Consider the following 72089-nt stretch of genomic DNA (forward strand, 5'->3'; position numbering starts at 1 on the left):
TGGCCTATATTTCCAAGTAGCTGGTAATTTGTGATACGAGAATCTTTTTTTCAGTAAGTGCTAAGGATCTGTGGGCTGAAATTTTGCACCTTTTAAGGTCTCTCCATCTGAAATGCATGTGTGCATGTAGAGGGAACTGTCTAGCTGTTCTCCAGTCCTAAACATGGCTGGATTTTTTACATGTTTTGACAAGTTGCCAACTTCTCAAAGGGAATACAAACAGGATGGCAAAGAGTGGAGCATGGAATGAGAATTCTTTTTCATGGGGTGGACGTAGCAACAGTGGTACTCCTGGCAGCTCATCAGTTCGTACCTTACTTGCACTAATGCTGGGGCAGTAACAGGTTGTCTTCTATAATACCATTGTCCCCCTTGAAAGCCAGTCAGATTTTACCAAGGAGAATAAACCTCTCCTCCCTGTGCATCGGAGCCAGAGTGCCACTGAGCTGGCACAGAAAGTGGGGGTTGGACATGGAGTATGTAGCATTTACTTACTTATTCATTATCTCTTTTTTCTCTTCTCTCTACTCTTTGATCAGAGACCCTCTACATTTTTTATTCTACCTCTTTGTGCTCCATTTCCCAATCTTTTTTTCTCTACTGAGTTATTTCCTCTGGGTCTTTTTTCCTGTTCATTTTTTCACAGCATTTTTGAAGCAGAAAATGCATCAAAGATGCTTCAAGTTTGAGCTGAACTTTAGAACCCACAGTCCTTGAGGGACTTCAGGGCTGAGGTGGATTCACTTCCCTCCTCAGTGAGGAGGACGGGGTGGGCCCGGCGTATCCAGCTGGTCAGGCAGCCCTGGCAAGGCAGGGCAGGTACTGTCCCCCAACAAGGACCAGAAGAAAATAGGAGCAATCTGGTGGGAGCTGCTCACCCGAGTGAAAAAAGCACCACAACTGCCAGCTAACCACTGCCACCGTTGCTCTGCCTCATTGATGGAAACACAAGTACTTTAAAGATAATCTGAAATTTTCCAAAGCTTCAATGTTTGGTATACGAACAAGAGAAATGCTGTGAGTGATAGAAAAAGCCCACAGTAACAGAGATGCTCTTGTAGTGTCTTACTAGCAAGCAGCATGGAGGTGAGCGATGGTGACCTTCAAAAGCTGCATGGAAACAATGATGCAGCTTCCCAACTAGGGCAATACCATGAAAAGCAATTGTGTGAGCTAGGGAGAGGGAAGTTGGGAGGTGGTGATTCCCTGTGCTCTCCCTGGGAGCTGGCACAGGGGCAGGAGCATGGGTGAGTATCCCACTGCAAACACACATGCTCTCGCCCCCTTCCAGGAGTTTACCGTGCCACCAAATTATCCTCTTAATAGAAGCGAAGTGCTAAAAGCCAGTGCAGCTATGTGCAAGCACCCCTGAAAGATGTGGCCTGCTGGCACTTCTTTAAATCTGGCATTTAAAATTGCTCAGACAGATGGAACAAAAGTATGTAATAAAATGTGACATTTTATTTTATCATCTATATTTGTTAAGTGAATTTTTCCGATCATTTCCACTGTCAGTAGCACTGAATGCGAATCAGATTCTGACAATTTGCAGTTTATAAAAAACAACTCCAGGGATCAGACAGAAAAAGAATAAGTAATAATTAATTACAGGATACACATCCACGGAATCTGGCTATGGTGGGTGACAGCTCAGCCTAACAGAAAAAAATGACAGGATTTCAAAAAGTCACACCTTCTATAGTCAATCATTTATAGACTACCTCTCAGTACCAATTGTCTACCTTGTGGTCTTCCTTATATATGTTTCTATGTATCAAGGTTTTATTAGAAATTCAGAAAGAAAAAAAATATTTGTTTTCCTCACTGTCTTCCAAGTTAGTCCCACTTGTTTGCTTTGGTATGTAACAGAGCACCTTCTCTCTGTCCTGGTCAAAGCACAACTCCATTTGATACATGCTGTCTCTCCCTCTCAGAGTTTCATTCCTTGCTGCCCTGGACACACTCCCAGAGCCTCTGCAGAGCACAGGTACAGCTGGCAGCTCTCACAGACCGCAGCAGATAGCCACACTGATTTAACGTCCAATTTTTTATTCAAGAGAAGCTAACCCTGAGGGTCAGCACTCCCCGCTTAGCATTGCTAACGAAAGGAGGAGGTGGAAAATTGTCATAAGCACAGAGCGAGCCCTGGTGCTTTGAAAGATTGCCCCCCACCCCTCCTTTTCCAATTTGGTCAGAGACTTCAGCAGCAATTATATCACTTAATGTTCATTTAGTGCTAAATTGGGAATATTAAGCAGTAAATGATTGAACTTTTAATTAGCAATTAAATTAAAAGCAGCCTCCTCACTGCAAGAGAAATGTCATTGAGAACTAACTTTATAACTGACGGTATTTTGCAAACAGCTTTACTGCATTTTATAGGTGACACTTTTGTGGGGCCTAGCTCTGAGTTTGTGACGACTACTTGCTCCTACTACAAACATGAATAGTTTGCATCCCCAGGACATACCAAAAATACATGTGCATAGGTAAATACTAATTCCACTGTAGCAGCAAGTAGAAGTCCCAACTTCAGAGCAGAAACTGCTGTGTTAGGTGCTTTATCAACAAAACTGAAACACACCCCGGCCTTGAAAGCCGACAGTCTAAGGAACTGCAATATTTACATAGATGCTTACACAAATGCCTGGAAAAAATAACCATGCTACTACTAAAATTTGTTGTCACTGTTTATTTATGGCATCAGTTTTCTCACCAAAGAAGCCAGATTAGCCAAGAAAGTACTGCCAGCTGTTAATAAGGCGCAGAAATGAGGGATGGGTTTGTCCAAGGATCTTCCCTTGAGGATCTCATTAACAGAGGGATTTATAGTCTGGGACGCTTGCTTGGAAATGGCTGTTCCCCCGATGAGAGCAGATGGTGACTGCAAAGCCAGCTGCCTGCAGGTGGGGAACAGGGCACAGGACCTGCTGATCCCACCAGATTTCAGACTCCTGAAAGCCCAGCCCCTCACTCCCCAAAGTGTGGGATCCCTCATCCATGTAAACACAGTACCCATACCCTGGCTGCCACTGGTGGCTGAAAAATATGTGGCTGAATATCAGTGAAGCCTCTTGTTTGCATCCCTCCACTCCAGGATCGATGCTGACCTCTTGCTGCTGCCAGCATCGATGCTGCAAGGGAAACTCCCCAGCACTGTCATTGCTCTTAGTATCACCGTTATCTCTTTCAGGCTTCCTGAAGGCTGGCTATGTAAATCATACATACAACATTTCACTTTTAAGGAACTTGTCACTTGGGGGTAACCTGTGCTGTTTGATGGTGCTGAGGAGCGAAGGGAGTGACTGAATGAAGACAGCATGGGCAGCCCATCGGCTAGTTGAACAAGCAGCAAGCTCCCTGTACATAGCACTCTCACTGCTGAATGAGTTTGTTTTGACCACTGACTCTCATATCCTTCCTATCCAAGTAGTCTAAAAATATGCACTTATTTGGTGGGTATTTTTTTCCTGTATCAGAACTTCTAAGTGAACATTGAGGAGTATTTTCAGGAAGCCAGTTTCAAGTGGGGACGTTTTCAGCAGGTGCACCAAACACTGCATCAGAAGAAGAGCTTCCATCAGGGGACAATTGGATGAAAGTGTCGAATCATTGTCACTTGGGTTTTTGGTTGCACCTCTGAACAATACACAGGCCAAGAATTATTTGCAAAAATTATTCAGCAACACATTTCAAATAATGAATATTTCAAGTAAATCATTATGGGCCATACTTGAATAGGAAAAGAGGCAAAATAGTTGATAAATTATTCATGCAGCTTTAGCACTAATGTGATAAATATTACATGGTGTCGGAGGGAAATGAAGGATTTTGAAATGAAGAAAGAAATTAACTATGAAGGAAAAGCACCTGAAAATTGGAGAAGGTGAATACACAGATTTGAGATATGTGAATAATAACGAAGAGACTAACAGGAGAAAAGAAAAAGGATGACAACTACGAATCACTTTGAGAGGCAAAATATTCTTCCTCTTTAGTTCTTTCTCTACAGAGAATATACAAACTTCTCAAACTTCCTTCAGCTCTGTTTAAAAACAAAACAAAGAAAACAAAAGATGACCCCTAGAGTTAGCCAGGTGGGAACATACCTAGATCTGGCTAAAGGGTTCATGATCAAAAGTACTGATTTACAAAAGGGCCGTAACATTTGGAGAAAAAGACCATTTTGAATATCAAATGTGTTACTTTTATTTTGCAAAGTGACTTTTCTCACCAGCTTAATATTGAATTAGGACAATAGGATTGTGTATTTTTTAAGGATAGAATCCATAAGGCTTCTGTTGTGCTTTGGGAAGGCACATTCAGCAGCAGTAGCTGCTGTGCCATTAAGCATGTCTGAGTGGTCAGTCAAATCTGCTCTGACATACCGCATCAAGTAACAACGTCATTAATTCCTTGTTTGCTGTTTTGCTTAGGTGTAGCGTGTACAGATTCTCACTAGTCTTATCAGTTGACTCTTCATTTTAACATTTGAAAAATTAATATTTTTTTTTATCTTATTTTTGTGTGAGAGAGGGAGTTAACCTTTTTTTTCCCTTCCAAATCCTTTCCTATTTACCTTCCATTTCAACAGTAAGTAGAAAATAGGAGAGAAGAGAGGAAACAAGTTTAAAAACCCCAACATTTTCCAAACAGATTTTGAAAAAAATTATTTTTCTAAAAGTGGAAATGGAGACACATTAAACATTTTTTCCCCATTGACAATGGACTTGGGCTTCTTTTAACCTCAGGAATAACATATTAAAATGAAATGGTTTACGTTCGTCATTTCCGTAAATGTCTCATTTACAAAATCTGTCATGGGCACACCAGTCTCCTCCTCATTGGACATTTACCAGCTTTGGCATATCAATCCATCTTTTGCACATCTGCTCAGAAAATGTAATTAGTTATACCCATATGCTGCAGAAGTACATGATAAAACTTAAGAAACAGAAAAGGCCAGGAGACTTGACAGCCTTTCTCCTTTCTACTATGTGTATTTTGTCGAAGGCTTAGAAAAGTGAGAAGCTTTTCTTGCCCTCTGCCACAGGGTGGGGATATCACTGTGTCCTAAGCAACTTCAAGAGATTAGGCAAAAATGATTTATAGTTTATTCTAATACTTTTGGTTCTATTCACTTGAGAACACTCATTTATACTGTAAAAAGACATAATATTTCTCAAATAGACATACCTTCTTTCCCTGGTCATTAACATACTTATGAACTTCTCCTTGCAAAGAAATGATAAAAGGACAGGGATCCTCATCTGAAGTTTTGTGACATGGGAGACCCAGATGAGAAGCTCTTGCTACACAAAATGACACTCATATGTAGCAAGTATGGAAAGTCTAAGCTTGTTGATCAGCTTTTTGACAGCCGTGCTCAATTTTGCTGGCAAAGGAGAGAGGGACTACAGTCTGAAACCGAGCTATGCCTCAGCAACCAAAAGTTGGTTCAATGGCATCTTCGTGCCACTTTGGCTTGTGAGTAGAGCTGTTCCACGTTCACCAACATTCAGCCCCTGCGTTCAGTGGCCATGTCTCTGCAAAAGGGCAGAGCAGAGGGCTGATTAACTCCCTTGAATTTTACTCAACCACAGGATCCTCTAAAATTTGCTTTTCTCACTAAGCAACATTGCATTCATATTAGGCCCTTCTTTCTTATGACACCATAGTTCAAGGCTACAGATACTGGAAGAGCTATTAAAACTATGATTTATCCATTAATCCCAGCTTCTTCAAAGTTAACCTCAAAGGATGAAATATGCTCCGGATACACTATAGTTCCATCGCCATGGCAAGGGGTTTGCAGCTGTTCTCAAAATCTGCTGTAATGAAACATTAGTTTAGTTTTTTCCTGGATGGTACATTATCAACCTTAGTTGGTGGCATGTTTAAAACCCAAGATTACAATTCAATTCACAAGAGATTTGAGCTTTCAACAGGACCTCACCATCACGGTGTGGAGCAGAAGCCACTGGCCACTGCTAAATGATATGATACAAAACAAATTCTGGAAATGGTGAATTCTGTCAAGTCTGTTTTCTTGTTTTCTTACTGAAATCCAAAACAATGTGTCACTGTTCAGTATCTGAATTAATTCATGGTGATTTGGCATTACAGAAACACCATTTTAAGTTCATCTGACACACCACTTTTAGTTGTTGTGTATGTTGTTTAATGGCTGTACATTTTTCTTAAAAACAAAACAAAACAAAACCAACTTTCAAATTATTAGCATTCTTTTACTTCAGTAGGGGGTTCAGAATCAAAGCTGCTGTACCTCCATCCTCCCACTTTTCTTTTAGGGTTAATTTGGAAAAAAGAAAAGCCCTCCTAATTATAGAGATTTAGCTTTCTCTATAAACTGGCTATTTTAAGATCTCTTTACAGGATCACAATATGAAACATCATTCAAAAACAGTGTGAATTGATTACATCCTTCTGAAGAATGTGTAGCAGTAGAATATGCATTTGTAGCTGTTACACTGCCCTATAATTAAGGCTTTATTGCTTCCCTTCTAAACACATGTTGCTACTGCTGGAGAACAGCTGAGATACTTAAGATGAGACAATGGAAAATGCCCCCCCCCCCCCAAAAAAATCACCCCCCAACCTTTTAGAAACAAATGGCAGAAACACTGTGGTCACTACCAAATATGAGTAAAGTCAAGATACTGATTATATTTTTCTGCTCCAGTTTCTCTTTAATGAGCAAATTTTCCCCAAATGCTATTAATAATTTGAATGTTGCTTAATTGGGAGACTTCATATTAGAACAGCTGAACACACTCTTTGGTCTTTTCATTCATTTCCATGGATTCTGGATCACAGTATAATGGTGGGGTGGTCAGCAATCACATCGGGAATATTCACATATCCCAGAATGAATGAACAGACCAAAAACCAGTAAGCACCATATAAATACATTTGCATGGTTAGAATTACTCAGGGAACTCAATTCTGCTCTGAACTGATCTCAGATTTTTGAAAAACTAAAATTATTACTGAAACATTCCTTGCACTGAGCAGCTCTCCACACACGAGTGAGCTAAATGTCAGCTGCCAGCTTTATGGGCACACAGCCATGCCATGTGACACTGCACTGGCCATTTTATGGAGTTATACATGTGTTCCTACATCCTTGCTATAAAATAGCTGTACCACAAATAATGAATTAGAACAATCTAACATCTGGATCTGTGTTATTGGAGAGGGACTCCCAAGGAAAATCTTCACAGCCTTGCAGTTTATTTGTTCTGAGTAAATACTTTTGATAAATGAGATGACATATTAAAAAGCAGATTTGAAATAATATTGTTTTCCATAAAGGTCATCCATAAGACAAATGCTTCTAAGGGCAGATAAACATACACAGCAATAATGTTGATCAGCTTTGTCAAGTTGCAGACAATGACTTTCTGAGCAGTGAAGCCAGAATTCCCATAGCAACCCTCACAAACTTCAGATGCAACACACATTTGGTGTAGGTAGCAAGCCATATAAAGTAGGAACAGGAACATTTTGAGTTAAGGGTTAAAAACTAAGCTAAATATAATTTAAATCATGAAAGCAAATATCCTTCTAATTGTATCCAAGGTATTTTTTTCCTTCCGTACTATTTTTTGATCTTCTATATTCTGAAATCTATGTATAGACAGACTGCAATCCAAGTGACAGATGACAGTTATCTTTGTACCACTCCCAGAATCTGAGTAATGAGACAAAGTACAGTAGCTCTTTTTGCTCCTCAGCATCTCTTTCAGCACTGGGGCAGCACTGCAGCTAAGAGAACCAGGGTTACCTTTCCCCAGCACGTGCCTGGCTTCCAGCCCTCCACGTCCTGCTTTTTGCCAGCTCCTTCGTCAGGGGACTGTGTACCCTGTCCTAATGTGGCTATAAAAGCCCTTATTAAACCTGGGTGAGGTGCTCAGTGGGTGAGCAGGAACCAGCGTGGGACCTGTCAGAAGTGGCTCTTATGGAAAGGGGAAAAAAAAATTAAAAAATCAGGGAATGTCTTCTATTGGCGTGTCTGCATTTTAGCCAGATAGGGCATGGCTTTTTTTACCTTGGTTAAAAGAAGCTGGCTAAGACTTGCCGGTTTGACCCAGTGCTGCCTTTCTGTATTAGATATTCTGGATAGGGCTGATGCTGGTCTGTACTGAGAGTCTCTCTGCTTCAGCAAAAACTCAGAAATGAAGAAAAGGCTAATATAAAAAAAATGTTCTAGGTTCAGTCTTCAGCAGAAATTTATTTCTTCATTTGCTGTACCCATATGTGACAAAATGAGGTACGACTGCATTTGTATAGTATTTTTAAATTCTTTTAACAATTGCGTGCCATAGTGCACAATCATCATCACAGAAGATTATAAATTAGTTGCTTTTTCTGCTTTTGTGCCTCCCCTTTTATATTTCTCCATTATTTTTCTTCCCCACAATGAGATGGTAACAAAATATGTGCAATCAGGAATAAAACAACATGCTGGAAGGCACCAATAAATATTGAACAACTTACTTTACTATGTTAAGCTGTCACAATTAATTTGCTTATAAAATTTGTACCGTCCTGTCAGCGAATGAACAGTCTCCAAAGAGCTATTCTCACTCAGCTATTTTCTCTCAAACCCAATTACAAATCTTTCTCTAACCTTGCTTTAGCCTTGCTTTTATGTCAGCAGAGTATCTGCCAGTTTTTTTTGTTTATTGCAAAAGGTATTGCTGGCGGACAAAAGTAGGAGAGGATGTACTAAATTCCTGTAATAGTTTTTCTCTTCATAGAATTACTCTCAATTTTCACACTATTTCATAGACTCATAGAACACTTTTTAGGTTGAAAGTGACCCTCATAAACTTCCCTCTTTTGCTTTTATTAGATGATAGAAACTTTGGACTCTTGTGCTGCGTATATCGAAGTATCAAGCAGTAAAAAGAGATGAAAAAGCATTAGCAATTCTGAAACTTCAGTGAGCTGCTGCTCATTTAGGTAGTCCCTGCCAGCCTTAAGGGCTCAGTACCAGCTTTGTGGGGCCCAAGCAATTCTTACGGGCTCCTGGGCAGGAGGTGCTGATGTTCAGGGCAACTCTGGCTTTGTCTTGTAACCCAACAGCCAAATAAGGCAGCGCTTGAGTGAAAAAACAGTTCTCCACTTAGAAGTAAGGAGCTTTGTGATGTACATGTATGGAGCTTCTTGCTCAGCTCTCATTTTACATACTATTTCTTTTACCTCCTGGTGAAAGCTTAATTCCAGAGTACAAATAAAAAAATAAAGATCTTATTTCTTTTCCTTTGCAAAAGAGCCTGGTGAGATGCTTTATTTCTGTAAAAAAAAAAAATCACATTATAACATTGCAACCGCTTATTTTTTGATTAAAGAAGTTAATTCAAAAAGGCAGTTCAGTTGCTCTTTAAGCTGATATAGTGTTATAACAATTACTTAAAGAACAAGGAATCTTCCCCACACCACATATCAACGTTGCCTTGATTTCAAGGAAGTTTCTTAGTTTGGCTTTGACAGTTAATGGTGTACTGGCAACTCTTGGTTAATTATTAATGCAGACATAATAATGCTTATTCCTTAACTAACCTTCTAAGCAATACAATTATCAAAGGAATTATTCCTGCTGAAGACTCAGTGTCATGTCACAGTCTAAATCAAGAATTTTAAACCTCAAAGCATGGCTTTTTGCCTGTAGGAAAACTAATACAATGTTTTTTGATAATTTTTCTGATTATATTTTAAACAAGGACATCCTTTTACAGTTCTGCATTTCTTTAATTGTGTATCTTACCTAAAACAGGATGTACCTTCACTTTTCAAGTCCCCCAAACCTCCCAAATCCACTGAAAGTTTGTGGCTGTCCCTTTCAGGTTCAGATGAGCTGTCGCCTCTCTGTTCCAGCGAGGCAGAGCCACTGCCAACAGTGGGGCTGCACCCAAACATTGGTGCAGCTTGGAAAAGTAACACAGTAGGTTTCTTGATGGAGTTTAAGGTTCAGTTTGTTGGCTAACGTTTCTTTTAATCACTCTATATTCAATAAGCTGCCTCTGCGGGATTGCATAGATAAGGCTTTTCTCTCTCCACGATGATGGCAGGGCTAGAGTCAAGGTAACAGAAAGCCAATCAACAGTTCATAACTGGTTCACACAGTAAAAGCTTCAAAGCTGTGCAGTGCTTTATGAACATTTTGCTGTGCAGGTGCTTTCTGCTAAGGCTGTACAATTTGATCCGCTAGTCACTCGAGTCAGCCGCACCAGCTAGCAGGTGGGAGCTCCTCCATTTGCCAGAAAAGGTTTATTTAGCCATTTTCTTTGAGAAAACTTAAAACATATCAGAGGAGCCTATTACGTACACCTCTGCCCTCATCCATTCTTCACAAAGCTGCAAGGGACTGTTTGTGCAATGTAGTAGGCAGTGCTGATATGTAATATTGAAGTGTGATTTGGGCATATGAAAGAAAACCCCTTGATATTCCCCCTGGCCTGCAAAGCTTCTGCTGGAAGGTTCGTTTCATGATTAATTTATGCCAGCATTATCCTTATTTTAGTGACACTATCAGTGAAATCCTGCCCATAGCTATCAGGCAAATTAAAGAATTTCAATATATAAAGCCCAAATCTTTTTGAAAAGTCACTATTTTGGGTGCAGGCTGACAGCAGCAGGGGCCAGCAGCTCTTTTTTTATGCCCGTATTTATGTCCTTTTTCTCTGGACATACGTCTTGCCAGACATCACTTGTCAAGCGATGGAGTCTGCACCAGGCAACCATTTAAAATCATTCAGTGCTTAGAGCCACTGACATCTTACCCATACAAGCCAGCTCTGTTTTACCTTTATTACGAGCAGTTTGCACTGGTGACAGCTCCCCTTAGGTAGCTGAGCAGCTTTTTGTTCTTGTCTTTGTATGTGTTTTCAGTCTAACAAGAGAGAGAAATGCATTGTTTACAGGCCCTAGGTATGTACCTGTATGATGGTATGAATGGTATGAACCACTACCATATAAAGAGGCAGCATGTTCTCAACAGCTGACCTTTTCTTCTGTCTTGGAATTGTTTCCTCTTTATGGTCAAGACACAGACCACGATGGCTAAACCCTGCAGCCCCGCAAACTGTGCAATCACAGTGCTGTCTGAGGAAGCTGGTTGTGGTTAGCCAGGAGCTGGCATTTGCACACTGAACTCTGAGCAAAAGGAGGCCTCTTTTCTTTCTTTTAAGTATTTATTTGACTTGTGCTTTCCAAGTACCTGTACATAAATTCAGAATGCTGTAGTGGGCACTTCAAAAGTATTTGACCAGTAACTCGCGACTACCTGCCAATGGTTCCGTCTCTGACGCTGCGCAGAAAGGACGTCACTGTGAAAAATGGAGTTGTTGGACCAAGAAAACGCACTCGGTCACATTTTCTCTGGCTGCGCGACAAAGCTGATAAGCTGTGCCGGTTCTGTATTCTACAGGTGGTGATTATCTAGCTAGGAAACTGCAGGTGCAGTTTGAATTTTTCTATTTTACAATAAAACACTAATGTTTTTAAAGTGATCTCACATAAATTGGAGAACAAAAACCACACAGAACTGGATGGGAAACTTTCTGCCACTCAGAGCTGTTGTTTCATGGTCTCTGCAGACAGACACACTAAAACATCGCACCATTTTTACACTGGTTTCTTTTCTTGAAGATCAGATTTGCCTCTTAAATGTTTAATTAATTTCAGTCTGCAAATCTGCAGAAGGAAGTCAAGGCCTCTAGACAGAAGCTCTTAGCTGTAAGCAGCTGAAAGTTGAATTCCTAGTCAGACTTCTGGCACTTCAGAAATTATTTAAAGTGGTTGGGCTCTAACAAGCTGTACAAAGCTATCTGAAAACAGCAGAAAGAAAATCCAGTAAGAACAGGCAGATTGATTTTCAGTAATCAAATAGTTTAAGCACTTTCCAAGCATTAGCCTAAGGAAGGTGAGACTCCATAAAAGAAAAATCTTTGGAAATAGGTCTAAATGCACAATAGACTTTCTAAAATTATCAGTTTCAGAAGTATTTGCACGACACAAAAAGGACAATGTTTGATTGTACTTAACAATAGACCTTGGTTTTGCATGATGATAGTGCTACTAGAAAAACAGAAAAATAACAACATGGTCACAAGAAAGCCTCTATATAACTGATTGCTAGAGTCTTTCCCCCCTTTATTTTAACTAAAGTAAAATAAAATGTACTACTAACTAAGAATAATAATAATATAATAATAATAATTGTAATGAAAAGGAATATAACAACAAAAAAAAGAAATAACACCCAAGAAAAGACAAGTGATGCTCAATGCAACTGCTCACCACCCGCTGACCGATGCCAGAGCTGCGATCCGCCCCTCTCGGCCAACTCCCCCAGTTTATATACTGGGCATGACGTTCCATGGTATGGAATACCCCTTTGGCTAGTTCGGGTCAGCTGCCCCGGCTCTGCTCCCTCCCAGCTTCTTGTGCACCTGCTTGCTGGCAGAGCATGGGAAACTGAAAAGTCCTTGGCTTAAGATAAGCGCTACTTGGCAACAACTAAAACATCAGCATGTTATCAACAGTATTCTCATGCTAAATCCAAAACACAGCACTGTACCAGCTACTAAGAAGAAAATTAACTCTGTCCCAGCCGAAACCAGGACACCCCCATAAGTTATGGCCTAGCTAAAGAGGAAAAGAAATTAAAAATAAATCAGGAACATAATGAACCGCAGCCCACATTTTTACCAAGGATGCAAAATCTCCAATGGTGTTTCTGATTTCCAAACACCTCAGAAAGCAGCCTTCTGCTCTGGCAGAACATACAGGTAAAGTCAATGCAACGCACATGGGCATTGCCCATCTCAGCTAACCAGACATTACATTTTCTTAGAGGAGCCTAAATTAGAGGCACGGTATTTAATTTTTGGTTACACTTAAACATTCATATCCTTCCAGGTAAGCCTGTTCAAGCTCAATTTCTTGAACTTTCACTTATCTGGTATTCAGAGTGTTACTGCTGTCTATCTTGTTGGAATCCTGTTTATGGGACCGTACACTACTGAGAGATTAGGAGCTAAAAACAGCAGGCAAAACTGAGTATTAATAAATGCAAATTAATGCTCACTGGGGAAAAGCCAATTCTCCTATATATACACAGTGATGGAAATTAAATTATTTAGTAACCTTCAGAATAGCTCTTAATGTTAGTGGACAGTTTATCGAATGGCAGCTCAGCATTCAGTGGTACTTTAAAAAATAAATTAGGAATTAGTAGGAAACAATGATGAAAAAAATCAAAGCATAATTATGACAACATGTACACTTCTGGTGTGCCTGCATTTTGAACACCGGTTGCAGCAGAACTAGAAAATATAGAGAAAAGCAATAACAATGAGCACAGATGTGAAATGCCTTTTGTACAAGATGATATTAAGCAACGGCTTTTCCTCTGTGAAAAGAGGCAGCACTTGGAAGACACACTAGAGGTTTGTAAATTCTTGAGTGGCTCAGGGAAGACAAATAGGAAACTATTGTTCATCTCTTCTCACAATTTAAGAGGCAGAAGGCATTACCTGAAATTATTGGGTAGCTGGTTTAGGAAATCACAAAATCAATTGATTTTTCCTGCAAATTAAACTGTGGAATCCATTGATGTTCAGCATGGTAAATACTAAAAGTTTAGATGGAAAAAAAGAAAATAAAGCACAGGGAAAGGCATTAAGAGCTATTAAGCACATTGATAGAAGCTCTGATGTTAAAAAAAAAATCAGCGGGAAGGATACAAGGGGAAAAGACCATAGTCCAGCCACGTTGTTCTTCCATGCCTCCTGCAAGCATCCGCTGCCAGCACTGCTGGACAACACACTGTGTGGCACAGCCCTTCAGCACCACACCGCCTCCCTCCTAACACGGACTCGCCTCTCGTCTGTAAATTGTCGAAGGTGGGAGAGATGCATGCTTCCTGCAGTATTTCAGCAGCATCTTAACTGCTATTTTATAGCTGAAAAAAAAAGAGCTGAGCTTTCATTAATACTTTGTGGGGGCAGCACGAGAGCAGTCTTCCTTGCATTGCTGAAAAGGCCGTGCTGGTATTGCAGGTCTCACTTGCAATCTAAATTTCTTAAGATCAAAGCCTCGAAATGACTCGTCCAGCTTGGACAGCTCCACAGCCACTCAAGTGCAGCCGTGTGCTCAGGAACTGGCCCCCCGCAGCCATTAGGTGACTGACGAGAGCAAGCTCACAAAATACCACCACAAAAGGTGAAGGTGACAGCTGAAGCCCTGCTGTTCTGCAAGGCCAGAGCCGTGGTTAGGCTGTCTCCGATTCCTGCACCTCCTTCTTTCCATATTCAGACTTAGGCTTGCTCAGACCTTAACTACCAGGGAGAACAACTGCAGGAATTACAAGTGTCGACTGACAGACCTTTTGGGTGGAATAATTCAATGACTGGAACACTTTCATGCATATTGCACCAGTGAACCAGCTCATCATTTTAATGCAAAACTCTCTTTTCCTTTCTTATCCCTTTCTCTTCCACACTGGCTATCCAAAGAGAGAGGAAGTTAAGGATTACAGGAGGGTCAGCTGTGGGAGTAAAAGGTTTGATCCTGCAAACTCCAAATGGAAGCTCTTGTGTTGGAGGATCAGTGCTGCGACTAACATTGTATCATTGTAGAAACAGTCTGTTTCATGAACTGCCAGTTTTTAATTCATCCTTTAAAAGATGTCAAATTGAAGATGTTTAATAGACAAGTAAATACTGCAAACTGAAAACTGAATTAACAGTACTTTAAAGCAGCATTAATCTCACAGAACACGTTCGGCATATTTCCATACCACGTTGCCATCGGCTGACCAGCACAATCTATGAAAATAATCCTAAAGAGCTCCTTGAAGACTACGCTAGGTAATTTTACAAGTACAGGAAATTACTCAACAAAGAGAATATAACAAGCATGCTATAATACCAAAATACTTCTTAAAGACTACGATACAGAATGAAGACAAGCTTTCCTTATTAAACTTTTTATTAAAATGGAGCTATTTTTACATATTTAAAATACTTTATATCCAAATTATGCAATATTTATGAAAACAATTGTATGCAAACACTTGCATAAAAATATGTAAAATCACAGCTAAGCAATATAAAGCAATATATCAATGTTCCCAAATGTATTTCAGGACTAGAATACCTGAGTTTTCAGTAAGCTGGTTTCCCGCATTTCACTGATTTTTAACAGTTAAATTTAATAATGTATCTGATCTCGTATAAAGCACTTCTTTGGTTGGGAGAAACTGCATGGAAAAGGCAGAGATCAAGCAGAGATATTACTCAAGGCCTATCTTCAGAATCTTCTTCCACATGAAGATCCACTGTTTGAGATGCTAGGAAGGACTCCCATGTAGCAAGGCACTTGAAAAAACAACACAGATACATATGAATATAGCAGATAGATTTCTGTAAAACTGGTAGCCAAGGAGAAAAAGAAGAAAAAATAATAGCAGAATATATACGCATTGTCACAAGCTGCTTTTGTGGGACTATGGTAAGAGCAAAATATGGTTTCCTAGGCAGCTCAGTGATATGCAAAGTGTTAGCCAACATGCTGAGTGAGCTGTAAAGGTCACTTCTACATAATGACAAGCGCACAGTGTGAGCATCGTAATTGTATGTGTTAGCATGGAAGATGCTAACATTAATTATGCTCTTCTTTAATCTCTCCCTTTAGTTACAGGCAAAGATCTCTTCCAAATAGAAAGCGCGCTGTCAGGCACAGTTCCCTTGTAATCTCTGTGGATTCCTATTGTATACCCAATTTTCTTTCCGAGTTAAATTAAAACAGTTTTTTTCTAAACACACAGAGAATTCATTTTCCCCCTGAGTAATGGGAAAGAAATAGGACCAGAAAGGCAGGATGGGGGTGGGTGGGGAAATTGTCATCCTTACAACAAGTGGCATTTCTCTGCTCATGGAAAAATGGATTTATAATTGTACAAACTGATTTTTTTATTTGAAGCACCAAGACTGTAGGCAGTAAAATGGGGGGAAAAAAAAAAAAAAAAAAATCCCCAAATTACTTGGGTTCAGTTTGGCTTAAATGAGTGTTGGGAGCTTGGCAAACCATTATAAATCATAGATTAGTGTTGAGAGTCATGGCAAGGCTATCACTAGGTAACCTGTGGTATGCTGAGGCTTGTTACCCAAAGTACCAGGTTTCTACTATTTCAAGTCTGTCATTAGAACAAGGCAAGCAAATTCATGCAATCATTTTATTGTTTTGATGCTATTGAAAAAATAACCTTGAAATGGAAATGTTCTAATAAAATTTTGACTTATACACTCATACCTATTGCTCTTGACAATGCAGCTTATTTACTACTTACTGTACACAGTTTTTTTCATGAAGAATCTGAAATATTCACAATAAATAAGTCTTCTGAAATTTCTCAGGAAATATCTTCTTTTATATTAAAACCTGGACAGCATACTCCATTTATCTGAACTTTGAATTAAATCAATGAAATATCTACAATGAAATATCTAGCATCCATCTGTCATTGCTTAGGAGACATGGAAAATACGCTAGCATTCATGCTGCTTGAACTTACAGCCACCTAACTCTGTCTTATTAGACATTTCTCGTGAATGACTTCAAAACTCTGCCATTAACTATGTAGATTTAATCATATTACATTAAAGAGCCTAGGTCCTGCTATGATTGCATATCTACGTGCAAGCAGATGAGTGGGAGGATTTGATAGTCATGAATAATGTTAAAGTATAAGCTCAAAGAGCAAAATGAAGAAGACACACAGGATGACTGGAGTTGGGGGAATCCATGATGACACAAGGACGCAGAACCAGGGATACCCATAAAATTATGGGTGACAAAAGTAACAAGAAAAAGCAAACAAAAGTCAGCAGCGATTATGTCTCTCAAGACATAAAAAAGTAGAAGACGTGGGTCTGCAAGATAATGACAGAGGTTAAAACAACTGACTGGCCTAAGAGACCACACAGAAAAAAGTATGCAGGAGCTTATTTCTGCATAGGTTTTTGGTCTTTATCAGGCATGTTAGAGACTGTTCCTGTTATTCATATATTCTCCCCTAGACTACGGAAACCATGAATCTTCTCGCCCAATCTTTCTTTTCTGATCTTGCTGACAAAATCCCCAACTAACTTCTGCTGCTTTTGCACACAACAACATTATGCTGCTGTTCAGAGCACACCTAAGGTTTGAATTACTGTGAAAAGAGAGGAAAAACAGGGTAAGATTCATGTGGAAATCTGCTTTCTTCATCGACTTTTTGGAGAAATGTTAAAATCAGGGAGAAATGGTGAAAATAGTGCTAGCATGAACAGTGATCTGCAAGTGTTGGAAACTGATTTCTGACTTAGAAGCTCTTTTTGACCTTTTGTATAGAGCCTTTAAGGTTTGATCATTGGATTCTCCCCTACTTCATGTGACACTGTGGCAGCTGAGTCTATCTGAGATGCTTGAGCTGGAAGGTGGCATCTTGGTTTTAAAATGTCAATGAAGCAGCTGCTAGCAATGTGTCTTCACAGTGGCACTCGGACTCAGATTTCTGTTTGCTAGAGCCCAGCCTGGATTACCATCCTAGAAAGCTGCAAGGCACATCTGTTTTCCTAGGCTTTTTCTAGGTGTGGGACAAGAAATGATCACTGTTTCTTGAAGAGTCTTTTGTTGGCAATGACTGACTTTTTTTTTCTGAACCACAGTTTAATTTATACCATGTATCTCCACGTTTTGTCATTCTGTAATTTCAGTAATGTGAAATAAAATACATATATCAGCACTGGCTGGAATGTAAAAATGGCTTTCTGTTATCTTTGCAACACTGAGCTAAACTGCATGTGTTAAAATGCAATCACAATATGTTACTTAACTAGATAGATACAATCTACTGAAGTCTTTCCAGACAAAGATGCAAAGCATTTTTTTCAGTTACACAATGTTATTCAGTTTTTAATTTATCCTCATTTATATAACCAAAACACATTTTCCAAAATGTAAGAGCAATGGTGGCTCATTTCACTGTCAGACATCACAGTGCTGCTACAGCTGACAAGTTTTATAATTAGCCATAACAAAACAAAACTAGGTCTCTGTGCCTTAGGCTCAAGCTTTTTATATTGTGAAGCATGAACTGCATAAACGACATTTTGTTAGTGATGTATACTTCAACATTATTACAGAATGATTTTACTTCATTCTCCTGGGAGGTTGAAAACGGAGATCTAAATAGAGGATCAGCCACCTTTCTCAAAGGAGGCAGAAAGGAAAAAAAAAGAAAAAGCAAACCCAGGAAATTAAATGTGCATGCATAGGATTGAAATTCATAATCCAATTACTTGCAAAAGCCCGGCGGAAGACATTAAAAAGCCTAAATACACAAAATGAAATAACAAGAGCTTAAATAAGGTTACTTTACCTAAAATATTCTGATTACTACTGCAGGTCACACATCTATTCTGCAACATCATTTTTAGAAAAAACAACAAAAAGGTTTTCATATAGTACAATTGCATATCTAACTAAAAAGGAGATATAAAAATAGAACGTGTAGTAGGGATGATAACAGCAGCAGTGTGTCACATGCCATGTGCATTTCTGTTCCAGTTCCCTGTTTTCCATGGTTGATACCTTAAAAATATCATTTATGATGACATTTGCTGGAGTAGAATCTGAAAATGAAGTCTTGTGTGTGTCTGAGAGAGAGACAAAAAATACTTTCATAGTTTCTGGGTGCAAGGAAACAAAAACTAGAGTGCATAGAAATAGTGATTCCCACTATAAAAAAAAGTCTTCCTAAAAGTATTTAAAAGAAATTTTTATGGTTGAAGTGAATGAGGGTTTAAGGATGGATCCTGGCTTTGAACCGACATTCACAGAGACAAACTGGCTCAGCCATGTGGGAGCTTTTGAAAATCACATGAAGTTTGTTAGGTAAATTCCCAGGCATTGCTAAGGTAGGATGTGATCAACATGCATGAGCCGCTAACTTTCCGCTAGGCAACCAAATGACTAGTTAAATGCATCACTACAGAGGCCTCCAGGGCAAACAACAAATCTCATCTCTTTTTCTACAGCTTTTACTAGATAGAGAGGTACATAAGGGCTTTGGAGGTAGAGGGAAGTTGCTGTAATGGGGAAGGAGTATTGTTTTGCCCTAATCTTTTGGATCAATTTATGCCTGTACAACAACGTAGGTCACAGAAATAAACTAAATTATGCTTGAAATAGTTAAGAAAATCAGAAAATTATTTATATTTTTGGAAAAGAGTAAGCTGTGTCAATACCAACAAGAATCTCACTGTATCAAAAATAACTTTAGCTTTTCATCTGATTAAGCTGCAAAGGTTTAACAGGATTAGTTTGACATGAGAAAAATAAAATTAGAGGCTATGCTTTAAAACAAAGGCTCATCCATGCACAAGAAAAAACATGTTCTTTCAATGCCAAAACTAATTAAATATCATACTACATTATGAAAAAAACCCAATCTTCCTGCATTTACTAGAGTGCCTCATGAGCAGTGGAAAAGCAAACATATTTGTTGGATTTATAATGTCTAACTAGACTTTGGATCAGGCTGCAAAATCTAGCCACTTATTCTGGTGTTTCTTCTAAATAGAATAGGTTAACAAAGTTCTTTGCTGAGAAAAATTAAAGTGTTTCTTTTTCTTTGATGCTGTAAATATCCTAGAGACTACAGTAAACACATGAGAAAAACAAAAGCAAAAATTTAGTAAATGTTTAGTTGCTATTACTCTTTGAAGCCAGATTGCCTGGTTTGGTTTTGCTAATTTGTACCAGGAACACTTCAGACATGCTAGCTAAATAATAATACCACCACCACTAACTTTGTATCTTGTTTTGGTTTTAGTAATGCTGCATCTTCAGGGCTCTGCAGAATATCTATACCTAACTTAATGAAAATACTCCTGGTGACAATCAGCTTTCTCAGCTGTAAGCTCCACCCTGTGAACAGTTTGTGATTTCAGCTGTTTGGCAGATACCTCTCCTGGACTAAGGTGTGCTATTATTTCAGACAATAGTGTCACACCTAAGGCATGGGGAAAAGGACTAAAATAAATGGTACAGTGTTAACACATGCTTCATTCAAGAACTTTTCTCTGTAAGGCAAACAAATCAATGCTATTTACTTCAGAAATAGGAGTAAAGTTCGGAATTTTTAAAAAGTAAAACCTTTTCATACTGTTTCAGAAAATCCTCCCTATTTTAGCAATGCACTTACAGTCATTATTAATACAGTATGTTATTGGCTTTAAGCCTTTGTAGAATACAGAGAGACTTAAGCATGTATTCAACTCTTTTCCAGAAGCAAAGAAAAGGAAGTAGAGAACTCTATGAACTCTTGAGACCAGCTACAGGAATACCAAATGATTGGTCAGTCATGGTAATTCTTGGCTACTAAATGACATTATATTTAAATGTACTATAACATAGCTTGTACATTATCACAGGAAAGCCTTCATTCTCATAGGCCTGCATAGGAGCACCCTGTAAATTCGCAACACGGGGCTTTAATTAGTGTCTTTGTTACCACAGCATTGAGAGACACAAACAGGTTGGCGATTCCACAGCTGTAGAAACAAAGCAACGCTTCTTATTCAAGTATATTAAATGTAGATAGTCAATAAACTGGAAGGCTACAGAAATACCTCTACTTGTTTTGAATTAGTAAATCCGGAGAAATATAACTACAGGTAACACTTTAAAGTAGCACTTCATGTAACGTGAACATTAATTCAGCTTAAGGGAGACATACTCTTTTATGCTAGCTAAGTGATGCTTGACAAGTTGACAGCAGAATCCTTAGGCAACTACAGTTAAGGAAAAATCCAAACAAATGTTAGGTCATACTCTTTCCCCATATTGTGACAAAGAGGCAATAACATTTTAGAAATTCTAGTGTACTTTGACACACTGCTATGTTGTACTTGATCACACTGGCTTTAGTTTTATACAGTCTTGAAGGACTGGATTCTCTACTGCAAAAGCCACCAGAAAACATGAGGTGTCTGTCTCTCGTTATTCTGTAGTTCTCAGAAATTTAAGGGATGCAGAGAATGGCCACTAACAGGAATGACTCCTGGTTAGGTTGTGCACCTGGGAAATGAAGTCAGCAAGACTGGGGAATAATGAGGAGCACAGTGAAATGCTGCTGTAGAGAAGGGAATGGGACACTGCTCGTGGAGAGGCAAGAACAGGAGTTTAACTGGGGTGGGGGGAAAAGCTGTGGAAAGGAGGAGAAGCAGGTAGTGACTAAGTTAGAAAGCAGGAAATGATTCCTCATAGGAGATGGACAGGAGAGCTGGGCAACTGAATCATATCCGTGGCATCCAGGGTGCCTGGGAGGATGCACAGAACATGCTTTGGGAAAAAAAAAGGCAAGAAATAAGATGAGGGATGCTACAGCCAGAAAAGGCTTAGTAAGCATCAAACGGTGCATCAAAAGCACGAACGAGTAATTTAACTTTGGACATGTGAGAGAAGGTTAATGATGCAAGTAATGACTGAACAAGTGAAAAACACTGTAACAGGCACTGTGTTTGTGCATGAGTTTAATGAGTGAGACTCAAACTATTATCTTTAAGGTAAGATTTTGTTTTCTACTGAAAGCATGAAAATCACATTCTGATTCTAAGGTTTCTGAGATTCCCTTCCTGAAGTTTCACTTCCAAACAGTGAACGCAGACGCCACGGCTTCTTTTTCTGCTGTTTTCAGGAGTGCATTACACACCTGTAGTTTGTAATATAAGGGCCTCTGACAGTAATCACTCCTCCAATAATTAACCATCAGCATTAACCACAGGTCTCAAATAAACATCCATATTTTAGATCAAAACTCCCAATCTCAGTATTAATTCTATCAAATTCTCTTGAATGTCAGGATTAAGATAATGATTTTCTGATAAAACAGAAAAAAAATGGTAAGCCCTCACTTTGCAAACAAGGAGTGATACAGTTAGCACAATGTTTTCTATTATTGCAACTGCTGCAGTAAGATAAAGTGGTTTTTTCTAAAATCTAGATCTACTGAGATATAACAGCAAAAACATTTTATGCAGATTTCAATATTCAAGAAAAGCACCAACAAAGAATAATGTCTCAGTAAAAACCAATTTGTCCAGTATTTCAGAGTCTATTTAAGAAGAACCACTGGCAGTTACAGAGATAGCTGAACCATTTTCAGCAGTTTGTGACTTAATGATAGCAATTTCATGTACAGCACGAGCTTTGGCATTCTGAATTAAAATTCTAATTCAGCAAAAAACATTTCTAGACAGGAAAGAGAACCGAAGAATTATTTTTGTGTTTTAATTTAGCTAATCATTCATTAACAAAATATTCCAATATATTTAGCATCGTTTTAACATACGTATTGCTGATATAGAAGTCAGAGATCATCAATAACTGAAGAAAATGTGAGAGGATGCCAAAAGCTTGCTGCCTGATTTCAGAAAATATTTTGATCTTAATATGTAACAACAGATTGTCAATGTCCATGCATCTCACAGACAGTATGTTAATTAATTAGACTTGATGATGAAGTGCTCTGTCTTTTCAATTATGTTTTAACAAAATGATTTGTAAAATCAGGACACTGTCATTGGCTAACGGGCAATCCTTAAAAAGTTCAGAATACAGGATTGGAAGTTACAGATATCAACATATACCTGTGAAAATTGCTAATTTATGATTATTAGATGGCTTAGTGTATTCCAATTTTTTTCCCAAAATAAGGAGATATGCTTCAAAAAAGTTTAAGACATCTGGGATATTTTCAAAATGCGCACTTTAATCAAGAACGTGTTCCCCATGAAGAAACTTCACAGAATGCTTAACATATTTTGTTATATGTTTTCAAGTTCTCTATCTTAGTATATATTCTTGTAAAAGGGAATTCTCTACCAAGAATATTAGCCGTGGCATTTGAGTTGAAAATAAAAATGTGATTTCAACCACTTTTCTTTCTTTCCAAAGTAGTAAGTTTCAATTCTAAAAAGATTCAATTTATTAATTGTATACACTTGCAGCATTTGTGTTTTTTAAAAAGTGCAATAAGCTTTTCATATTGACTTCTCAAAATTGTATTGTTCTTCTTTGTCCTTGTAAAGTCTGATTATTTCATGAAAGACAATTCTTTAGAGAAATAACGAGGACTTCCTGAATGTGCTGAAATAGAATCACATTTAAACGTTTTTCTCATACAAGATCATTTACACAAGTTTGAGCTTTCCAGAGGGCTTCTTCATGCAATTACAGCAAAAGGTTTCCAAACTGAAATATAGCAGCTGACGTTGAACCGAAAAATATGTTCCAAATTGTTGTGGTTAGTAAAACAAGAGTGCCCTCTGTCGATGATGAACTCAGGATCAACCATTTGGGCACAAATAAAATACGTTTTGCTTGAAACATGTCAAATTAAGGATAACTGCCTCCCCCTTCCCGCAAAAACTGATTCTGAAGTTAACACAGCTTTGAACTAAAATGCAAAAATTCCTCTTTACAGACAACCCATGGACTTCTCCACTGAAATAATCAATGAAAAAATAACATTGCTATGAGAAAGTGTTTTACCTCTTCATAATAACGGAGATTATTCTCAGCCACATTAGTGAACGTTGATCTCATATCACACTGCATGTTTTGCTTCCACCTGTCCCAATCCGCTTTCAGAGCATTATTGGCACATTCAACTTTGTCTTCAAGTTTCCCAATCTCTTCTGAGAACTAAATAAGAATTGTAAACATTAAAAAATATTAGTAAAGTCACCATTTCAAAAGTGATTGAAATCAAGTGAATGTAGTGCAGACAAACAGAGCTGCAGAGCCAAGGTTGGTATTTAACTTAGCACAGAAAATCATTCCCCAGGGATAAATTTAAATTTTACTCTTAATGAATAACTCGGTACAATTTCTGAAATATTAATAACAGAAATTCTAGACCAGAATTAAAGTGTTGCTGAAGATATTTTTATTGACTGAGAAGTTACAGACTCTGGCACCTCTTCAATAGCACTTGACAGTAATGCATCTAAAAAGGAAAATATAGAGGGCTTTACTGAAGCAGAATCAAGTATACAAATTAGATTTGGCCAGAAAAACTGATAAAACCCTGACAGAAACTTTGATAACCTCAGGAGAAACCAGAATGGGGAGAAGACAGCAGAAGTCAAAGGCACAAACTTTCTGATTTCTTGCCTGTCATCTTGCTGTCTTTTCTTGTGGAACTAACCTCTGTGTGATCATATGAGGGAGAGAGAAATACAGAAGTAGAGAAAGAAATTAAGCCAAAGGACTTCTGCGGAGAAGAAACTCTTTCACAGCGATCCAGGATCAAAACCTTGAGGGCTACTCTACAGACATTATTTGCTTCTAATTACTGTAGATGCACAAAGTGACTTTTCAGCTGATGGGACAGAGGGCCTCTCTTTAATGAGTCTTCTAGTCCTCTCAATCATTTTGTTACCTATTGTCATTTACTAATCAGCTGTGTCAGTTCTGGCTGGCACCCAGTCACAGAACAAGGTGCATCTTCTGCAGCTACAGTGCAAATTCCTCTGCTGGGACTGCACAGCAACTGTCTGCAGCAGCAGGGAGGTCAGGCGGAAACACCACCAATTAGGAACATCAAGCAGGAAAAGTTAATCTCCTTGTACTGTTTCCATTGCAACTCAGGTCCCATACACCTTCCTCTTCTTCCCTGTATTCTGCTGTCATGCAAATTGTTTTTTCCTCATACAACACCCCTGTAAAGTTGGATAGCTCCTCGTGCTCTCTGCAGAGCTGGTGCCTTCATTGATACGAACTTCAGGATTCCAGGATTAACTTCCAGGAGTTTCAAGGATTGCTTACGCTATTGGCAGAACGCAGAAACGTCAAAATGCAGCGCAGGACGTGGAAAGTCTTGGTGCTCAGCCTCCAGCTTGAACCATGCAGGGAGGACAGTGTTCCAGTGCAACAGCCGGCACTGCTGCCGCCATCAGACACGAACTAAGCAGCACTGCCTGAAATGGTCACAGAACCGGAGCCCAGTGCTTAATTCACAAACCACGGATGCCAATTCAGTTTGACATACCAGAATCCTCCAGCTCTTAAAGTAGCCAAAAACTCCTTAGCTAGTAACACTGAAAACTTCTGAATGGGTTTTCTCCACGTACCATAATACACAGATGAATAAACATTTTTAGTTAGACTTGATTTCTACACTGATTTTCCTTGCCACACATCTAGATGAATGAAATACTGGTTATTAATCAAGAACAAAATGCAAAATATTATTTCTATTTTACTGAAAAGCCCAAGTTCAATTACCTAATCAAAGACCAGTAATCAAACTATGGACAAGGGTAATTTCAACTACCAACACTGTATTCAATATGGAAAGGTTAATCCAAAGTTTAAATGTGGGGAAATTACCTTTAAAGGAATTACAAGCAGCTGGATTTGGTATCTTGGGCATGTCCCAAGTTAATTGCCTTTCCTTCAAATACCAAAAATGAATGCACACAGCATACTGAAGACAGTGAATATTTTTAGATGATTTAGAGTAGGAAAGGCAGTTGAATCCATTTTCTGCTTTTGCAAGAAAAAAGTCCCTATATGGGAATGAGCTAGCCTACACACGTAAAGAACTTCTCCGACTTAGAAGTCCCGGCTGCAGCAGTTTCCCCTTATCTCGTTCTTCATACCTTTCAGACATTTATTTTACAGTTTGTTTTTGTCTTGCCTTTTCTAGGAACTACGAATTTCTTCCACGGTGTAGTCACAACGTGATGTGGACAGGCAGACTCTGTTCTGCATCCCTGCCTGGATACGTGGTTTAAACATCACCCTCTAAAGCCCAAAAGAAACTGTGTGTTGTATAAAGGCAAGGGTTGGACTTAAGGTCTAAAGACAGCATTATGCCACACTTCATCATCTCAAGTAGAGAGGTTTAAGATCTACTTTTTCACAACTGAAAAGAAACATAAATGCCACCCTCTTCAGCTGCCATGACAGCAGAAATCAAAGAATAGCTTGGTCTCAACAAAAACATCTACCTAGTGTGTTCCTCATTTACAAGGTGTAAATTGTTACAATTTATCCTGCAAATTAAATATGATTCTGAATCCATTTTCTTACATTGATCTCCCTGAGGCAGCTAGTGTGATAAATTAAATCTCACACCAGCGATCCCCAGAGAAGGACAGCACAGTGCGAATCAGACATTGGACCATGGGACAGGAAGGTGGGAGCCAGACACTGCTAGGGCAGAGCGCTACCAGACGCGACCAGTGCGAACTGTAGCCAAAGAGACTTGGCCCAATAGCCAAATTACCTAGTAAGTGACACAGCATTTTACAGTATCTCACTATGCAAAATAGCATGAATTTCTATCATCTGCTACATGAATTAATCCTACAGCTTGGTGATACTAACCCTTTTTAGCCTGGAGTTAAAACATGAGATCTATTGAGAATGTGATAGATTCAGCATTTCATCTCTTTACTACTCAGTTTCAAGCCTGAACACTAGAATCCTTAAGTTAGCATTTAATGCTTATCTGGTTCTGCCAGAGCACATTATACCAACCTTTTGTCACAATTACTATCAGCACTAGTGGCAGTACCAAAACTGTTAAAAACTCCCAAACCACAGAGGGACGCACTAGCATTGCTGTGTATGCCTCCAGAATGGAGCGTGGGAGCGATGGAGCCACAAACTCCAACATCTTTACAGGCAGAGCTCTGGAGATAAGAAAGGTCTAGAGAAGCAGGAGGACACCAAAGTCCTCCCAAATATCTCTGTCAGAGCCTGCATCCAAAATCACAGTCTTCAAACCTTCCATACCCAGAACAACTGCCTTCTTTGTGGACTAAATTTCGGAGCGGGAGACAAGGTTTTGGATTTTTAACAGCACCACAAGCAGCTTTCTAAAAGCCCGGTGGCAGAAGCACAGCTCAAGAAAACGTTTCTTCCCAGCCAATGAGCCTGACATCTCGTAAGGTTTAATTTGTGATTCCAGCTTATTTCAGCTGCACTGACCTTGGTGATGTTTTGCATTCTCCTGCTGTATAACCTCCTGTTTGTTAAATCATTTAATGTTTGCTGTGACCAATGCTAAAGATCTCACAGCCTTTTATGAGCTCTAATGACAGTCTGAGATTCCTTATCTATGGTGGAAATGTACTTCAAATGAGATTATTCATGCCACTCATTGTCAGCAGAATTTCTGGCTACTAGATTGCACTGACAAGTTCAGTCTGACATCTATGAGATCATTAGAAGCTACATGAGTTCTGCTGAGGAACAGAAATGTGCAAATACAGCCAAATTCAGTGTTTGATGCCAATTCCAATAACAGTACCTGTGTTATGACCACCTTTTATTCTGAAATCAGTCGGGTTAGAAATGTCAGCAAAATATTTCAACATATAATAAAAATTAAAACATAGTAAAAAACTGATTAAGAAAACAGTTAAAAGTTACTTGAATGGTTAAAAATAGCAGTACACCATTCTCTGTGGCCAAACTATCATTAATAGAAAAAGCCTTCAACTTCTAATTAAGAAAGTCTTCAGGATACAGCTGCCACTCAATTAGAGAACACAGGATTTTATGATCAGATTAGACTAACAGACATCTGTTTTACTGCTCTCGTGAGACTGCAAGGAGAATCAGGCTTTCAGAAACAGGATTTTTTGAAATGAGTAAGAAATAGAGGAGTTGGAAAGATAAAGCAAAGATCTGAACACCTGGGTAATCACACTGTCCAAAGGCTTTTACCAAAACTGTAAACACAGTTTTGGAAACACAGGAACAGTGAAAAAAGACCAGGTTGTGCAAACTGATCTCAAAATTTTACTGGAAGCAAGTGCAAACATCTCATTATGGAGTAAACTATTGTCAATATCAAATCAACATGGTATGATCAATGCTAAAGGAAAAATATTCCTTTTCGTCTGTAACAGTTCAGGAAAAGAGAGTGCATGCACCTTGTCTGAGGACTCCATCAGATTATAACAGAAATACATTCTGAAAAGACCCCATCCTGCCAGGCAATGTTCTCTTCCCTACAGTGGACAGCAATAAGACTAGCTGCTGAACAAGCTGTATGAAATTGGAATTCATCGCTGAATCGCTCTGTGCAAATGCAACTGGTTTTAGCAGGTTGCCAACAAACCATACAAATGAGAAGTACTGATTAAAAGGGACGCAATGTTAAAAAGTTGATATAACTAGCTGCATACAAATAACTTACGCAATGACGTATAACGCTCCTTTCTGCCAGAATAAATTCTTAGAATCGTAGAACACCTCAAGGTGGAAGGGACCCATAAGGATCCTTCTTAATATATAGTGTGCTTTTACATGCAATGCAACCAATACGTGCTGCCGGCACGCGGGGCACCCATGGCGCGGGGTGCTGGGGACACAGGCAGGCCGCAGGAGGAGCCCGCAGCAGGTCTGCCAGTGCCCTCACAAGGCAGCATGGGAACGCAGTGGCCCGCAGCCAGCAGAGGACCAGGACCTGCCATTGCTACCCCAACTCCCAGCCTAGGGGCATTCTCCAACTTACCATCCTCCATGCATTTTATAAGAGCTTCAAACTTTATACGTAAACTAAGGACAAAGGACAGGAGAAGCGGCAGAGGAAGTAGAGAAACAAAAACAGATTAGAGAACACAAAGGCAGTGAAATGAGAGGACAATATAAGATAAGCAAACAGAATTTCTAGTTCAGGAAAAAGCAAAACCAGAGGTATTTACTTACTGTCCCACTGCAGTCCACAGAGGCAAATCGTTACAAAATATACCATAGCCATCGTAGGTATCAGACAGTGCTAACAGATTCTTATTCAGCTCAGTGACAAGAAATCAAATAAAAATATGCATTTCAAGTGCCAAAAACTGTCTAAATAGCTCATCTTTACATGAAAGCTAATTATGACGAAGCTAATAAAAAGTATCTGAAATGTCAAGGACTTTCTCCTTTGATGTACTAAAAAGTTATTATTTAGGTTTTTTTATGTATTATTTACACTGTATAACACTTTGTGTTAACACTGTGCTAAAAGGACATTATTTAGGCTGGAGAGTTAAACAATCAAAAATTTAAAAAATGCCAAGACCCGTCCCAGAAGTTCCTTTTAATTGGCCTGCTGAGCCTTGCTGATGGTTTTGGGGATGCCTGCCCCCATGGGCTACAGTTACGGTCTGACTTCACTAGAATGAATGAAGGTGTCATACTGGAAGTAAAAAAATATCCCTGGGCCCAACCAGATAAGACAGAAACCTGAAAGAACAGAATCCAGAACTTTTTATTTTAAATAAGTTTAATGAACAGCTTTGCTCATTCTAACCACCTCCTCTCCCTCTCCTACATCAATGAAGCAGCAGCTACAAGAGCACTGCAGCAAGTCTTACTTTCTTTTAACTCCCAGTGTGGAAGTAAACAGAAATGCTAAAAATAAGCTGCGGTACAGTCTGTGTTGACAAAACACAGTGGTCGCCCACTATTACCAGCCCTTTGCTCCAGCAGCCTATCTGCTGAAGTTTTGCATCTTTCTCATGATTGCCTTTGCCTGGCATGCATAGCTACACAGACCAAACCTTTTCAGAATGAGAATTATAGACACACCATCCAGTTACAAAGAGGACAGATGACACGCTTTCTTCAGGGGATCATCTTTTGCAGTTAGAATAAGAGCTGGAAGATTTCAGCATTCTGTACATACTCACCAGATCCTTTTCTGTCTTTTTATTGGCTAAAGCATCAACTCTGGAGTCGAGCTCGCCTTGAATTTGGTCTCTCCTTTTCAAAACACCCTTAATATAGAAGAAAAAAAAAGAAGTAAACCACCAAACTTCAGCCATCTATTCAGAAAACGGTCAAACAACTTGGCTATTTCATAAACTAAGCAAGATCACAGAATGATGCCATTTAATAATTTTGACATGATACATGTACTTTCCTCAAAAAAAATCTTAAAATCATGAAGACTTATTTTTCAATACCTGTATTTTATCTTAGGTGTTTTTCAAGAATCTTAGTAAATCCAAAATCAGTGCCGCAAGAATCTGCCATACGCAGTATCAATGCTAGTTGTATGAGAAAAACTGCAAGAGCAGTTTACTTAGTTTCAGCTCAACTTACTATATATTCGTATTTTAAAACAGCAATGAGTTTGCCAAATCTCATGAACAAAAGTATCTTCTTTGAGTAAAAATTACAACATAAAGTAGAATAAATGAGTAAAAATGGTATACCAGGCATTATTGAAATTGTGACTTTAACCTTCAATATTATTTTGTAAGTAAGTGCCAAATGTAGTTCAGAAAAATCAGATTATCATTAAAATGATAAATGTTCTAACATTAATATATGTGCTTATTTTCAGCTTATGTAATTATTTCCTCCTTTAAAACTGTCTTATCAGGTATTGGATTTTTAGCACAATGTTGAAAAATAATTACAAAGGGGAAGGAACGTTACTTGTTAAACTACAAAACAGGAACAGTATTACAGATTAAATTTCCATTTCCAATGCTCATTTGCTCTGTGACCTTGACGAAGCCTTACAAATTTCTCTTTGCCTTAGTTTCCTCATCTGTAAAAACACACTCAGGCGTGCTTTTCTCACAGAAACGTTACAAGGTTTTAGTACTTTTAAAAAAAAATCAGAAGCAGGACATATATAATTACAAATCTCAAAACCTTCTTTTACATTACCTTGCCACAACTGGTTTTACTGCTTCTTCTGCATATACTAAAGAGATTTTCAGTATTCACCTCTAGCATAGGGCATGTTGAAACAGCACAGGGCACAAGCAGCTCTACCTTCTCTAGCTGTCTTATTTGACTGAGTTCTCTTTGAAATCTTGTCACTTTAACAAACACAATAGAATAATTTAGGAGGTTAATTTTCAAATAATTTTTCAATGTTTCTTTTTGAACAGGTACTTACTAGAAAAAATTGGTAAACCTGACTTTGGACAATTCTGAGTAATAGATTAGCAATACATACTAATGCTCACAAATCTACGTTTCAATAGCTCAGAATATCTTTTGGTTAGATAAATACAGAAAATGTTTAGCTGTAAGCACAGAAGCAAAACAAATATGTCTGGAACAGCTTTCCTTCACATTACAAATGCTTTCTCTTTTTTACTATTTCTTTTGCCTCTTTTAAAACTGTTTTAATGACTATTTGGCAACTTTTATCACAAATACTCCTTAAATTACACGATAAAACCAATTATTTTAATATTAATGTGCTACAACTATAGACAAGTGCTGACTTCTAATGGCAAACAGAGAGACTGTGTTTTTAAAACATATTACTATACTTTTACAATTTTCTGGTGTAATATTTAATGGTACCCCGCCACAAAACCCTCAAATGATTGTATGTGGACCCACAACCAATTTATTGCTGCACAGCAGTACCCTGCACTCCCCAGATTTGTTCTGTGAGTCAGTTAGGAAGGAGCCAGTCCACATGTAAATATTTTAGCTCTGAATTCATCTCTTTCCCCAGTTTAAGGCTGAACTCCCAAGACTGGAAAATACAAGGATTGTATTCTATTGACCACACCTTCTTCTGCACATTTGCGCATGATCTTGGCAGCACCGCACAAAGGTCCCCATAATGAGGGGTTAAACACACCTCTGAAAGCAGGTTTTACTAGTGTGTGACTTCCCCTATTGTATTTTTAGTGTGACTAGTAGTTCCCTCTCCAAACTGCGACAGGGAAGTAAGCTGTAGGAAAAGTAAAAATCCATGGCGAATGAAAGGAAAGGAACAGTTGTAGAACAGGAATGAGCTAGTGGAGGCAGATTTTCCTCCGGACAGGACCTCATGGCAACCTAATGCTGTGTTGCAAGTGTTGCATCAAGAACACTGCAAGGAGAAAAAAAATGCAATGGGCAACAGCTACTTGTAACGTGTGCATGAAGAGCCAGATAGTCACTCTGGGGTTTGTCTGCAGAAACACCTCTGTGCTCTGGACAAAAGAGAACACCTGAGAAAAGGGGAGCCAGGCTGCAGACTAGAAGGCAATGGGCAGGCAGCATCTCTTCAGTGGCATGAAGGCTGGGATCGCTTATGGGTAACAGACTTAGAAATTCTCAAAAATAAGTTTGGAAGTCGGGGAGAGGAAGACGACCTGCAATTGCTAGGACGGTAATCTCTTCAGACCTTTAAGCAAAGCAGTACATACCCCCATCTACCTGCATGTACATGTAAATAATGAGGCCTGTGAGATACAGGATATTTTGTATGGCCCCTCTTTCAGTGAAGCTTCTTTTAAAGACAGCAGTCATTGCAGCAGTAATTCTTAACCTCTCGGTAGCTAAGCCTTACTGAGAAACTGGCAATGCTCTGCACAGTGCCAGCAAAGGCTCAGTTAACTTGGGCCTTGCTCTACCCATGGCCTGTAACACACTCTCAGCCCCTACTCAGAAACCACTGCAGTAGGAGCTGGGTTCCCAGCAGTAAGGCAAGAACAGATACTGCAGCTTGCATTGCTCAAAACCTAGACAAAGAGGGGTTTGTACACATTTTCTGCTTTCTGGAGGCAGCAGAGTGGGAATTCTGACATGCTGAATTCAGTTAATTATGTTGATTATCCATCAGCACTGAGTTTATCAACTCTGCAGCGAGATTTTTTACATTCTCCCCAAGTGTAAGAAAAATACGTACATAAAGGGAACTGAGAGCATCGGCTTATGGCAAAGACTAACACATGCTTACATAATGGCACAGGGACTGGAAGTTCCCTGCTGTTCTGGAAAAAGAAAACATAGTTTAGGAACATCTCCTAGAAAGGGAAAAACCTCTCCACTCCTTTTCCCCCACACAATCTGTTACTCGATGAGTTCATATTTCAGCAGTGTCAGAGGAGGTCCTTCTCAGCTGCTGTTCCCCAAACCTTTCTGTGTTCCCGCCTCTCTGCTACAATGCAGAGCTCTCTGAAGATGGCAAAACCAGACACTCTTTAGCACAGCTACCAAGGGCTGCCTGCCATGCAAAAAACTATCAAGCTCTTCTCATCTGGAAGGGGCGCCTCATGCCTGATGAGCAAGGGAAACAGGACCAACCGCATTCCCTGCTAACAGACAACTATCCTATGCTGTGCATGTTTAGTAACAACAGTAAATAGAGGGACCGCAAAATCATTTTCATCAGTTGTTAGTTACAAATTCTCTTCTAGAGTTTGTCACTGGACTAAGCCAAATTTTACATATAGCCATAAGCAATCCTTAAGGAAACCTTACCATCAGAATTTCACTGTAGAGAACATATTCATGTAAAATCGGCAGCAGGTTTTCTGAGAGCCCTGCCATTCGCTTCTCCGTAGCCTTGCAACACTTGTCGATGCAGCTGGCAACACCTTTTAGGGAGTCTGCTATATCTTCTTCTGAAGCTGACCACAGTGTGTGGATGGGGCCGTATTCCTTCATTTCATTGAAATACTCTTAACAGGAACATATATGCATATTACTCTTTTGTTCATTAATAGATGTCTAAGTGATACTAATTGCAACCGCATATTTACTGTGAACAAAGCAAGAGACTGACGCTAATGTTTCAGTGTGCTCAAATGACCAAACTGCAGTTCATTGTTTATGAATAAACTAATCAATTAATGTATTGTAATTAAGTAGTTCCTAGAAATCTATCAGCAAAAATGCCCCAGTCATTTCAAAAGGACACACATACTCAGGTAGACCTGAAGAGTTGTATTCAGATCACCCAATGACCTGAATTACTTCACGTTGTCTTCATAGAGGGGCAGGAGCCATAGCAGCCCCAGGCAGCAGTTGGTCTGACTCGCTTCTACTGCCCCAAATTCCTCTGCTACAGTAATGCTCTGAATCCTGTCTCTGTTATTAAAACTAGCAGCCTTGGTATGTCCCAAAAGCTTCAGAAGACACACTGAAGTTCATTGCCATTCTGCAGGTGTTATCTCCTTTAGTAGTTTTTATTAATCTAAATACAAGGATATCCTATGAATTATTTCTCTTATGTCTCTAGGCCAAGTGATAATCTGTAAGCAGAAAGAAGGCCCAGAATTCACTGTGCCATTTGGCAGGGCTAAACTTGGGCAAGGCTGGGTATGACCTGGAAGCTGCACGTTCACAGGAGGGTACTATGAACGCATTGGTCATGTATTGGAAACACCATTTCATCACAACTGAATTTACAATGAAGGAATGTCCAAGAAAAGATGCAAAGCAGCCGTGTGGTATGAAGAGTGTAATGTTTACTTTGAGATTAACTGGACAAAAAAACCCTCCATGGAAGATGTAATTAAGAATCCCATGTTACGCTACTGCAAGCAGGAATGTTCTCTGAATCACAGCTATCCACAGTTTATATCCACGGCAGTGCGGCCCTGCACACAAGTGTTCTGCCAAGTGCTATTTGTAAAATCTAGAAAGAAGATACAACCTACAGCATTTGGGAGCATGTCAAAATTCAGAAGGTTTTCCAAGAAATATTTTGGCACTGATGCCTTGAACCTATGGACCTCAGCCAGCTATTTCCACTGAAATGAACGATATCAAAAGGAACTCTTTTCACCGACATGTATTTTCCTTTTATAAGACCCCTCCAATTTAGTGAGGACATGCTGAGATCTGGTACTGCACAATAAAGCACAAGGGCTCAGTTATTAAAGAACACAGTGCAGCTCTTCAAATTATATTATATAGACAATAAAATCCCTCAAGTGCTGACCAGTGGAAATTCTACTGAACAGGCCTAGTCTGAGATCAGGGTCAATCTCAGAAAGTCAGTAATTTAGCATTCCAAGTAGGTGTGCAAACTGCTGTTACTTAAGGAAAAAATTGAGATTGTCATCCTTCTTAAGAAAACTCTTAACAGGCACCGTTTCCCATGACAGAAATTATGGCCAACAGTAAAGCTCTTTAAAAAAAAATAAAATCTACTTGGTCAACACAGAAAAAAGGTGCAGAATGAAACAAAAAAAAAGATGTTTAGAGCTCTGGAATCTAGACACCATTAGGCCAGTACGAGACAGCACAGAAAACTGTCACTATTTACATTCCAGTAAAAGTACAAAACAAAAGGTCATGCAGCTTTCCAAAAAGCACAAGTAAAAAGATAGCTATACTTGCTAGGTTTTCTTCTTTCTAAGTTCCTTATGAAGTAATTCAATGACATGTTAAAACTCTTCCTATTAACAAGTTATTCAAACTAACTTGAAGGTCTGCCAAAACAATGACTGTTATGAAAAGCACAGTATAAACACAAATCTCCCTTTTCCCCTGCTTGCTGGAGAGAGTATTTTGCCTGGCACAATGAAAACTAATTTACTTTTCCAATATATTAATTTCTTAAATCAATAAAACTGATACTTGTTTTCTACTTACCCCTTTCTTCCTTGTAAATTCTATGAGCTATTTTGTCTAGTACGTTTATTTTCTGACTAAATGTTTCCATGTAATCGTTCATTTCCGTAAACATTTCAGGACGATTTTTAACTCCTCCTCTTACTGAGGATGCTACAGCTCTGACGGTCTGTCCCATCCTGCTCAGCAAACCGGGACCCTGCTTCTTGTGTGAGGAGAGTTCCTAAAGACAGAACAAGCCGTGTTTACTTCCAAGTACTTTTTCAAATTCTCTGAAAATAATGCATGCTTTAAAGCTTTTTTTTTTAAACAAAACGATATACATAAGCATCTGTGTGTCTTTTTAGTGTATAAATCTTACTTTAAAATTATTAGACCAGTGTCAGAACCGTACCTGTCATGTGCATTTATTAGCTAAGCCTTTCTGGGCAAACACAAGCATGCCGTGTATCACGCTCTCACAAGAACGATTAAAAATGGCAGAGAACCTTTACCCTTTCATTCCTTAGGGTGAGTTAGCTAGTGTGCAATTTAGCCTTTTGAACAGGAAAGCAGAGGTAATGATTGCAGAAATAAGTCATTGAGAAAAGCAAACAATGTTCCTACTGGAAGAAGTAATCCATCTATTTTTTTTTTGTAACTCTTTTTATGTTGCTAGAATAACCTTTGCTGAAGTTCAGAGGCAGGCTTTTTGAGTACAAAACTCCAATTTTCAACTGGACACATCTTGCAAAAATACAACAGGAAGTTCAAGGGCTGTATTTTTCTTTTATGAGACTAGTATAAATTTAAAAAAAAAGCAGATGAAAAGGACAGTGCCATGCCAAAACAACAATTAATTTAAAATACTGCTTTTCATATAATCTTGGAAGCTTGTATGTATACCAAAAAGCATGCAGAGTCGAAATATTGTGAATTTGCCACAAAAATCCAAAATGCAGCAACAAAAACTGCTTTGGAAGGTACAGCAATATTTATGGCCACATGCATGATTACCAAAAGCACAGAAGAAAAGGTTATCTCGGGGCATGAATATTCCATAAATCCCCTGCCGCCTTCTGACACTTCTGTAACAAGCCGTGGGAGGACACTATTGAATACCAAACCAGGGAGACTCCTGATATACTCTACTAACACAAGACGTGGTTTCACATAACTGTAAATAAAAATAAAGTCATTTTACCCAGGCCTGTGCAGTAAGAAAAATTTTGAAGTCTTCATTAAAAGTTAAAGTTGGATGATCAGCAATACGGTTCAAAAATTTATGTAAAGCTTTTCTTCGAGTCTCAATGAATTCATCACTAAATCGTTCCACCATTCCTTTCATTATGAATTTTTCAGGCAATGGCTAAGGAAAAAAGAAGAAATATATTGTATAATTTGCATAATATTAGGGGTATTATAATAATTCTTCTACTTACTAAAAAACATAGGTATACCTTGTAAAATCCACCGTGCCAAAAACTGTTATAACGTTATCATATTCAACAGTGCTATAACATGGTTCTTCTAGCACACAGTGCAGAAGAATACAAGTACAACTAAGAAAGGAGGACGTAAATTACTGCAAATTACTGCAAATGGTACAATTACAAACATAAGAAATAATACCTTTATGGGATTTTTAATTATCACATACATATAAAGCTAATGAAAATAGGTTGGTTTAATGTTTGTGACCCTTCAGAAACTGAAGAAAGACCTCAAACATCTCTGTATAAAACTGGAGCTATCTTATAAACAAATGAAAATAACAAGTTTTAGCAAACGAACAGGAATAATCAGTGTCGGATGTGCTTCTTCAAGTTTGCTCTTCAGCCAAAGGAAATCCTGATATCGTCTTCGAACTTCATATTCACTGGAGTCAAATTCACCACGAGATGTCTGAAAACCAGAGGCAGAAAAAACAGGCCCAGGTTAGAATACTAGAAAAAAAGAACAAAATAGTTTTAGATTTTGGAGAAAACTGAGTACTTGAAGGAAATGCATACATGATTCTATTTTGCCTTTGTTATTTGCTTGCTCTTTTTAAAGTGCAATGATCAACTACTTGAAGAGATAAAACACATCCCATTTTAGCAAGAAATCAAAGTTCTAAAAAAAAAAAGAAAAGAAAAGCAAGCACTAAACTGCACACAGAATGACTTATAATAATTAGCCTACCACAATGTTTCCAAAAGTTTTCAATCATTATTTTAGTGTGGCATTTTCCTTTTAGCACGGTTTATCGTGGTTATGTTTGTTACTTTTAGGGCACTTCTTTTAAAGTGATTAGTAATCTACGAGTGAGGAAAGTCCATTTTTTAGCATTCTGGGAAAAAACCAAATAGCTGACATAGGTCCTTGGGACCTGCTGACACTAGTCAACAATCCCCACATTCAAAATATGAAAACTTCAGCATATCATAGCAATAACACTTCCTGCGCTGCTTAATGGATTCTGCGTTCCATCATCAATTCCAGTTTTGTAGCCCTTTGTTAGAACTTGCCAACAAACCTTTAATGCCTGGAAAAAATGCTTATTACAGTGTTGCAAAATTGTCAGACCATGAGATTTATTTTATCACTGCTCTATCTTCTAGAATCAAGCCACAAAGAGCCCATGTTTTCATTAAAGTAATGCGTGCTGTTTAGCATTCATTGTTGCATGGAGATTTATAATGCAAGTAAATTCTACAAACCTCAAAACACGCTTTTGTAATCTAAACATTTTTGAGGGCTGAATAAAAATTTTTCAAGGTATGTGGGAGGAATGCTATTACTTTATCATCAACAACCAGCACTTCAAATTAAATGTGATAAGAAAGGATAGAATAGACAAAAAAGCAAAAGTAATCCACCTTACAGCCCTTCCATACTTGCCCGAAGAAAAAATGTTCTCTTGTCTACAAAAACATGCATAAAGTGAAAATTATTGCTAGCAACCTAACGAAGATAGCTCTCTTCCTCCTCTTTAAATATTTTATGAGGAACTGATATCTCCTCTTATTTAAGGATGAATAATTCCCATTTGAAAATTTGGTTTTAAATGAATCTTTTAAAAAGGAACTCAAAGTAAAATAAATTAACAGTGCAATTCTCAAAATGCAGCCTGCAGAATATTTGCTGGTAATCCCAGAAGAGCTGGCTAGTCTCACAAGGCTGACTTTCTTCCTTATTTCCAGTAAATAATTTGTACCCAGGACAGCTAAAAATACACTTAGTTGTTCCCTAATATTACTTTTTCATTGGAGAATTGTGGCAGTTTCCCCAGAAATCATATGCAACTGTAAATGTGAAACAAATGTCCATGTGATAGTGAACGCTGTAATTACAAAAGAATGGAATTGAAAGACTTTGTAGCAGGTAACATTTATGCAAGACAGAAGCCTGCAAGTAATCCAAAAGTCATAAATACTTGGGCTAATACAGTGTCTTTGAACTGAATCAGTCTTTCTGCTGTTTCATATTCCTGCTGAAGATCACAATAGAAGAAGTTATTCTCCTATAGAACTGATTTGGCTGTTGAAGAATTATTAGCTATTTTCTCAGCATAAAAAGCGTAAGCACCTATGTGTGTAGACTTATACTGAATTTTTTTTCAGAATCTACTGCACAGTTTCATACAGTTTTAGTGGTCTATAACACATGGCAAAATCAGAGTATAATTTAAATTTAGTAATATCCCAGAGAATGGTATTCCAGAACAGTGAAAATGCTACTACTGTCATCAATGTAAGCCATTATAGCCATGAGTAGATGCTTACCTTTGTGACTACTCTGTATGTAATAAATGTTTCAATGGCTGTAATGTGGCTTTCAGGATCATCGACTGTAATGAAGAGATCTCTTAATTCTGGTTCATCTTCAAATTTATACTGGTTTATCATTGATGAGGGGGATATTGGCATTGAAGGACTGAATGAGTTTACCTCAGCCAGTGATGTATCCTACAGATAAGACATGAGAACATCCGTATCAATACATCTTTATATACAAACACACACATGCAAACACACGTCTCAGACGCTAAAATGGCAAGCTTTTAAATAGTCTGATAAAACAGATAAAACATAGAGCAGATGAAAGAATTATATAGTACATGGCAAATCTATTATCCTTTTCAGTATTTGCTTCAGTGAGGATGTAAGAAATAAGAATGAGATTTATTCTAAAACTGATGAAAGAGCAAAATGCTACCATTTGACAAGAATGTTATGCATAGCTAGAAAGAGAACTTGCCTATGAATGCTAAAATTCTTTATGAATCCAAGCACCCAGTAATTGTGTAGGATACTTAACAGCTTTATTAACATTGTTAGAAGCCAGTTACTCAGGACTTATGAAGTCTGAATTATCTCTAATAACCTGAACAGGGTGGATAAAACCCAATGATTTTAAAAGAAAACAAGACAAAATCCAAATGAGAATTTTTATTGGAATTGTATATTTCAGTTTGCATACATTTTAAAATAAAGTTTGAAATGGAGAACTTTTACAGAGACATAAATTTAATCTTTTGAAAAAGAAAAACAGTAAGTAAGGATGCAGTACAAATTTGTTGCTTAATTTCTAAAAAAAGTCAAACCACTGTTTTGCTGAAGTGGAAAACCACTTATGATAGCATCAACCACTTCCACCACAGCTCTCTAAGAATATGACCCCATAGCAGCTGCTTCTGCTCAGTGTGTTCCATAGCGATCACTCAAATGCTGAGAAACTGAGTGGAAATTAGAAACAGGCAAAAAATCTCATTTTCTTTCTTAGATGCAAGTCTGGATGAGATCTACTAATCTAAAATCTTGAAGGATACAGTGTCTAGGAAAATAAATTAAATTCACTAACACCATAAAAGAGCACAATAAATGAATAAATCACCAAAAATAATCAATTTGGGCAATTAAAATCAATCACTATGTTTTAAGTATCAAACATTTTATACACTTTTTCTAATATATCCAATGCAATGAAGTATTTTTATAACAAACTTTAAAATTAATCTGTTTTCTAGAAGTTTTCTAAAAGTGTAGTTAGGCTACACTAACTACCAAGTGGCAAAGAGTTGCCCGTTCCGGTGCCTCACTAACTATGGAGCAAGGAGAAGAGATGTTGCTAAAAAGAAAACTGCTCAAATGTCAGGAGTGGAAATGTGGGAGTCCACAGAAACTAGAGACACAGCATCATCCCAAGGCCGATCTCGTGGGAGTGAAGAGCAGACCACCGCAGGGCTGCTGAGCTTGGTGGGAGTTGCTTTTTCTCCTTTGAATTCAACTGGACCAACATCTTCTCTGAAACACGTTCTCCTCTCTTGTTCTTTTCCTGCCTTAAACCTCATTGCCTAGTGCCATCCCTCTCCTTTGGATTTATCAATGTACTCCCACAAATATGGAGTAGAAATTTATATTGAGAATTATGCACGGAAAGCACTGATGTACCAGTTCTCCTCCCATCACTTAGGTACAGTTCTTTGAACAGGGAGACAAAAGCAGGATGGAAGACTAAAGGAAATGCTTTAAATATTATATAGCTGCTTACTTGTACACTTGTAAGTCATTTTATTTTTACTCAGTGTGTTCTTACGCATGATTTCTATACTGGTATCCAGCCAGCACTGTCCTGAGCGGTGGAGGATAAACAGAGAAGCTGTTTTCACTGCCTGCTAGCACTAGCTGGCCATGCTCTACATGAAGTATGAGGACCGCTAGTTCAGAGCAGCCCATGCGATTCAAAGCGCTGAGACAACAGGAAATTTCTAGGGAAAGAAAAATGCATGTGAGCATGTAAGGGACTTGAACGGCCATATAACTTGAGGAATAATGACTCTGCAAGGCCTAAATTGGATCAAGGCAAATGTGTTTCATATTTTCTCATTTTCCATGGGTCATTAATACCGTAATGTTTCATTCCTCCTTCTAGGTTGCTAGTAAAAATTGCTCTATACAGGCAGGTTTCTGAAAGTATATTTTTATATGAAAGGGCTTACACATATGTGGTTTGTGAAACAAAACACAGGCAATAAAAATCCATAGAATAAGCAGGTCTTCAGTTCTGTTGTAATACAGCTCTAGTGTTCATCTGCACATGAATGAATGCATGTGAGTTTTAAACAAGTATCTGTTTCTCTTTCTTTATCCTCATGATACTTCAGGTTTACTTCCAGCAGTTCTTGAAGTTCGTGTGACGTAAGTCTGATGTCATCACAGAAACATGGTAAAAAAAGATAATAATTTTCTATTTTCTATACAGCTGTAATTTTGTGGTTGGAACTATGTTTTTGTGTGCATACAGATGAGGGCAGAAGGAGTTTTGTGGCACAGGAAAAACAGACAATTCTTCTAGCTCTTGGGTTGTATAACTTTTTAAAAAAAAAAACTTTTTTCCTCTTCATCCGTGCAAAGAGAATCAAGGTCCTGTCCCAGATAATTATGTCCTTTCCCACACCTCCCCCAGCCCCACCTACCCGCAGTACCCCTTCTCCCTTCCAAGCCCTTTCACTACTGACAGCAGTCGGCAGAGCTGTGTGTGCTGAGCAGCAAATAGGTTCATGCATTTTGATTTACTGGCCAGGAGACCAAACAGACAGAAAATCAACGAGCTCCTGGCAGCATGAAGGCCTTGTTCTGGGTCTCCTTCCTCTATACTTGCAGTTACCCTATCTCACTCTCACATTTGGCTGCAATGGGTCAGTAAGACTCCAAAATAAATAAGGGAAGGAAAACACTCATACAGCAGGAGCAGCCTCAACGTAGGCCGAGCACACAGCTGAGCCTGCAGCTCTCTGTAGAAGACATTAAGCCTGGGGGTTTGCCTAAACACCACTCCTCCCCAGAGCATAGATCCTTGACTCAGGGTTGCCTCTGTGCCTCATCCATCCATCCATCCTTCCCTCCCTCCCAGCGAGGATCCAGAGCTTGCAATCTTCTGAGGCCAGGGATCCAAAGCACGTCTGGAGATAAAGGACGTGGTGGCAGAGTTTGTCTTATAAGAGAATAGCTTAGTTGTTGGAGCATGCTTCAAAGAAGCAAAGAGATTCAGGAAGACAGAATAGCTCCTTGGCCGAAAAATTCACTTATAAATCAGTCTCAAATCCTTGATCAACTTGTTTTGGAAGATAAATTAGCCTCCATACAATTCTGAAGTGGCATGTACATCTTTTCCAGAAATACCATTAATTAAGTTTTCTGTAATTATGAAATGGCAACAAACACTGTAAAACAGAGTTTGAAAGAAAAGCTGCTAAAGATTTTAAGTGTTAACCCAAGTGCTGACAGCTTTGTCAATGCTAGGTCACCCTATCAGTTACAAGGAAGGCAAAGATTAACTGAATGGGTATTGAGATACACGTGGTACTCTATACTTTGAAACTAATGGAAGAAAGCGGGTTGAAAACACTGTATTTGTGTGACTTATAACTCAGCCCCCAGAAGCTGTCTCTGCTAAAAAGACCTCAGAACTTCTTCCACGGTAATGGAAACTAGGATAAAGTGAAATGCACGTCACATCATGAAATGCTTTATCAGAGTTGCTGAAGAAGATGGTAGTCTGTAACATTTGAGATATGTCACAGGATACCGGGTCAATGGTTTATGACACTATCAGGTTAAATGTCTATGAATTTTTATAAAATAAAAGCCCTGTGTTTACATCTTGAGTAATAACTTAGGGTATTGAGGTTGACAATTTTTAAGAATCTCATTTTTCTCCATTTTGGTAGCTGGTACATTTCATTGACTAAACTGAGAAAAATGAAGTCGATGTCAGTGTCAGGCACCGAACACCGCACTGCTGCTGCTGTCCTGCTTGGCCTGCAAATGCTACACCACTATCTTAAAGACAGTGGCGTGAGAAACCCCATTAAGACAGAACTTAAAACAAGGTGGTCCTGGAACCACTATGGAAAAATTGGTTTTACAAAACTTAGTCTGAAGCTACATTTAGCCTGTCAGTTTCCCTTGAATATATGGAACATGAACAAATGGGGTGTAATCCCCAATCAACCTCACAGATTTTCATCAGCTCAAAAGATCAGCCCTCAGATTGCAGCTGAAAGCAAACTGTGAATTTCTGGTCTATATATAACCACTAAATGCAGGTGTCCAAGCTTTGGAAAGAATGCTGTGTTTTCACATAGTATGACAAATTTTCTTGTTTGCAGGAATAAGTTATCGTGTGGCATGCATTAATAGTAGTTACGATTTAATATAAGTAAGAAATATTTGGCACAAATCCAGGTAGCAGAAATTTAAAGATATGGATATTTGCCATACAGCAGCAGTAACTTGTCTCAACTACACTTGTTTTTATTTTTTATTCCCAAGGAGCATCGCTCGACAAGCAAGCAGCATAACTGTTGATACGCTGTATTGATAGGCAGATACCTGCATGCAGAACTGCCTGAGCTTACCTAGTAAAAGCAAAAGGATTGAAAGAAACAAACAACTACAATTATATTTTAGCACTGCTTTTGCATGCAAGTTCAGTGAATCTTTCATCTCTTTATGTCAAACCAATACTAGTGCTTTTCTAGAAAATATGATTTAGCTACACCCTAGTTATGCTTCAGAAAAACACAGATAACTTGGTGAAATTTAGCCTGACCTCTTGCATGCTACAGACCATTAAATCACCTAATAGTCCCTTCTGGCCTTAAAATCCATGAATTTCAAGAATTTTACTACAGTCAAAGTTTAAACACATAGCTCCTAAGAATGAAGCTCGTATTCCAATGTTTTTATTCATGCATACCAAAAACACGTATCTCATTTATAAAAATATAAAAAATACACATTTAATTCATATGACAATCGGTCCTACTGAAAATACATTTGGTGTCACACTTTCAAATAGGAAACATATCTGCTATTTCTCTCCAGTGTCACACACCTTGTCACACAGCAGTTCAGAAGTCTCAGAAGGTGAGCAGGGCCTTAGCCCCCTATACATATTTTTTCCACCTTAGCTCTCTATATGTCCTTATGTTATATTTTAGATGCTGCCTTGGTAAGGCCAACAGATCCATGACATGCTGTCTTCTTTAATGGCTGAGAAGGCAAGAGGTAGGTCACCAAATCAGTACAAAATGAGAAACAATATATGTGGTAGCCATACCGCACTTAGTTGGTTTAATTAAAATCAGCAATATTGGCAAGACTGGAGCCCACGTACCTAGCTAACTCTGTGTGCTTTCAGAACATGGACCCTAATATATTGTCAGTTACATTCATTTTATTCCCTTCATCAAAATACAGATGTTACCTTCTCAAACCTCCTATGTGAATGTGCTAGACTTCCCTTCATCTTTTAAAAGAAAACTCAAACTGAAACTTGGAAATATTTATTTATATTTAAATACATCTGCAATTACTAAATACAACTGTTTATTTAATTTATAGATACATACATGGTACATGACAAATGTGATGATAAGGTTACAGCGAGTCCAGATTACTTTGCAAATTGCAGGTAAGAGCAGTTATGACTTGCACAGCTCGTCTGAAGTAGCAAACCCCCCTTTTCGTGGCCAAGGAGAAGCCACCCGGGGCTCCGCTGAGCGGGCCGGGCTGCCTGGGGGCGCGGGGCTGCCTGGGGCAGCGCTCGGCGGCCCCGGAGCCGCGGGTGACTTCTCCTTGGGCAGCGGCCGACCGCCGGACCCGCCCTGCCCGGGCGCTGCATGGTCTGGCCGCAGGGAGCGGAGGGTGCCCGGCCAAGCGCGGGGCAGGCGGGCAGAGGCCGGGCAGAGGCCGCGATCACCGCCGCCGCCCGGGGCTGTCCCGTCCCGTCCCGTCCCTCCGCGCCGCCCCGGCTCGCCCGGCGCACGGCAGGGCAAAGTGGCGGCGAGCGACGGAGCGGCCAGCAGCCCGCCAGCCCCAGGCGCGGCCCGGCCCGGCCCGACCCGACCCGGGGAGGGCGCTGCCGTACCTTGCTGAACACCTCCAGGTCATCCTCCTCATCGTCCAGCGCCAGCACCTCGACGGCGGCGGCGAGCAGCGGCCCCCGGGCCGCGCCGGGGGCACCCGCGGGGGGATCGGGGTCGGGGTCGGCCTCGGCCCCTCCCCTGCCGCCGGGGGAAGGCGGGGGGAGCTGCGGCCCCGGTACCCGACCCTCTGCCTCCATCCTTCCCTGCGAGCGCGGGTGCCGGCCCCGCCAGAGCCGCTCCCCGGGGGGCCGCAATTGGCCGCCCGCCGCTCCCCCGCCCCCGCCCGCGGCCCGCCCCCGGCCCCGGCCCCGGCCCCGGCCCAGCCCTGCCCGGGGGCGCGCCCAGTGCGCAGGAGTGGAAGCTGCCGCGGCGGCGGCAGTAGCGGGAGGGCCGCCTTGGTGGGGCGGGAGGAAGCGGGAAGCGGGGCCCTGGCACGGGACGTGCCTCCTGGCAGGCCCCGGCTGCGGGCCTGCGCCTCAGAGGGCGGCGGAACTGTGGCTGAGGCCGCAGCCTCTCTGTGGAGGCTGGCCGTGAGGGGGGGAGGCGGCGGCGGCTGCTGCTCGCAACGCCCACAGACGTTTTCATGGAGGCACGGGGGCGTCGGGCTCGTTCACGTGTCGCCAGCTCCCCGCTTTGGCCGCCTCCAGGGTTGCTGAGGGACTGGGCGGGTCGGCCGGGGCCAGTCGGGCTGGGGTGAGCCGCCCTTGGTTAGCCACCGGCGGGGGCGGGCTCGGGGAGCGTTGCTGCTGCTGGCCTGGGTCACTGGAAAAAGTGTGTGCTGTGCCTCGGGTTAGAGAGCCTAGTGGAGCCAAAGAGCCGTCAGCCTGTGTCCTCGGAAGCCCCGAGGGTGCCCGGCAGGGCCGGGCGTACCCAGGCTTTCCTTCTTTCTCCGGGTTGGTCTCTTTCTTCCTGGTGGGCGTCCAGGCTGCGCGCCCCAGGCCCCCGCCAGCAGGGCAGCAGCCAGAAAACGCGCCTTGCTTCTTGCCTCTCGTATGCCTTGGGCTGCCGTTCTGTCGTTTGTAGCTGGAGGCTTACTTGCTTACTCCTTTGTCGTGGGGTCTGGTATGCTTTCTGTTGAGGGCAGAGATTACTTTGGGGTCAGAGATTTACTTGTGAGAACAAATGGACACCACATTACATCTGAAAAGGAGCGGGGAGAGGGACACCAAACATTTAGAAATAGTAAAGCTGCAAAAAGTAAAAACATCAGAATTGAGGGATTTTGAAGTTGCCAATGTTGAATAGGAAGTAATGAGCAGTGCTACTAGTTGCAGGAGCCAGGGACGTATAGTAAGCGAGCAGGCAGGTCAAGGCTGGTCTAACCTGTGGTGAGGTTCAGCGCTACCTTGGGCGACCAGCTTCTGTGCTGAACACAAGAGCTCCTCTGCGGTGGTGGGCACGTCACCGAGGCCCACATTTGCACAGTGTAGAACAAGGCACGTCTTTTCAGGCTCCGTCTGAAGTCAGTGGGAACTTTGTTGTTAATGTGGGCTTCAAGAATCCTGGGAGGGTACTTAAACAGGCAGATACAACATAATCTTTGTGTACCTTGGTTGCCTTGCTATCAAATTAGACAAGGCAAACCTCGTAATCAAATGAAAGTATTTTGAAAAGCGTTCATTCGTGAAACAGTCTTGGTGGTTGATGAGGAAATTCATTTGGTATTTCATGCTTTTCAGTGAAGTCTTGAGCCAAAACTTTAAAGAAAGAGATAAAAATAAACACTAAATATTCACTGAACTGTGCAAATAGAAAAAGAATATGCCTGTGTAATTAGAGAATGTACACTAAGACATTTTCATGTTTGTTTTTAAAAAAACCCCTAAAATTCAGAGGGGACTGTGGGTTGCAGGCTGGTGGACCTTTGCACAGAAGTGATCGCACGCATTTTGGCTAACAGACAGGCGTTTGCCGTAGTAGGTTGCTCCCTTCCGTGGACCAGCCACCAGAGGGAGATGGGGTGCACCTTTCCTGGGTACTCGGATACTCGCTGATGGCAGAGTATGTTTCAGTAAGTTAAAATAGGCACTTTCTGTAGTTTTAAAGTAACGACTGGCCCTGGTACGAGATCCTCAGGCTTCTTTTCTTTCCGACCCTGTGTAGTCTGTCCCTGCCCCGCTGCCGTTTGCTGTGCCTCGGCTCTGCGCCTGTGAGGAACCTCGGGTTTCTCTGGTGCACTGCCTTCCTCGCAGGCTGCCACCGGCCCTTGGCTGGGTGCTGCTCACCTCCAGGCTCTGCAGGGTGCAGGCTGGGGTTCCTTGTGGTGCAGGTGCTTCTCATCCAGTGCCAAATCTACAGCTCTTCCCACCTCTGTGTCTTTTATGGTTCCTTTCCAGTGTCCTCGCTGCTCCTGGTACCCTCAGGTACCAGATACTGATGAAAAGTGAATATCAGAATATAAATTTTCTACTCTTTCTACTCTGTCCTTTGTACATCAGTGATAAGACAAGTGTAGCTAGTTTGTTTTCTGACTTTATATAGGTGATGGATGAGTTTTGTTTCCTCTGGTTTTGCCTTTATTTCACTGTTTCTAAGGGCCACGCGTTGTGCCAGAGGCCTACAGGTTTTATGAATAGAGTAAGCACCTACAACCCATGTAATGCCTGAGTTTTTAATATGTCTGTATTTAAATTCAGATGTTATACTTGTGAGGCAATAACAAAAAGAAAACTCATCCGAGGATCAGAATTCGAGACAGCACACATCAGAGATGATAAATAAAGGACAGCCAGTCAAAGAAAGTATAAAACTGATGTACTGTAGGCTTGAATACTGAGGCTGTCATCTGGATCATACTAATTTTTCAAAGTTTTACCATTCTCTTGGGTTCTTTATTTCTGTTTGAGAGAAATCTCACAAGATGCTTTAATTGGATTTTTTCTTATTATAGCTTTTTATTAGCTCATTAATCAAGCTTAACAAGACATATTTTTAGATTCCTTGCTGGCAGTGCTTATCTTTCTGTGCTTTATATTTGAAGTACCAATCTGTGAGGAAAAGATATTCATTGTCCTTTGCTTTAGGAAAATACGCATTACATTTAACAGTTATTTGGAGTTTTAATCATCGCAAGGACCCATGCTAAAGCAAAATAGGAGACTGTTCTGCCATCACTTTCACCTGTCCTCCTCACCCTCTACCCTAGTTGTCCCTGATCTCTATCGAAAGGGCCCAGGGAGTAAATGTATCTTCAGGGCACCTTGCCTCCCATGCCGAGTCCCAGTGGGATTGCCAGCACCTCTCCCCTGCAGTATTTAGCAAAAAGAGCTTTTTACAGACTGAAGAATTTGTTGCTCATTTTCTGCTGTAGGGCCAGAGACGACTTTGAACAGTTGAATAATTGCGCTATTCAGAAATATTGCAGGTAGCATAAATACAGAGCTACGCTTACCAGAGGGATTTACAGGTTTCTCTTGTACTGTTATTTCAAAAGTGCTTTGCTGTAGATCTTGGTTATTCTTCATTTCGGTGTCTGTATGTGCACACATATGCCAACAGGCTCTGTGTTTCCTGAGCACCTGGGATTTACACATTTAACCACAGACATCCTTCCCTGAACCTGTGGAATTAGATCTTGGCAATAATTAAGGGTCGATATGCCAGATGTTGTTATGCCATTAATGTTATTGCCCCACTTATTTAAAGAAATAGCTATTGGACTGAGACAGTACTCGACGATATTTTGCTAAATAAATTTTAACATTTTGTAAAATATGGTGTTTTCTAAATACCTATCCAATCTTCATGAAATACTCAACCTTTCCAGGCCCTCCTACTCAGGAACACCGAGTGGAGTATTCGCATATGCCAGGGCTGAGCTGCAGTTGCCTCCAACTTTTATTTATTCACTTAAGCCCAAAAAGCTATTTTGTATTACAAAAATGTCAATATTATTCCTACTTGCATTTTCCCTTTTTCTTTGGTAAGAATGTTGATCCTAGCTAGTAATCCCTTCCAGAGTTGCTTTTTCTTGAACAAATTAAATTTACAAACACCGAAGCAGAACCAAGCTATTCCTTTGCTCTCACGTGCAGGCTGCATGTGATCCCTTTAGGCCACAATACCACTTTGAATACTTAATGTTGACTTGTCGAGTTTCACCAACTGCACAGTGATACGGACAGGATTAAATCTTGTTTTATTTCATCGGCTCCCTAGCCAGGCAGTAGCGGAGTATGGAGGGCTCACGGTGTTTTACTCTGTTCCACCACTGCGGTGCAAATAATAAGCATATTAGTGAATCTGCTGACTTTCGACACCTTGATGCAAATGAGAACGTTTTTCTAGGTCTGAAATGCATTGTGAAGTAGCATTCTTGTCAGGGTTGTATAGTATATAAGCAGGAGTCATCATGTTTACATCCAGAAGATATTTTGATGGTGAATTAAGGGCTGACCTTCATATCATACCATTTATTAGAGCAAGCTTTATAGTAAGCTCCGTATAAAGGCTCAAAATAAGGTTAACTATTTGTGTTCCATGCCTGAACTGGCAAAGGAGTCGGCGCATTAAAGCTCTCAGATAAGTTGTGAGCTGCTTAGCTTTTCAGCTGCCCGTTGTGTTTTGGTTGAAAGGTAGCTGTTAAGCTCTTCTGTTATTTTTGTTGTTGTTATTAGTTTAAGTTTGGAAGGTGCTTTAATTGGAATATTGTAAAATGATTTATCTGTCAGACAGTGGATATCCTCCAAGCTTATTCTTTTCAGAGACTCTCAGACTGTCTTTGCTTTCTGACTGCCCAAAGGAAATTACAATGTAGTGTACTCATAATCATGTTATCTCTTTTATAGCTGCAGATCATTTTTATGACATTGTAAGTGTACAAAGCCCTGATCAATATCTAGAGACTTGCTATCGTTTTAAGTTATGTGACTCTGCCAAATTTTAGACGTGAAAATATTCCAGGTGAAGCGTTATTGGGTTTCATAATTTTTACAATATCTAAAAACAGTTGCCAAGCTTCATTGGATATGAAAGCATTGATTTTTTTTTTTTGTAATAATTTGCACTGTTGTCAGATAGAGTCCATCTGTTCTAATGCAGCATTGTCTCTTCTGCCGAAGGAATGGTTTCATGTTTCCAAATAACTGCTGCTGCTCTTGTTTTTTGATGAATAGTGTGTTTAGCAATCTGTATGTCATGGCATGAAATATTAGAGTATCTCCTAGTCCAAAAGTATGCAACGAATATATTAACATTTAACATACCTTTAAAGGCTTATTGAATTAATTTAACATGAATCTGAGTTCTTTCTATTTTTAATTTTCCTGATGCCTAGTTTGGGAACTCTGAACTTTAGGTAAAAGGAAACAGATTAATACTGGACCTCAGTTAACCTGTTTATCAATGAGCAGGTGTGGTCCTGTTTGTTAAATAACTGAAAAGAAATGACAGTGACTGATATGAATGTTATTCATTGACAGATGTCTGTTTATAACCCATTTAAATTGAAGAATTCTGTATTTCAGCTGTTGCAGTGTAATGCATAGGCTCTGAAAATACTGTGCAAACCTGTGATCATTGTTTGACCTTTTGGGCACAGGGCTTGCCATTGTTTCAAGGATTATTAGCCTTTACAGAATTGCTTTATAAGGATTTAGCAATCTTTTATTGTTTGCACATGCTTTCAGTGACCCTAAAAAACTTTACCAAAGGGAGCTGGCAGGTAGGTGAGCCTACTTAAACCAAGTTTAAGTAGGTTGGATTAACCCTCCATATTAATGATGTTTTAATAGATTTATATTTTTTTTAGACAGAAACTTTGTGTGCCTCTTGCCTTAGTTTATTACTACCAGGATGACTATTAAGAAAGTTTTTATATGAAAGGTTTTTTTAGTCCTCAAATTCACACGTGAACTATTGACATAAAATTGGGATTTACATGGGACCTAATTAACACTTTAATACTTATTGATAGAAAATGATATGTATATAGTCATTCATAAAACACGTGGCAAATTCACTCTACAGCTACACTGCCACATAATCTCTCACTTTTATCTTGTGTCACTGAGCTCCTCTTCCATAAAACTCTGTACGATACTGATTGTAAAGGGGGGTGGTTCAAGGTCATTCTTGCTAAGAACTGCCCCTTTTTGTTCTACAGAGATCAGAAAATGTAAAAAAACCCCATCATCATCATAATGCAGAAATGAAAGTATGGTCATGGGTAGTAGATTATGACCCTGAGGAAAGAATGTGAACAACGCGGCTGCAGAGAGGAATTTTAAGTGATGTATGTGAAACTACCACAATGAGAATTGCAGCCGAAGGAAGCAAGCCAGCAGTCTAACTACAATCAATATCCAGGTTAAGTAAACAATTACAGTCTGCCGGAGTTGCAAGAAAATCCACACAGCTTGACAGGTTAACTGCAGCTTCTTCAGGTGTAAATTCTGAATTTACTTCATGGATACCTTTCTTGCCATTTACACAGAGTGTAACTGATTTTTTTCGCAACCTATCAGGCAAAGGCTGCTCTCAGTTTATGAAGAGCTGTTGTTAAGTCCTTGCAAACAAATGATGCATGTCAATTAATAGTGGAGGTTGTTTTAAAAATCTGGAAACTGGTGAGACTCAGAAGTGACCGAAAGAACTATGTATGTTATCAGACAGGGAAGCAGGCTTATGAATAAGTAAAAAATACAAAGGAGTAATATTAGGGTGCTTGTGAGCACTGAGCTTGCCCAACATAGAAGACATCAATCCTAGAATGGAAACAGCTGTGTTTACAACATTTTTAGGATAGTTTCCTTATCAAATATTAATATGTGGAAAAGCCCTTGTGTGAAAACTTGGCAGTTGGTCCAACAGAAGATTCTTCTTCTCCTTGCAATATTTGCTATAAAGTTGCTAAATAGCTCAAAATAGTTTCAACGCTGTTAAAAGAGATGCCTAAACCCAAAAAAGAGCTGAGATAGATTTATGGATGAAAGAATATTTTTTACATTTTGGCTTGATCTTACCCCTTACTTAGGCAAAACTTCTTGGGAAAACTCAAAATTTTCCTGACAGCGTACGTACATATGAAACTGATAGTATAGTAGACAGCTGTTCTACTATTATCCCCTTATTTTTTATTTAACCCCCCCAAAATATCTTTAAGCTTTAAAAATACCAGTTGCTCCTAGTGGACAGTAAAGTGCCAGAGAGTATTTGTTTCCCTGTGCTCAGAACAGATGAAAGACAACGAACCAGCTACTGCCTGTTCTCTCACCACTGCGTGTCTTGCTTGGGATTAGCTAAGGCATGTAATATACGTGGTGGGAATGCTATATAGTGAACACGTGAGTGAGGTGTGGCACAAGTATACAGGAGAGTAGACTTCATTAAGTAGCCCAAAGAATAATTTTTTTTTCATTTTATTTCCTCTTAGCGTGTCTTGGTGTGTTTGCACTGTGTACAATTTTGGAGACTCTTTGTCTTCAAAATTGAGTAGTATTTGTCTCCAAATACTGAGAAGAGCCATTGCCAAATTCTAGAAAAGAATAGCAGAGGAAACAATTTAAATTTCAAGACTTTATGCCAAGATGTAATCCAAGACACAGAGAGACTTTAGACAGTATGGTCAGACTGCAGCTGCAAGAGCTCTGGATCAGACAGGGAAGGAAGTATTCCAAGAGATGTGATTTACAGTAGCGGCACATGCAGTCATATGCTTCCTGCAGTTTTCTCTTACTTAATAACTATTAGTAGTTTTGTTCTGGGTTGTGAGAAAATGAGAAAGACCAGAATGGTCTGCATCTTGGAGGGGAAACAATGGAATTAATTAGGTCCCTATTTTATTCAACTGATTTTGCACTTAGGGATGATACGATAGCAGAGCACTTAAGACGTTGACCCAATGGATTTGCAAGTGACCTTGTGTTTAAAATGAGGTTTTGGCATTGAAATGTGGCATTGAAATACTGTATTCTGGTGAGTTACAGTGAGCTCTGTAGTTAGACAGCACTGGCACTTGTTTTCCACTGAGAAAGAGAAAAGTTGTTAGGCAAGATGGAACTGCAGGGAAGAGTAGGTGTACCTCCCCACCTCCTAGGAATTAAATCACTGTCATATTAGATGAAAGCTTAAATACATGAAATTTCTCTTCTTTATTCATCTTTCTAATAAGCGATTGCTAGAAGGATGCTATAGACTTAAGAAAATGGAAGGAACATAGGAGAACTTGAGAGGTGCGTAGTACAATATTTACACTTAACCTACTCCATACTGTGAAAAAGTTTGGAAGTCAGAGAGGTCAGTTCCTTCTACTTTAAGTGTATAACTGTGCTTTCCTTATCTGTGACGCAAAGCTGCATGCTATTTTTGGCTTTCTGAAGCCTTAACAGAATAATACGTTTTTTTCTACGTCGTATCACTTAAGACAGCAAATGACTATCTGCCAGATTGCATTTTTCAGCCTGTGGCCATGTATGCTGCAGTAGTTGATGTTCTGTAAGAATTCCTCTTTAAATTGACTTAATGATTTATATTGCCAAATTGTCCACATTTCTAAACTGTGCATGAAACTAATGAAACAGGCTAGAATTTTAGACCGGTGACGTTTCTTGCTCTCCTGTAATACACACGAGGAAAACAGCAATGAACAGAGAACAACTGGTGTAAAGGGTTCATTTTCTAGATCCAACATCTCTGAGAGCACCTTTGGGTTTGCTCAAGAGGAAACTCCAGTTTAACCATTGTAGCATCTCTTAGACCGCCTCTTAGATGGGCAAGCTCTGTTGATGCTGGACTCAATAGCTGAGTGTAGGGGAAAGGGTCTCAGTGGTAAACTCATCTGTTTTTGAATCAGCTGGGAATTACTTCAGCTCTTTAGCAGGTTGGAATAGCTTAGGAGTGCCTTCACGTGAATTTGCATCTCTCTGTTTCAGAAAGGTATTCAAGCTGCCGGGAGGAATGATACAAGATGCGGGAGACTTTGATTTGGTTCCCACTCTGCCAAAAATATCTAATATAATTCCTGAAAAACTGTATGGTTTCTGTCTGAAGCCCTATGCTTATAAGGCAACACAACTATTTTGGATGTAGTGCTGGAGCACAAGAAGGCCATTCTTGCCTTCAGCTATCCTTTCTGCTTGATAAGAGTTACTGGGTAGATTGGAGCAGATCTTTGATATGTGTGCCTTTTTAGGGCTTTAGGAGCATTCCCCAAGAAGATTAATGATTCCCGTGCTCTAGCAGAACCAATGGAAATTACTCACAAGACAACAAAGAAATTGGCGTAAGGTTCCCATGAAAATGTGCTGCTGGTGTGTGGATGCCTTTTAAATTTATCCTTAATTTTACACGCACACCTGAACGCAAATACATGCCTGGTAGGAGTGAGGAAAGGAGGTGAAAGGAAACAATAAAAGCAAACACGGTAGCTGTGAACTTAAACCCAGATGAAAAAAGGGTTGAATAATCCTCTGGTAATCCATATTTAAAAGTATGATCTAGTTAATAAAGTGTTTTTTCTCATTATTATTTTTATAGTACAAAAAAGCAAGTAATGTACAGATCAGTACAGAAGCTGAAGGAATGAGTCTTCAGTAAAAGTATGGCCTGAAATGCTAATGGCTTTAAAACAAAATTATGCCTATTTACAAATGAATCAGTCAATTTTTAGGTAACCAAAATGCAGAGTGGAATGGATACAAATTATCTCACAATTGATCAAAAGGTAAATAATGACATGTACTGCTGCATACTGAGGAAGCTGAAAATAAGGAAATAGCATTGGTAATCTGCCTCTGGGGACTGAGATTGGCGTAATTGGTAAAATGAGCCTGAAACTAAGAAATGAGGGGTAAGGCTGAGAGATTTGTGGACTGCCCAGCCTATCTCCTGTAAACAGAAAAAGTGAGTTCAAGTGTCTTCCAATAACGATGGAGTTAGCAGCAAGCAGGAACATGGGCAGCAAGAAGAGAAAATAATGATCTGCATGACAACAGTCAGGCAGGCCAGTCTGGTCCAGCTTCTGCAGCGTGAGGGGTGGATTGCTTGCTGGGGCTTGTTCTGTCAGCCCTGCGCCGATGGATGCCCCCCTGAAGGAGATGCGTTGTGCCGCCGCGACCTGCCTCCCCTTTGCCGCTGGGCAGGGGCCGCCATTTGTACAGCTGGGAGGAAATGGTCAGGTGTTTGGCAAGGGCAGTGCGGCCGACCCTGCTGGAGGGAAAAGCAACAGGCCAGAGCAGTTCCTCGGGGTTATAGTTAGGTGCTATAATGAGCAGAAGGATTTTGATGAATCTGGATAAAAATCGATGGTCAGGAAAGAGTAATTAAAATGTTTGTATGCAAATATAGTAAGCTGGACCCGCAAAATGTGGGACGTTAGAAGGATGTAGTGGAAAAACAGGTATGGAACAGGGTGTGGCAATCCAAAAAGATAGAGTTGCACATCGATTTATGAGGCAGATTAAAGAAAGAGTAGCAATAGTGTAGTTATGTTGTTTGACTCAAAAGCGCTTCAAAATCAGGGAATGATAGAAAAATTCTATTAATTTTGTGAGTCTGTAGGATATTGTAGGGTTGGATTTGGTTACTAAAAGGGATGTTTTCAAAGCGTTTTATGTTTTAACATTTTGTGCATGGTTAAAGCCTTAAGTACTACCAGGAGTTGAGACCATATGGGTGGGCAGCCCCACATATGGAAGTATTTAACTTCTTCAGTATAGCTTGGAGAGCAAATGCTGACAATGCTGGTTATTTCTGCTGGTAATAGCTGACAGGTTTTTCACTTCATCGATAAGAGGCCAACTTTAAGGTTTCATTTAAGTAATGAAGATATTCTAGATGAGCTGATTGAAGAACGTATGATGTGTGATTCAGATAAAATTAAATGACAAGGGTAAAACAAATAGGTATGTAACTGAGGATTTCAAAGCTCAATACTCTACGGATGTGAATGATTAAATCAATCTACCAAAGAAGCTCAGAAACTCAAATGTGGAGGAGGTCTGGAACTTTCTTACTCAAAAGTTTGAAAACTATCTGAAATTAATATGGAGAACAAAGAAGGAAACATAGAAAGAATCTAACTGGATGAATAGCCACATAATTAAAAATAAATGAGCACAATGAAAAAAGATTGCAGAAGGGACTGACAGGCAAAGAAATCTATGCAAAAGAGGTAAAGAAGCATAGGAATAAGGTGAATTGGACAAAAGTCAAGCAGAGCTAGACGTTGCACTGGATATTAAACATGATAAAATTACCCAGCCTTAAGCAAGCAGTTTCAGAAACAAACCACTAAGAACAACATGGGGTCACTGTTCACAGATTAAATGTATGACCCTAAAAATAAGAAAATGCTTTATTCTGTCTTCATTAGAAATGCTGCTGCTGACTGTGGTGGGAAATGGAGGTTGCCTAGCAGGAATGAGTCCACAGGCTTTAAAATAAAAATCATTGCAACTGAGATACAAGCAAAACACAAGCAGTTTGATGTAGTGAAGGACGGTGATCAACAGTTTCCTGACCAGAAAGAGACCAGCTCATGAACTCTCCTATCTGATAAAATATGATAGCAAATACACGGTGATTAGCGAGAAGGAAAAGATGATCCAGGTGGTTATAGGTGCATTAGTCTGACCTTGAGGCTTTAGAAGAAATTTGGAAGGGAATCCTTCCTGTACCTGCAAATGCTTGACTGATACCAGCTTTGGTTATAAGCGTTGGACCATCGCAGGATTGCTGGTGTTAGCAGCATGCTGTGGGCAGCGCGCACACACTTACCCTCATCAGGGATCAGGCGTTCTTAGGGCCAGTTTACCCCACCTGTGGGCTGAAACACTTCTCCTGAACAAATCGTACCTTTAGGTAATATTGGACATCTTTTTTTAAAGTGTCTGAGCATGGGTCAGTCTAACATTTCTTCTTAATTCCTTGCCTGTAACTTAATTTTGATACATAATGGGCAGCTCAAGATTTGCACAAATATGGATTTCAGTTGTAGGCTACAACTTTCTCATACAAAGTACCAAAACTTAATATAGGTGCAGAACACAGATTATGGAGTTTCTGTGAGACTCTCCTCCAGCTGACTTATGAATGCAGCTAACTGTGAAATGATGTTAACTTTCTTCTTGAGGATGAGAGAGAGAGAGAGATTGTGAAGAACACACTTGAGTCTACAAAGATTTTCCCATGAGAATCAAGTCCACTAGATGAATTTCAAGTTTTGTCCTGGAAGGTAAGTGCTTTAGACCTCTTACTAGCACTAAGCATAAATTAAGTTATAAATTGCAATCTGTTTAGAAAAATTAAATTTATTTCTAAATTGTATTTAAGCAATGATATTGTGAATGAGGTGAAAAACCACAACAGACCTTTCCCAATAGGTTCCCTAATAAAGGAATTTCCTTCTTGACCATCAGAACCAACAGCCTGACAAAAAGCATCCTAAATACCAAATTTTCTGTACTACATCTACAGGGACTGTGAGAAAAATAGACTCAACCCAAATATCAGAGAGCAAGTCACTTAGATGTTGTAACCTATGCTCTTCTCCACCCTTTGGGACTGTCTGTTGGACGGAGGTTTGAGCAGTTCTTCCCAGAACTGAGCTGAGGAGGTGGTGGGCATTTTTCCAACACAGGTCATTTTAGTATTGAAATTAGTGCTTAGAGTGCTTATACTGTTAAAAATAGTGCTGGAAGAGGACTGTGCAATGAATAGTAAGTTTAAGCAATGCTGATAAATTAAAAATAAAGCATGACTTTAGAAGTTGCTCAGAGGAGCTTGTTTAATCTTTAAGTTTTCCCAAAATTAAATATCAAATTATTGGTAATGTCTGGCATCCTTGTAGGACTGTAGTTCAGATACGTTCATCAAAAGAGCTCATATCATTAGAGGGGTGATTGTGTCATCTCCGGTAGAATTATTCCACACCATTGGTATTTCTTGGCAGACTGACATGTTTTCACTTGACATTGCTGTAATCCCTGGGACAGAAAGCGAGTCCTACCTTTCCATGAATAATTAGTGAGCCATCACACTGACGTATTCCTAAGAAGTATTCCCTTCTTTTGGAGGAGGAGGGGAGGGATGCCAAAGCTACTTAAATTTTTTTCTACTTTGACTTTTTTTAATGCTACCCTGCAGTCTTACCACTTCCTAAGCATTCTTCCATAGCAAGCTTCTCTCCCAGCAAAGAACTAACTCTCAGCTCTGATCTTTTGGTCTGTAAATTAATCCATGTTACTTTTCCAAAGGGTTCTGGAGCAGAGCAGTAGAAAGCTGCTGACGCAGTGTAGCCTTTCTGAGAGTGCTGGATTGTCTGGAACTGGACAAAAATGCTGGTAAATCAAACTTCGTCTCAGAAATCCAGCCAAGAAGCATGGCTGGCTGTTTAGTAAAATGTGCTAAAATATATTTTCTAATGACTGGGTAAACTGATGTTGTTTTAGCAGTGAGCATGCAGACCACATCTTAAACATGTGGCAGAACCAGAAATGTGGTCTTTCATATTTGATCAGAGAATGGAGGGCTCAGCATTCACAGGCACGTTTAAAGCAGTGGTGAAAATGTTTACACAGAGTTGGTTTGTCTTATTTTTGAAGCTTGAAAAGCCTGGATTTTCCATTTACCTGGATACATGTTCCTATTGCTAGTAATGAGTTTAAGGAGCATAAGTTGAAACAGAGGACCCTGTATGGTGTATTTGTCTTATTTTAGGTAAGCCTTTCTTAGGTGTTCTGTTTGAAGGCTCTACCACTGACAGGTTTTTTTTTCTAAAATTGTATCAATAGCAGGTGTTCACTTTATTCTTTACTTTTTCACTTCTAATATGTATTTTTTCATGTCTGCTAGAAAAGCTTGGCTATCAGTTTAAAGCATGTTCTTGATAACAGGCAGGCAAGGGCTGGATGAGCCATTCTTTTATTCTTATGTGCAATATCTTGGGTATTCGAAGGGCTCTTTAGTGATCCCTTCCTCTAAGAAGCTCAAATAATTCCTGGTATTTTATTAATCTGTCAGAGCAGGGGTTGCTTCTGAATTTATCTTGGTATTTCTGTCTGAAACAGCTGTGCAGCCTATGCTTCAAATTGCCAGCATTAAATCAACATAGTTTTCCTCCTCATTCTTCATCAATTTGTCATATAGATAAGCCCACTACCTGCACTAGCAATCTTCCATTATCCGCTGTTCTTGCTGGTTTCTTCCATATACTTCCATCAACACCCACAAAGGCTTTTTACCCTCAGATATATTCTGTCTTTTTCTCTTTAGGTTTTTTAACTCCACTGCTTAAGACGATGTCTGCAGATAGCTAATGACTCTAAAAATTGAGCATGTCATATGACTTATTTTGCCAGTGATATAGCTAGGTGGTTTGGACTTTAATCTCTTGAGATCACATAAAGGAAATAAAAAAATTATAAGTCAGATAAAAAGAAAAAAAAACCACACAAGAGAAAAATACATCTTGATGATTTTTGTTATTTATGGGAACTAACATCGAAATTTCTTTTCTAATTACTGAACATGTACACATTTGAGAAACATAAATGAATACACAGTACCCTCCATTATGCACTATGCAGAAAATGATCAGATTTTTACCCCATGAAATTTAATCATCATTCAGATTCTTCTGGTTTTTTCATATATTTGCTTGTCCTTAAATGTGCTTCTGTGACATGTGTATATGTAACCTCCATAACTAAGATGTTCTTATTTGCATTGTAAGAGAGTAAAGCATTTCCAATGCCAGTATTATAATGAATACTGCATTTAAAAGATCATGCCTCATTTTTCTGTGTGCTGTATTGGCAGCAGAGTGTTATAGTCTGTCCTGATATTTCACTGTATAAATTAGCCAGCTAAGGAAGGAAGAAGAAAAACAGCAGATATAGATTAAGTGACTTGTTCCAGATCACAACACACAACTTTGACAGCATGAGAAGTAGATTCCCAGCACAACCTACTAAATTTGGAATCATCAGAAATGTAATCCCGATTTTTAGGAAAAGGTGAGGGGTTTAGAATTGGCTTGAATTTTATTTTTATCCTTTTTGTGCTTCTCTACAGAAATAATTATAACTATTTACAGTGGCTGTTGTAAACCTCATTGAAATGGTTTTCAGAAACTACTGTTTCCAATTGCCATTTCAGTAATGTTTTTCTAAAATGGAAAAAATGAAAACAAAATTTTTGCATAGCAAGACAGACGTTTCAAACTCTTGCTGCTTTTCCTCCATTAGAGCACAAGTGCAAGTTGAAAAGGGGCATATGTTTTTCAATGTGTAACCTCCATGTGTGGGCATGTTGGATGCTAAAAAAAGAACTGCTAGACTTTTTCACAAGGAATAGATTTATTTGCAAAGGAAAAGATTAGCAAAATCATCAAAACACCTGAAGAAAAATTAATTCAGAAATAAAACAAATGGGAGACTCCTCTAGGAATGTCTGTAATTGCGCAAGGTGTTTGCAAATAAATACTTTAAAGGAGATGTTTCCTCTTTCAAATCAGACAGAAGCTGCTGATTCCCTCTGCTTCCCTATTGCTGCTGCGGGTGCCCCAGGCTTTTTTGTCTAGTGCAGCTGTGCTCCACTGAAATAAATGGCACTTCCTGGGGACTACGTCTTTAGTTACTGGTACAAGAGTCATCGTAATGTGCAATGAGATATTTCAATAATGCTTTCAAATGGCTATTAAAACACAACACTGCATAATAAAATCACAACTGCATGGTTGCAGATAGAGCTACCAGTGACACAGCTACGTACATATTATTCCCTTCAAAGAAGAGCTACTAGAAAAATTGTAGGGCAGCAAGGAAAGGCATAAAAAACCCCAGACACTCAGTGGTGTAGTCTCACTGCTGTCTGTTTTCTTCCCAGCTCCCTCCCAGTTCTCTGTTTTGGTTTACAATCTCCAAAGTACTGAGTTTTCATAGCTCAAGTCATTTATTGCCTCACATCACAGGGATAATAATTCATGCCTAACAGTGTGAAATCTGGAAAAGCGAATTCAAAGTATGCCTATGTCTTCAAGGAGATCCCGGTTATTTCCCATACAAAGTAAGCATCTTGCTTGGAAGAGTGGAAGATGTTGTGCATTAACAGAAATGCTTTGCCATTTCTATAAGAAAGGTCTCTTAATTAAGAATTTGTGCATTAAAGACAGGGGTGAACCAAATGATGATTGCTGCATCTTCAAGCTTGCAGCCTGTTCTGCAGAATAGAAATCAATAGGATAAAGAAAAAAGTTAAACAATGTTGAAGAATTGTAGCAAGAAGTTCCCTTCTCTTTCCTAGGATCCACCAGTAAATACTAAAAATGAATCACATTTAAGTTGGTTCTAATGCAACACATGTTGCTGTCTTCTCAGGACCTCGCCTAGGACATGCAGGATTTATCTGCCAAGGGCTTTGCAACTGGCGAGGCTGTTGATCTCAAAAGTGGTTAAGGAGTCCTCGCCTAACTCTAAGTGCTTGGGTGTCTTGGGTAGGATGCCAGTGTATCAAGGCATCAAGACTCTCAGTAAAGAGCAATGCACGCCTCTTGGGGGAAGTAAATAGGGACTTAAAGTTCTGCTGGGTGCTTGGAAACTGAGCCCCACAACAGCTAACAGTATCTGGCCCTGGGCTTTTTTCTTTTCATATTTTTGTGCTTTTGGTTTTGGTCATTGGCTTATTCTGCCCTTAAATAGTTTGCAGCTTGTCAGTTTTTTCATTTGAGGAGCTAAGCTTGTCATCCTGGACCCATGAAGTTGTGTCTATAATATGAACAGGAAAATAGCAGCGCTTCAAACACCAGCATATATTTCAAGCGGACCCTGTATACTCATAAAATGTTAGAATTTAGGGTCTTTCCGGTGACAGCCATGACTGCCTTGTTTAATGTTAGGCTCCTGGAAGATCGTTTCCTAGCCAATGCTGTTTAGCTCTCTGTCCCTTAAAGAGAAAGGAGACACAGGTCTTGCATTTGAGTTACTCCCTCTCCAGCTGGAAACATTGTGTATTATATTGTTCATTGTATTTATTACAGAGTATGTGGTACCTGCTTGAGTATACCAAGGCCACATATTTGTATGGCTTTGTTTGTGTGGTCTGTGACATTTGCCTAATGATGGATAATCAAATCTTTCTGAAATCCCTTATTTTTGCAACAGAATTTCAATCTCATCTTGCATTCTGTACTATTTATTTTGTCATCAGAACTGTTAAAATTCATAGTAAGTACTTTGGCACTCTATCTATTTGTTAGCCAGTTTATTTGGGAACAATTATGGTTATCTCGTAGATATTTCCAGCATGTTTTTTTGAAAACAAAGCCTTTGTCTCTACACTATTTGAGAAAATCAGTAATAGAAATCTGAACTGTATGCTGCTTCGATAGAAAGTACATTCTGGTTTTGTTTTCTGCTTGGGGAGGAATCGGGTTTCAGCTTGGATGGTCATGTGTTCTCCCTCTGTATTTTGTTTCTGGTAGGTTGTTCTACAAGCCTACAGAGTAGTGTTACAGGATAAAAACCTCCTGAACACATCCTAAATATGTTTACGTGTATATGCTCTATAGATATGTAGATTTGCCAGGTTAGAATATTTGTAATTTAAAGGATTTTAATTTCCTTATAGTTTGAATAGGATTTTGGAGTGTCAGGAAAGAAATGTCTGTGTGTACCTTCAACTGATTCTTTGCATTAGCGTCAGGCAATTATCCTCATAAAGATGTCTGGGAAAAATAGTCTCCTTTGATTCTTTAGTAGCTTAAAGGCATCACTTAATTTCATCTGTTTCTTTATATATGTATGTAAATACAAAGACTGAAGAGTAACATGTTTGGGAAAGTTAAGAGCTGCTGGAAAGGGGACAGTGGACAGTTATTCAAATTCAGCATAATTGAGATTAGAGATGCAAACAACTGCTCTTAATATTGATAGCCATACCTAATTTTCTTTTGATGATGTGTCATTTCAAAAATATGTGATTTTAAAGATGAAGCTTTCTGTGGAGCTGTTGAAATCTTATAGTTCACATATCTGAAATAGTCAAATTACACCTTCTTATGCTTTACTAGAGAGACCAAAGTGCTTTTCACATGCGGTATTGCACTTAGCACAAAAACAAATGCTAATGTGACTATCGGTACAGGACCAAACTTTATCTGAGATCTGGGGTGTTGCCATGGCAATTCCAATTGTTGGAAAAAAATTCCCTTTTGTGCTTCATTCTGACATTATATTGCAAAATGATGATTATGAAGAAACATGCAACCCAAAAGGGGGGGGGGGGGGGAATCTCTTTTTAAAGATGTAAAACATACTTTCTATCCCATTTACTTTTTGTGAAACACCGAGTGTGTGCTCAGATTGTTATGAGCTGTATTTTTTGCAGATTCAGATACATTTTTATTTCTCAAGCTGCCATAATAATACTGAATGTTATTTCTCCCAAATGTAATGATCAACATAATAAGGAACTCAGAGACTTATATCCCATTTCCTATGCAAAATATCAATTTCTAGTATATTTACTGCTGACATGGACCTCTTGCTTTTAACAATACTGCCTATGTTAGTTGAAGCATATCTAAAATACAAAACTTGCCTATGTTATTTATATATATCAACTATATAATCTCTGTATAATAGAATAGCTCATAATAGCCAATAGATCAGTCATTTCCGTTTCTAGTTATAAAATTGTTTTTCTACCAATACATCTCACTATGAGAAAATTGATATGACTATTACGTATTCCTTGCTAAATCAATATACAACAAGCTTTAAATAAAAAAACCCCAGACAATACTTCCAAAAGAGGCAAAAATGAAGGGGTAAAGTTAAAATGTGGTTTGCGCTGCAATTCACACTGAAGTTTATTGTGCATACTTTTATGTAGGAAATGCATAAAATGGGAAACATTTCCAGGAGAGAACTAATTCTTGCAGTGCTGCATTGCTGCTTTATAAATAAATCATTGTCCTTTCTCTATTGATCACTGGAACAATCCAGTCGAAGAATGCTGACTTAGTGCAGCCCTTTTCAGGAGTGCTGGATTGAGAGAAAAAAACGGGTAAGTGGGACCCAGCAGCAGGGAACAGGAAAAACCCCATACTGGTTAGAGATCAGGTTTGGTGCATAAAATCCAGCCCTTGATTTATTTCTTACCTCCCAAAAAACTTGACAAAGAAACTGATTTCTACAAGATTGATTCTTTCTTTCCTTTTTCCTCCTTTCTTTCCTTTTTCCTCCTTTCTTTCCTTTTTCCTCCTTTCTTTCCTTTTTCCTCCTTTCTTTCTTTTTTTTTTTTTTTTTTTTTTTTTTTTTTTTTTTTTTTTTTCCTTTTTTCTTTTTCTCCTTTCTTTCCTTTTTCCTCCTTTCTTTCCTTTTTCTCCTCTCTCTCATGTCATTGATCAGGGGAAATATTAAATATAAGACAATACTAGTTGTAATTACTGGATGCTGAAGATCTGTGTATAATATATTGTGAGATTTTTGTAGAACATACTCAAAAAGACCTTCCGAATTTAATCCAGTCTTTTAATGATGCCAATTATGATATTTTTTTTGTCAAGAAACAAGGGGTCAAGTCTTCCAGGAATATGTTTGAATCAGTAGACTCTTGGAAATAGTACTGCATTCCTATGAATTGAGGTGGAATCCGAATTTTATTTGGTCATCTCAAAGATCACAGCTTGCCAATCTGACAATTTTGTGATGTCTGATTTGTCAAGATTGCTGGTGTCAGGCCCCAAGGCTTTTCTGGGACGAGGAGTAGCCTGTTACAGTGAGGAGCTGAGAAATACTATCTGGGTTTGCATGTCTGACTGTTATGATCAGTATTGGATCTCAGAGGCATATACCTTATAAAACGTGGCTTTCTCTGAAGCCTGTGGTAGGTGTCCCTATCAAGACAGTATGCTCTCAATGTCGTTATCCAGAACTTCCAGCTAGTTCTAGAATATAAAGTTCTTCTTTTTCATAAAATAAGATTTACTAGTAGATATAGGGCTCAGCTGATGGCAGGTTGTTCAGGGCCATGGTGATGCATTGCTTTTAGGGCATGTTGTCATCACATCAGGTTTTTTCTGTTTCCCATTAATTACAAATACTTCCAGGATGCAGGTCTGTAAAATGTAATTATTTATTCCACTGAGTGTTTTGTCTCTAGTGTCGCAATCAGAGGCAGCACGTGCTCGCCCTATTCTCACCCCGTGCACAGTTAGGTGGCTGATAGGAAGCAAAGCATTAGCAAGCTTTCTTGAATACAATAGAGGCGTACAGCATTGAGCAGTAAAGCTCGATGTGAGGGACTGCGGACTTGAATGCATGAGTTGATCTGAATTGCTTCAGTTATGGGGGGGCAGCCGGGGGTTTCTGTTCCCCATTTGCTGTCGGCGAGGTGAGGCTGTGGAGCAGCCGGGGGCTGTGCGGCAGCGTGGACCCGCCAGGATCGGCTCCCTGCTGAACGTGCATGGTTGACAGCAAAACTTCCCCCAACTTGAACTATAAATCTGGACCAAAAGGACTACAGGGGACAAATCTGGAGGCAGAGAAAGAGACCAAATGTGTCGTTGCTAACATGGCAGAAAGCAGCTGGCACAGCCCTAGTTTCCATTGGACTGGCGGCTGATAGGCTTTCCCGTTCTTCTCCCAGTGTCCAAATATCAGTCCGTTCATGCCTTCTGCTAGTACGCAGAAAGGCCTGCCGCTAACATGAACATAATAAACCATGAAGTATTTTGTTATGTGAACTAATGCAATCTATTAAACAAACAAAAAACCCGGTGGTGTTATTGCTTCTCTTCTTGGCCATCTCCCTCTCCCAGCTGAAGCAGGGTCTGACCGCTGACCACTAGATGACACTGTTGTATAAGGACGTGTTCGGCATAATGGCTTAGACAGTAACTAATTTACTTGGAGAACATGTATGTGTATAATTAGGAGTCATCAATGTCTTTCTTTTAAAATAAAATAAGTTTACCATATCTAATTAGATATTTCTTATAAGATGGATTTCATTCTAATTGGGTAAAGCTATGCTACTGGTTTAAAATATAGCAAAGGATGTATTTGTATTCACTTTCACAGTTTCCGTATTTTTTTTTAGTCCTTGCAATAAATGGATCTGATTACACCTTTTAAATCGATGTTCTCTCAAACTGGTATGACATAAATGATTGTTCTGTCATTGTGATTTTACTGCCATTGTTTTCAGTGTGTGAGGTTTGTTAGTGATATCTCTCTTAATCTCATTCTGTCTGTCCCCATCCTCCTGATTGTGATCTTGAATCTGCATGTTCTTTCCATCCAAACTGAAGTAATCTATTTAAAGAGCCAACAACTGCCACCACGCAGGACTCTAGCTTGACCATGACAGTGCAGACTTTCCAGCAGCAGCGAGCCCAGTAATCCCCAGCTAATGAACGAGAGCTCCAAAATGTCTGTCGTGCAAGGGGTTTCTTTAAAAGCTCAGATTTCCTGTAACTGAGTGTTGCCAATGGAAAATCTAGTTTTTGCAGATGTCAGACTAAATTCAGCCTAGGTAAAATTCAAATTCGGTGCTTTTCTGTAGGAAAAAATCAATGCCTTTAAGCTTCTGTGTGAATTCAGAAGGCACTGGCTAGTCAGCGCCACACCCGGCATGGAGAAGGCTTACATCCCTTACCAAAGAAATTTCACTAGTGCCTGAATTTGCTTCGCCAGGTGAGTTCTGGATATTCCCACCAAAACGCTGTGTCACGTGCCAACGTAAGGACTACGCTCAATTTACAGTTCTTTCAGATCTGTGAGAGTTTGGATACAGGTGGTCTTCCTCAGATCAGCTCTGGTGACGCCAGGCTGGGACACCCGCCGCTTTCACCTTGTGAGTGTTCCCATCGCTCCGTTCCTGCAGCTGCTGACATGTGAGCCGCTCGTAACTGTTTCTCCCAATTATGACTAGAACTTGTCTATTAAATCTTAATGGCATCTTTTAAATGAATTTAAATTCTCTTCTGAAAAAAGCTACTCCTGCAACAAAATAATGGCAAAGTCATTTTAGAATAATTTTCAAAACGTGGTTTATAACTACATTGTACCTCAGAAATAGCTTGCCTAACTATCCCAGTGGTGCACGGCTTTCTCTGCTATCCCTATATCTAGTATACAAAATTATGGGCTATTATACAAAAGTCATATCTCTGTCTTATTGAAGTGTTGGTTCACTAAATAAAGGATCTCAACAATGATTTGAGCTGGCTGAAAACCTGCTTGAAAATTATGTATTTCAGCAAAAGGTTTTCAACAAGCTCTATTTTTGAAGCTAAAGTACTTCAATTCCCAATGACCAAATTCATTAAAATATAAATTAGCCTAAAGAAACAGATGAATTACAATAGTATATTTGCATATCATATATTTGGTGTGAATATAACAGTTTCTTCATGTAGATTAACAGCTACTGCAATCTTCACAACCCCATAGTTGAGTAAATGACTGTGGGGTGAATGAGGAAGCAAAGAGGACAAGGATGAAAATTATTTGTACTGAATGGGAAAGAATATTGCAGAATTTTGCAGTCTGAATTAAAACCTATGTTAAACCAGTTTCTTCCACTAAGACATATCTTAGCTAAGCAATTAGCATAGGAGGTATATGCATGTCTCAGTATTCTAATAACAGAAAGGGATTTAAGGAAACGTCATGTTTTGATTGTATTTTCAGAATTGTAGACAATTAGTGATTATTCCAACAAGGGTGAATATGATCTCAGAAATAAAGGTGAAGAGCGATCAGGCTGGATGGAATTAGAATGTCGTATCTCAGGGGAGTTAAATGATCCACCTGTGGTAAAGACCTTTGCATCCGCAAAAGGCAGCAACAGAAATTTCTCATAAAGTTTGACCTGTTGTTCTGTAAGTAATATAGCAGAGACTCCAATACAGAGTATCTTGTCAATTCCTTTTAAGAAATGAAGCTGAACTGATACAGCAGCTTGTGTAGTTTCTCTGATCTGTACCAGTTCTCTGCTCTATGCCTTCCTGTGTGTTTCCGTGAATTGCTGATGCACTTGGCCAGTGAGCTTTCTGTGACTTCAAAGCCAAGCCTTTCACTTTGCCTTGTATAAAACATGCGTCGAAGCTGGGTACTGAAGAAAATAAGTAGGGAGAAAAATATTGATTTTTTAGATGTTAGGATAATCTAAGAAAAATGGTTCCAAAAAAAAAAGGGGGGGGGGGAAGCCCCTCTCTTCTTCATTTTGGATTTTTTTAGTTTTCTAATTTGTTGCCAATAGTTTCCAGAAAATTCTTTTGTAGAGAAGCAACTAGCTGCATATAAATGCAAACAGTAACTGTGAATGTTGCTTTTGTAACTTCTAGAAGGTGCTGTGATATTGGAGGATATATTCTTAAGAGATGCTATTCTACATCACTCCAGCTTTCCAGGGGAAAGGATGAAGAATGGATTGGTTACTTTTCAGGAATGATGGGCATCAGGTTCATCAGTGGCTTTTAGAAAAGGGTTATGATTGACATCATAGTGCACAAACTTGATTAGCTCTAATGTAATTATCTTTGTTAGCTTTTGTGATGTAACTCAATGTACGTCATTGTGCATCGCTTTGATGAGGTAATGTTAGGAAGACAGTCAAAAGAGCCAAATAGTCCCAGATTTATGCCCTGTTTAGAAGTAACTAAGACATTTTGAATCCTTTAGGTCAATAGACCTTTATACTTCTAAATCACCTAGAATATCTTTGAAAATATGACCTTTAATACAGTCCCATCTTTCCAAACAGCTTCAGGGGTCATCCCAGAGTTTCCAGATAAATTTGGAGTCAAATAAAATGAGGAACTGCTGAGTTCAGCTTCAAACTGAGAAAGAATAAACCATAAGATGTGAAGAAAAGAAAATTCCAAGACTAAAGCTTTTCAAAACAATGTGATTTTACTGTATTATCGTATCCCACAAGTTCTTCAGTCACATGAGAACCTGAAGTATATAAGTAATCTGACTAAGTGTGACTATTCCTACTCTTTAGGAAAATGTTTCAATAACTCATTGACCTGCAACTGTTTAAATTTATTGTCTAAAATATCTTCCTCATTTTTCTTGATATTGTCAAATTTTTCATAAGAGAGAGAATTTTTAATATTCAACTTTGTAGCATTTGAAACCAGCCTGAAATAGATCATTTTATGAGAGTTTTATAAACTTCATTTAAACTGAATCCAAGGAAATGGGGAAAAAAGTATTGCAGATGAATAATTTTTAAGGGATTGGGAGGAAGAGACACCATTATGTAAAGGAATGTTTAGTATCAAAGCATATAAATAGCTTTAGCTGACAGCAGAACAATAACTTCAAAAGATCACAAATTATTCTCAAATTTTAATAAAAAAGGAAGCTAGATTTATTCCGTTCTGAAGATAAGAAAGGATGGCTTAATTCTGTTCTTCTTTAAGCATTTTTCAGACATGCTTAACTTCTGATTTCAATGTTTTTAATCCTGATTTGCACTAATAAAAACTAGGTGCAAATGAGTGCTGATGAGTCTGTATTGAAGTTAAAGGAATAGTTAAAACTGTCTATGAATATTCATTTAAATTCAGAAATTAACTCCAAATTGATCATGTCTATGACTCTTTGTGAATTTGCTCTCTATGAGCATACAAGCACTTGAAATTATCTTTCATGAATATTTGCAAAAGCAAATTTTCAATTGGACTTTTCAGATACTTGCAGAAAAGAAATTTTCAGTGATATATTTAATTGTGAGATTTGGATTTCATATCGTGTTGCCTGGTATTTGTGATCTATTCTATGGGACTGCATACCTGAAGGACTTCAGGAAGGTTTTGGCCGGATGGAGCGCTTTGGAGAACCTTTACCTTGTGAACTGCAGGATTCATCGAGAAGCAGAAACAAATTAGAAGACACAAGAAAATAAGAAACTGTGCAGTTTTCAAATTTCTATTTGAGGAATTTTTTTTTTTGTGTACTGAACATTGTACTTCAGCATAAAGTGAATCTTGGAGGCCAATTTCTCCTCGTTTGTGCTGTCAGGAGATTGTTGCTGGCAAGTTCAGTGACTATGTCCAAGCAGAATAATTTTAAGAAAGTGGTTGGGTTTTTTTTTTAACCATTTAAGACACAAGAATCATGGTAGAATGCAATGGCTGATAGTTTGGGGTAACTTAGAAAAAGTGGTGCACATGCAATGACTGTCATTGGAACTCCAAAATGTGATGCGTGGTTTCAATTAGAAGCTAACCTCAAGTAAGAAGCCCTAACTCTAATAAGACGTCTGTATAAAACAGTTCTCATGGTGTATCAAGTTTAAGCATAATCTTGAGCATGTTGTGACTTGCAGGAAGACCTGAAGCCGGAAAGAATATTCTTACTAAGGAATACAATAGAAATGACAGTTTAGCAAATCTTCCATAGGAGGGGAAGAAACCAACCCCAGCGGGCGAGGCAGGAGGACAGGACGTGTCCTGCTTGGCACATGTACATTTGTATTCCCAGAAACAAGGAGAGGAAGGAAGGATGGCCGACCCCTCCGTGGACCCAGCGGGATCGGTTCTGGACTGAGCTGCGATGCATGGGGACACTGGGAGGAGAAGCCGCTGGCAGCCCGCAGAGGTGCCCGCAGGACCCCCTGGGCTGCCAGAGGAGGTGAGCTCATCCACCTTGAACGAGGGAAAGGTGCTGCTCAGGGTGAACAGCCTGGGCAAGGTTTGGACCTGTAATTGCCAGCCCACTGTGCTGCTGATCTTGTAGGGGCTAGGAGAGGTCCTTATTGATAACTGCAGTCTAGAAACACGCTTTTTAATTTTAGTTTAGTTTTTATTTTGTGAGTTTATCCAATGTTGTGCACAAGAGTCTAACCACTTACTTTGGTGGACTAAATGTGTCCTGATTTCATCTTTTACCTTGCCAAGTGAAAGGCACATTCCCTATGGCTGATTCAGGGCTCTTTCTTACTTGGGGGGCAAAGAACTGAAGTACACGCTAGCACACAGGTATTCCCTCGGAGCAGGGGAGTGGTTTCCCACCTAGTTACTAGAGTCAGCTTGAGGGCAGGTAGCAGGCAGTGCTGGGTCAGTCTCCCTCGGCAGGCACAGCCGGTGCCTCTAACAAGCAGCAGGCGAGGCGGGGATTGTTTATGATGCATAAGGTACCCTAAGAGGGTCGTACAGCTCAAAAGAAATCAGGTCAGGTTTCTGAAACTGAGACAACTAAATTATTCAGCATGAACAGTCTTCACTTGCAAAGGTGCTGAGTACCTTGAATCCCATGTTCAAATATTCTGCAAGCTAAAATACTATTTATTGGAAGAAATTTGTGAGTAATTTAAAGCCAGGGATTATTTGGGAAGTTTTCCAAGTGATTTGTAGACAATTTATAAACAAGAAAAGAAGGATAAATTATTATTATATAATTGAAAATTATTTTGTTACGTATTACTTCTTCACCTCTAGTTTTGATAGTGAGGGAATCCAGCCCCAGTGCCTAGAAGGCATACATGCCAAGGATTGGATTTCCTATGTAAAAGCTATACAATGTGATAACACAGTTGTACTGCATATTCAGTTTTGATATGTAACCTTTTAAATAAATTGGAATACTCTTTGTGCCTATACTGGCACACATGGAGGATCATAAACAATAATTTCGTAAAGGTCACTTCCTCGCTAAGCGCTTAGAGCTTGTGGCAAGAGCAGTATAGGGCTATTAAAGGACCTTTATGCCTTTTTTTTTTGGTGGGTATTAATATTTTTGCAGCTTTGAAGCTCTGTTTAGTATAAAGGGTCTGTAGTCTTTCATGCCACGTGCAGCCTTGTGCTGTGGGCCCCTGTGCT

At 39.4% G+C, this 72089-nt stretch overlaps 1 protein-coding gene across 1 annotated transcript; it reads right to left on the minus strand.

Moving 5' to 3' along the window:
* Positions 1–15021: 15021 nt before the first annotated feature.
* Positions 15022–45507, minus strand: SNX7 (sorting nexin 7). The gene is made up of 9 exons (XM_050901031.1): positions 45313–45507; positions 39162–39344; positions 37189–37299; positions 36599–36763; positions 35437–35638; positions 33316–33515; positions 29778–29864; positions 23632–23784; positions 15022–15410 (listed from the first exon to the last, which is right to left on the minus strand). The coding sequence occupies exons 1-9, from the start codon at positions 45505–45507 to the stop codon at positions 15330–15332; spliced, it is 1377 nt and encodes a 458-aa protein (XP_050756988.1). The 3' UTR covers positions 15022–15329.
* Positions 45508–72089: the final 26582 nt, after the last annotated feature.

Source organism: Gymnogyps californianus, chromosome 8, assembly GCF_018139145.2.
Source record: "Gymnogyps californianus isolate 813 chromosome 8, ASM1813914v2, whole genome shotgun sequence".
Lineage (NCBI taxonomy): Eukaryota > Metazoa > Chordata > Aves > Accipitriformes > Cathartidae > Gymnogyps > Gymnogyps californianus.

What these genes read in the sequence shown, in the direction of transcription:
- SNX7 (XM_050901031.1), bottom strand. Translation starts at nt 45,507, where the DNA reads ATGGAGGCAGAGGGTCGGGTACCGGGGCCGCAGCTCCCCCCGCCTTCC. An exon ending in ACCTGGAGGTGTTCAGCAAG is followed by an intron (nt 39,345 to 45,312) that starts GTACGGCAGCGC and finishes TCTTATCTGTAG; the next exon opens with GATACATCACTGGCTGAGGT. An exon ending in CATACAGAGTAGTCACAAAG is followed by an intron (nt 37,300 to 39,161) that starts GTAAGCATCTAC and finishes TCTGGTTTTCAG; the next exon opens with ACATCTCGTGGTGAATTTGA.